This window comes from Alosa pseudoharengus, unplaced genomic scaffold (assembly GCF_046254945.1).
Source record: "Alosa pseudoharengus isolate Yale_2024_CS ecotype anadromous, Long Island Sound unplaced genomic scaffold, YU_APseudo_1.1 YU_APseudo_1.1_scf_15, whole genome shotgun sequence".
NCBI lineage: Eukaryota > Metazoa > Chordata > Actinopteri > Clupeiformes > Clupeidae > Alosa > Alosa pseudoharengus.
In genome coordinates this window covers 40,303,613-40,375,701 of record NW_027468620.1, presented here as the reverse complement: position 1 = coordinate 40,375,701, position 72,089 = coordinate 40,303,613, and the positions used below count along the sequence as shown (strand labels likewise).

General features: G+C 40.7%; 3 long non-coding RNA genes across 7 annotated transcripts; 1 reads left to right on the top strand and 2 right to left on the bottom strand.

The window, feature by feature from the left end:
- The first annotated feature begins 15,947 nt into the window (after window positions 1-15,947).
- On the top strand, window positions 15,948-20,139 carry LOC143124710 (uncharacterized). 3 transcript variants are annotated; one of them, XR_012987075.1, is made up of 5 exons: window positions 15,948-15,999; window positions 16,094-16,352; window positions 16,433-16,699; window positions 16,805-19,037; window positions 19,551-20,139. It is a non-coding gene; the product is annotated as an uncharacterized LOC143124710 (long non-coding RNA). The 3 variants fall into 3 exon arrangements; XR_012987074.1 differs by having other exon boundaries at window positions 16,094-16,504; window positions 16,584-16,699; XR_012987073.1 differs by having other exon boundaries at window positions 16,094-16,699.
- Window positions 20,140-27,662: 7,523 nt separating this feature from the next.
- LOC143124708 (uncharacterized) lies at window positions 27,663-41,238 on the bottom strand. The gene is made up of 3 exons (XR_012987069.1): window positions 41,110-41,238; window positions 40,536-40,898; window positions 27,663-28,454 (listed from the first exon to the last, which is right to left on the bottom strand). It is a non-coding gene; the product is annotated as an uncharacterized LOC143124708 (long non-coding RNA).
- A 16,576-nt stretch (window positions 41,239-57,814) lies between these two features.
- LOC143124709 (uncharacterized) lies at window positions 57,815-63,927 on the bottom strand. 3 transcript variants are annotated; one of them, XR_012987072.1, is made up of 5 exons: window positions 63,598-63,927; window positions 62,819-62,915; window positions 61,896-61,996; window positions 61,551-61,651; window positions 57,815-59,606 (listed from the first exon to the last, which is right to left on the bottom strand). It is a non-coding gene; the product is annotated as an uncharacterized LOC143124709 (long non-coding RNA). The 3 variants fall into 3 exon arrangements; XR_012987071.1 differs by lacking the exon at window positions 63,598-63,927 and having other exon boundaries at window positions 62,819-63,088; XR_012987070.1 differs by lacking the exons at window positions 62,819-62,915; window positions 63,598-63,927 and having other exon boundaries at window positions 61,896-62,392.
- Between the last annotated feature and the right edge of the window lie 8,162 nt (window positions 63,928-72,089).

Sequence of the window (72,089 nt, the reverse complement as noted above, 5' to 3'; positions counted from 1 at the left end):
TTACAGGCTAAAATGTAATTTTGCTAATTATAGCGCCACCTATAGGTCAAAAGTCATCAAATGTATTGAGCCTTCTCCTTATTGGGTACTGAGACCCTGTACTGAGTTTGGTGTTGATACGCGAAAGCCTTGCTGAGATCACTTCACTTCCTGTTGGCGGCTTCTTGATTGGTCACGACGGGCGACGGGTTTTAAATATGGCTCCAAAAAGCAATGCATTTGTGAGTCATGGTCTGATGATCATCTGCGTCAAGTTTCGTGAAAATCGGACAAACTTTGCCAACTTTGATGCCTTTTAGGTGTTTTTGATTAAATCCAATATGGCAGCCTGATCAATTACGTTTACCCCATAAATTGACATCTGCGTTGAGTTCCGTCTCATCCAAGGATTCCAAATATACCTTAATGTTCAAAATGTGGTGTACCATTCAAACGTTATGTGCATAGATGTAATAAAAAATTTGAAATGTTGGTGGCGCTAGAGCACTCAAAGTGCAGACTTGAAACTTTGATAAATTAAAGATATGACTGAACCGAATCAATGTGCCGAATATCCCAACTTTTTACTGTATGGTTTAATGGCAAATTAGCGCTTCGTTATAATAATAATAAGAAGAAGAATACGTAGAATCACTATGGGTTGCCTCGCAGCTTCGCTGCTTGGCCCCCAATAAGAAAACTAACAAACACAATGGGTGCCTTCGCAGCTTCGCTGCTTGGCCCCCAAATAGAAACACAATGGGTGCCTTCGCAGCTTCGCTGCTTGGCCCCCAATAATAATAAGAACAAATAGAAACACAATGGGTGCCTTCGCAGCTTCGCTGCTTGGCCCCCAATAATAAGAACAAATAGAAACACAATGGGTGCCTTCGCAGCTTCGCTGCTTGGCCCCCAAATATAGCTGCAAGCAGCAATGAGGGGGCCAAGCAGTATAGGCCGGAGTAGCCACGGTGACAAGATAGAACTCAGCAGACACCCGGGATCAACAGGGCTGAGTATTGCCACCGCCTCCGCCAGCCAACCCCCCCCCCCCCCCCCCCCCCCACCTAATCACCCCAGCCCGTCCCACCCCGTCCTACCCTGCCCTGCCCTTGCACGCACGCATTGGAATTAACTGGATGGAACATGTTATCATCCGTTTCACATCAAAAAATAAAAGATTGATATAACACATCAGCAACTACACATCAAAATGCAATATTGCTAATTCCAGCACCCCTTACAGGCCAAAGGTCACCAAATTATTTTGAGCGTCCTCCTAATGGGGTCATGAATATATGTAATAAGTTTGGTTATAATACATGGCAGGGTTGCTGAGATATAAACTCACTTCCTGTTTGGCGGCTTCGCCACCAATTTCTATTGGCTGTTACAGGCGAATGCTTTTGTCAATTGTTCCAGAGAGCAATATATTGATAGGTTATGGTCTGAAGATGGTCTGTGCCAATGTTGGTGAAGATCAGATGAAATTTGCGACCCGCGAAAACGTTTTGATGTTTTTGATTAAATCCAACATGACGGCTGAATCAATTATGATGACATCACAAGTTGTGCTGGGTCAGCCTAAGGACCTCCAACAGTATTACCTGAAACCACTAGTGCATTTTAATTCTAAGGACAACAGCAGCTACAGGCCAAAAGGCATGTTTCTTAATTATAGCGCCCCCTAGAGGTCAAAGGTCACCAGATTCCTTGAGCGTGCCCCTGATTGGGTCCTGAGTCCATGCACCAAGTTTGGCTTTGATACATGTAAGGGTTGCTGAGATATGAGCTCACTTCCTGTTTGGCGGCTTCGCCGCAAGTTTCGATTGGCTGTTACAGCCGCATGCTACTGTCAATTGTTCCAGAAATCAATGCACTCATCAGGGATGGTCTGAAGATGGTCTCTGCCAATTTTGGTGAGGATCCGCTGAAATTTGTGACCTGCGAAAACTTGTACGTGTTTTTGATTAAATCCAATATGGCGGCCGAATCAATTACGATGACATCACAAGTTGGCTTGGGTCGACCTAAGGACCTCGAACAGTATTATCAGACACCACTAGTGCGTTCTAATTCTATGCACAACCGCAGCTACAGGCCAAAAGGCATGTTTCTTAATTACAGCGCCCCCTAGAGGTCAAAGGTCACCAAATTTCTTGAGCTTCCCCCTGATGGGGTCATGAGTCCATATACTAAGTATGATTATGATAGATGAATGGGTTGCTGAGATATGAGCTCACTTCCTGTTTGGCGGCTTCGCCGCAAATTTTGATTGGATATTACGGGTGAACGGTTTATGTTCCGAAGACAAAACACCACAACTTTTGTGAGGCTTGGTCTGAAGATCATGTATGTCAAGTTTGGTGACGATCGGACAAAATTTGTGACCTGTGAAAAATTAGTTTCACTTTCACTAAAATCCAATATGGCGGAAAATCCATCATGGCGGAAAATGACGTCATAGGGTGCGTTGAACTCGGCTTGGTCCAAGGATTCCAACGATACTTCATTTTTGATAATCGGCCATACGGGTCAAAAGTTACGTGCGTGAACGCACGTCCAACTTTGGCCTGTTGGTGGCGCTAGAGCCCTGGAGGTGCCGACATGAAACTTGGTGAAATTAATCATGGGACTGTCCCTAATCAGTGTGCCAAATTTCACAACTTTTCACCAGACGGTTCTATGGGCTGCCATTGACTTACATTGGCGGAAGCGTAATAATAATAAGAAAAGGTAGAAACACAATGGGTGCCTTCGCAGCTTCGCTGCTTGGCCCCCAATAATAATAAATATAGCCGCAAGCGGCAATGGCGGGCCCGAGCACCTGCGGGCCGCAACCCGTGACATGTCAGAATCCAACAAAGCAAGAGTTTCTGAAATGTACATATTTGATGCGTGTGCTATTTGTTTTTGTATTTTATTTTCTGCCATATTTACTCGCTTGGCCAGGTGGGGGCTTAATGCAAGGCAGGCCCATTGGGTGTCATCATAATCATAATGTATATTAACCTGAGAAATTTCAGACCATTCATTTTAAGCAAAGAACATTTCTGATAGACTTTTTAGTTGGCCAGATGGTGGCGCTATGTTAGGCATTGAAATTACACATGTGAATATCATCACAATAATGATATCCAAAATGTTTGTAAACTTTCAGATCAATCACTTAAGGTATTGTCCATTTCTGGCACATTTCCTGCTTGACCAGGTGGTGGCGCTATGCCAGGCAGGCCCATTGGGTGTCTGGATATCATCATAATCATAATATCTATTAACCTGAGAAGTTTCAGACCATTTATTCAAAGCATAGAGCATTTCTGGCACATTTCCTGCTTGGCCAGAAGGTGGCGCTATGCTAGGCCTGTGAATTACGAATGTGAATATCATCACAATAATGATATCTGATATTTGATAAAGTTTCAGATCAATCACTTAAGGCATTGTCCATTTCTGGCACATTTCCTGCTTGGCCAGGTGGTGGCGCTATGTCAGGCAGGCCCATTGGGTGTCTGGATATCATCATAATCATGATATTTTTTAACCTGAGAAGTTTCAGACCATTCATTCAATGCACTGTGATTTATGACACATTTCCTGTTTATGTGGTGAGATATTAAAATCATATCAAATATGTAAGTTATCAAAAATCCCTTCACAATTTAACATCAGTGACATCTTGGCATAATATTTGCCAAATTTCAAATGAATCTGACAAACCGTCTAGGAGGAGTATGTTCAAATTGATCATATGACATCAGTAAGGGTCAGAGGGGTCAGAGGTCAGGAAGTTTAAGTAAAACATAAGGAATGTCTGGTTAGTGGAGTCAGAGGTGAATGTAAGTAAATAGCCTAAATGGAAGAAGTAGGTAGTTCATTAGTACTACAGGTGACCTGGGCAGATGGTCTCAGGTCAATGATGACTTGAAGGCTGTCCTATAAAAGCTGAACAGCAACCTGTTATGTTAGCTTGTTTCATGACCCAGTGCTCAGGTGTGCATTAAAGCTACACTTCTTGGGGGGCTCTGTGGCGCAGCAGGCTACAGTGCCCGTACCATACGGGTCCGATGGGACCCAGTGCTCAGGTGTGCATTAAAGCTACACTTTAGTCGGGTCATAATGTGAGGTTCTGTGACCATCCTCTGGCAACAATGTTTTGATGATTGATTTGACCTCTATGGACTCTTTAGAAAAGATTTAGCCCCCATGTCCCTCACAAAAATCCCGGCATTTTTTGCTAGAGAGCCAAATTCAAAATGGCGCCCGGCGCCATCTCTAAAAAATAACTTTTGATCTGGATGACCTAGAATCATGTATGAAGGCACTTTTTCATACAAGTCAACCATGAGGATTCCAAATCTGACACCATTTTGATATTACAACTTTGTTTTGACCGCGAAATGCAAGATGGCTGCCATCTAGTAAAGTGGTTCTCAACCTTTTTAGGCCGTGACCCCCCAAAACAATCATATTTGGACTGGGGACCCCCCAATTATGTGTGACTCCGTTCCACATATACAGATATTGAGAAAATAGCTGATCTACAAGCCCACAATGCCTCGCATTGTGAGGAGTAGTGGGCTTGTAGATGGGCTATTTTCACAACGTTTGTCTTAACTGCCTGCATCTCCGATGCCTTCTCAGTCAGAGCCTGTGAAACAGTCTTTGCATCTTTGGTGCGCTCATGTGCATCCTGGATGTTCTGCTCCTTCTGTGCAAGAAGATCTAGGCGCTGCAGAAACATCCAGTTACAGCGGTGTCCAGTGCCCCCCCCCCGTCAAGGTGTAATTTTGAAAGTCATCGTTGTCAATGATACTGATACTTGGTTCTCCCTCAGCAATGTCATCAGGACACACAGAACACTGCTCAATATCATGCAAGGTCCAGATACGCAAGAGAAGCACGTCATGGTAGCTGATCCCCATGCCCAACTTGTAGTAGCAGTCAAAAAGCTCCTTGCTACGAGTCAAACCATGAAGGGTGATGGTGGCATTGATGGCCGTAGTAGTGGGTCGTTTTATTGCATACTGTGTGATGAGAGAGGTGAGGGAATGTGTGCATGGAGACAGATCTACCTCCTTCTTCCCCCGTAAAGCAGATAGCAGCTGCACAAGGAGAGGTGAGAGCTCTTCCTCCTCCTCCAGTTCTTCAACCCTTGGTGGCCATTGGATGAGTTTTATAGATTTAATATCATCCCTGATCCGCTCAGCCACATTGTGCACCAGTTGCTCATTACTGACGCCGATGGAGTTTAGTGCTGCTTCAACATATGACCCACCCCCAGACGTGTCATAGACTAGGTCACTCTGGTTCCTCTGTGAGCGTGAATGGAAACCAATCTTACTCCCAAATTCCCGGGTCAGGATGTCTTGATGTAAGATGATTTAACCCCAGATGTTGGGTCTTGGAGGAGGCTCTGCAGTGACCTTAGCTCATGTTCCTTAATAATAATTTTTCTTATGTGATTAAAGAACATAGTCTGTGCCTCACGTAGAGTGACATTGTGCATGTGTGGGAGTTTGTCATCGTCTGTCATTTTCTTGTATTTTACATATAACAAGCAGCAGCACTAAACAAGCATCATGTGCTAATCTTGTGGGCATGTCAAGGCATGCAAGGGAAACAGTTAAGTCCTGCAGACATGAATCAAGAAAACTGGGTATGATGTGCACAACATAAAATGAACAAATGTAGTTTGAGTGCATTATTCACTGGCCTTTTGTTATTATTATTTATTTATTTTTGCTTAACAAAAAAAAAAAAAGTTTTCTATGCACTAGATCAGTCCCAGATAGCAAACATACACTGGGACGGAACTGGGCCACACCTACCACAACGTCCGGCACGGATCTGCATAATGGACCTGATCCGGCGTCCAAACGCACATCGGTCCAAAATTGGTCTGGATCCGTTTGACGGATCTGGTACCAATAAGGGCTAAGACTGGCCCAGTTCCGTATGTAGTCTGTGTTACTGACGCGCTCCAGATCTGCTTATCATATGCAATACGGGTCCGCTTATTGTGTGTGGTATACGGACCCGTTTATCAGACATCAGCCGGCTTTATTTGACATGTGAAATGTGATTGGTAATTAGGCCTAATTATCCTGAACATTCTGTTTGCTACACATTTGCTAACAGGTTCGTTATAGGTTCACCCAGGCTAAAGTTCGTAACGTTTTCCCAACAGCTCAACTGATAAACATAAGCTAGGTTACAAACACAAGAGGGGGTAAAAAAAAACTTTACACATAAGTGTCTAATTATTTTTTTATTGAACAACCTGGCTGTAGAAGTGCAATCCCAGACAAAGTTTAAGTCGTGTTAATTCCACTGTTCCCATCGATATTCAGGCTGTCTTCCTCAGTCATCTCCATGGTCATTCTGAAACAACACAAAATAAACATAGCCATTTATTCCTTTTTGAAAATAGGTAGTCACAATTACACTCGTTTTTTATCATCAGTGATCCTGTTAGCGTTATCAATGTTTTTTCCAAAAGAGTTATTGTGATGGCTGTTTTGCTTAAGCTAAGGTAGTAGCCCATATTGCTGGAAAATAATAGTATAACCTTAAAGTTATCAATCGCTCGGTTGCTTGTTGTTGTCTCTGAATAAAACAGAGATAAAAAGCAGATAACCTACCTTGAAAAGTTGGGCTGTCCTAGTCCAACCCCAGGCTGGCAAATCATGTCAAAAGATTGATAGTGAGCAAACCAAAAATCCTTGATTAACGTTACTTCTTGGACTTCTGCATGCGTGGAAAGAATATGGGGTTGTCTCATAGCACTGTTAGATCTGACACAAACAACAATTGACTATTTTTACCACTGCTAGGTAATAATAAAAATAATGAAACGAACATATGATCAATATTGAGCCAACTATATCTTCTTTTCCAACCTTACTGTAGAAATGAAGTGGCCATGGGAACATAGTGCACCCCCATGGTTTCTACATTTGTGCCATTCCAAAATAACTTTTTTTTCTTTAGCAGCCAGTTGACAATGAAGTAGGGAAAGGACAGTCAATTTAGCAGAATCAGCACCTTAATTAATATCATTACCACCTGGGTCTGCTGTGAAAAAATGGTCCTTCGGCTCATATCCGTATCACAGGTTTGGGCCAAATCAGTGTTTTGTATTTTAAAAGCATCTCCTGACTTCCAGTTGAGTTGCAGAAATCGGACCTGGGACAAATCTGTAAACCGGTGATAAAACAGCATTGCTAGCAGAGCTGAAACCTGTATCAGGAGCAGACCTGGCCCACAGTCAGATACCGTATGTCCGCTACAGGCGGATCTAAAGGCTTTTATGCGGATCCGGCCCAAAGGAAATTGCTATCTGGGGTGGTTCTCAACCTGTGGGTCGAGACCCCTTTGTTTTGTTTTTTTGGAAGGGGGGTGATAATGTAAGGACTCTCAAAGTAAAAGACCATCACTGCATCCAAAGTAATCATCAAACAATGCTAAAACATTGGCCAAATTGTCAAATAATATAAGAAAAGGCAAACATTGTGAAAATAGCCCATCTACAAGCCCACTACGCCTCACAATGCGAGGCATTGTGGGCTTGTAGATCAGCTATTTTCTCAATATCTGTATATGTGGAACGGAGTCACACAAAGGGAGCGTACCTATGTTCCCCGGGTCCTATGTTCCCCGCTATTTGTATGGGACCGGGGAACATAGGACCCTTTTTGTAGAAAAGGGTCCTATGTTCCCCGCCTTGTATCTGACCACGGAAATTGCATGGGATATGCTTGCGAGTGCACATTTCGTGCACAGACGGTAGCAAAGTGTATTTTTCTGTTAATGTTGCTTGCCGTAGCACACCAGGTAGACCTACACATACGCACACGGTGCAATATTGACACAAGCCAGAAGGGCGATTTTCCTAACTTCCACGTTGAGTATAGCGGAGTAAAAGAATAGATGAAGGACATTTTTTATAACATAGGCCTACAATGGTTTTACTTGTGTAGTGCTTCTTTACTGAATATAACAAGTTCAAAGTTAACATTCTAGGTAACTTCGCATTGTCCGCTTCAGCACTACAGTGGGTCCCAGTTAAAAATTGACACTTCATTCACGATCATGGTGAATGGTGAAATGTAAGTACAACTGCAGCCGCTTGGGGGCAGCATAGTCCGCTGTGGAGTTCCACGGTCGAACCAGACGGCGCATTCGACAGCAAGGGCTGTGATTGGCCGAGTTTTCAGTGCGTTTCTCTGTGTTTTTAGCAGCCCCTGCAACATGCTAGTCCACTGTAGCCTAAGCCTTGTACATAATGTTAAACATAGTTTTGGATTCAGTGGCAAGATTTCTTGATTGTACAGTGTCTGTCTCTCAGTAATGTTTTAAAATGAGAGCTTCGTCAGCTGGCAGTAGGCTACTTTGTTGGTAGTCATGAGAAGTTCGCTTGCTAACAGAACATAAATATGCTGCCCAGAAACCTTGTGAATAGTTCTGATTTTTTTTACTACACTAACGAGGTTGAAATATAGACTTTGCCTACAGCATCTCGTTAACAGTAATGTTAACAAAATGACAGCATTCATATGACAAAGAAAAACGAATTCGGTCACTCAAGACTGTGCCACAGCAACCAGTGTAGGCTACAGTCCTACCCAATAGGCCTACTCGAAGCAGATAGCGTTGTCTGACGGTCGAGTGGGTTAATGCATGTATTTCCAGAACAGGTCTGCAACTTTCAGGCAGTTCTGAGTTCGAATCTAGGCAGGAGCAGAGCCATATAAAGGCCTAGGCCTATTGTTATCATTTTTTGCAAGGTGTTGCTCCTGGCAATACTTGTTTATAAGACGTTTGGTGATTAATTGATAGCTGTTTTTGGGACACGTTAAACGTTCTTTATAATGAGCGCATCCGGGGAGTAAAACGACTGTTACGCGCTGTTACAACTGTAGGCTACAATGATTGCAATACAAAAATATGCGCGTGTTAGTTTAGTTAGTTTTGTGATGTTTTGCACTTTTGCCTCATGTGTTTTCAGGTTTGAGGGCTTTTTTGGCAAGATTGACCTTGGTTAGACTCTGCATATGTTATTTCTCCGTATGGAAAATAAAGTCAATTTTCGACACACGTCTGTTATTAGTTCAATAACAAGTGTTGCTTGTTAAAACATGTGACTAGTGAAACTCAAATGATTTTAGAAATATTTAGCCAAAGCCAAAAAGTGTTGTCTTCTTAATTTTCTTTATTCTTTAGTAAAAGGTGCAGAACATTATTAAACTTTGACTAACGTTTCGATGTTCGTTAGTCAAAAACATCGACACATCGACACAAAGTTTAATAATGTTCTGCACCTTTTACTAAAGAATAAAGAAAATTAAGAAGACATCTGAGCTGCACCGGCGTCTCTCCTTCTCTCTAAAATATCTGTCCTGGCCTGGTTGCAACGGATTGTGGCCAAACGACAGAAGCGCGGAGAACCCTCCTTTGTCTACCAAAAAGTGTTACTTTGTGCCCCGCGCTGCTTGTGAAAGAAGGGGATGGGGGAGGGGGGCTTAACGTGAAAAAGCTTAATGTCACAAAACGGCAACGAGTCGTTTTAGGCTACAGGCCTTCATAATGGTAGGCTACAGGAAGTGGGGGGAGGGTATGGGATGACCAGAGCCGTCATCTATCGTCTTTCCAGGCACACAGCTCGTTATATAGCCTATCGACTGCCTTAACAGATAGGCTTTGCTTAATACTCTTTTGCAGATAGGCTTTACTTAATGCTCTTGTTGCTTGCAGTTTGTTAAATAAAGCGATGCAGATTACATTATTTATTTCTGATTAATTGCGTCTTTTGATGTAGGGGAGACCGGGGCTGGTTGGAACACTTTTCACTCTCGGCTATATTTCTCCGTCTTACAATGCGTTGAAATTGTCAAATTGTGATTAACTGAAAGCTTGGGATCTCAGCTACAAAATGTATACATTCAATGTCAACAAATTATCCCTTGTTTTGAGTTATATATGATTAAAGTGGTGTTGTGCACGTGTGCCAACCTGCCCCATGCACGGGGTTGGTTGGCACATGTAGTCGGGGTTGGTTGGAACACCTATGTTATAGTCCTTTGCAGTACCCCTTTTGGTTTTGTTTGAAGTGCTCATCTAGATCACTGCCTGTAGGGCTTTGCTAATGTCTTTCCTGTGTGTTTTTCTTCAGAAGGGCCCACCGTCAAGACCAATTTGGTCCCTACCGTTTTGTTTTTACTTCAAATGTTTAAAAATGTCTGAAATACTTCCAAATGTAAAACTATGTTCAGTAATTAAACTATGTTCAGTAATGCTAAAATAAAGATTGATGATGTTTTTATGTGTAAAATACAAAGTTTATAGATTTGTCACAAAATAGCCATAGGGAATGTATGTGCCAACCAACCCCAAAATCAGTGTGCCAACCTGCCCCGCCCACATTAGGTCAAACTTTTTTGCACAAATGCTGTTGGCCTGCTAATATCAGTCACCTCAGGTTTTCAAACTTCATTTTAAGATATAGATGAGTCCCCTAGCAATCAATTATAATGAATATTTTATATATATCCCTAACTATTACCCTTCTAGGATGTATTTAGTGGGAGGTGCATATTCTAAGTTTTGACACTACAAAATTAAAATGTTGTTCTCACCTAAAGGGTTAATGACCTGGATACCAGTTACATACGTGAGTTTACTCTACTCCAGTGGTCCCCAAACTACGGCCCGCCACCTCATTTTAGGTGGCCCCCCAAAACATGTCCGTGGTATATAGGATCCGGCCCGCACGGGAGTACGACATCGTCAAACTATAACCTCCGTAATTTCCCCCATTCATTCTCTATGGCGAGTCTTAACAGTACACATGTAATACTCTTTTTGTCCACTGGTGGTTGTTTTGGCGCTGTTTCGCGTTTGCCATCGAAAACGGAATGAAATGTATAGTAGGCCTACCTGCAAACAATGTAAGAGGCCTCTGCTGACTGCATCAGTGCTCAAAGTATTCTAAACATTTATCAATTAATTGATAATAACTAACTAACTTCTATTCAAGTCATAATTCTGGAACTTTCTGGTATAATTATTTATATTTTTTATTCACTCGTTCAAATGTTCATACAGAGTTCACAAAGTTCTCATCAGGTGAGTGAAAGTTAGAATGGTGGTCATTTCAGATGTTTCTGCCACCACTTCATAAAAGTCATAGTTTGAGAACTTTAAATTATTTGTAGGATATTGCTTGGTCACAACTTGAGCTGTGTATGCAAAGTTCAGAGTTCAAAATATACTTTTGGGACTCCCTGCTTATAGTTTTGAGAATGCTATTATTAGTATTATTTCATTTGAGCTACATTTTACACTGATATGGCATGATGGCAATATAAACACAGATAACAATGGTATTAAATTGCAATAGCCTATAGATTAAATGTAATGGAATATTCAACTAAGGTAGACTGCTGTTGTTCACAGCACTAAGCTATTTATGGTTACTGATATACTCCGAGTCTCTGGCCCTCTCTTAGAGCCAGGCATAGTGAGCTGGCCCTCGGAAGAAAAAGTTTGGGGACCACTGCTCTACTCAATGTAGCCAGTGGTACTTTAGGACCCAGGAGCGAGTAGCAAGGGCTTAAAGGCTGAGGTGTCCATAGGGGCGGGTTCTTGGTAATCATGAGTATGGCCAGTGCGGGGATGGGGTGATGAGGAAGTGTTGTAATTGTGGTGGGGACCATACAGCCGCGTATGGTGGTTGTCCAGTGAGAAAAAAGGCTGTGGCTGTACAGCAGGTTAAAGCAAATAATAGCCTCTCTTATGCTGAAGCTGTTAAAGAAGTGGATAAGGAGAAAAGGCAAAGTGAAACCATGATTAATTCAGAGAGTTTAGTGCTTTTTATAGCATATGTAATAAATTGTACTGAGCAGGCTAAAAACAGAACTGAGAAAATTAGAATTATAGTGAAAGCTGCAGCAAAATTCTTAAACCTCACTAACTTATCTTGGGAAAAGATCTATGCTGATCTGAATAGGTTGGGCGAACCCCCAGAGATAGTAGTTGCATCACCATTGATAAGTCAACCTTAGTGATCCTACAATGGAATGCTAGAAGTCTTATAGCTAATGGTCAGGAATTTAAAGGTTTCCTTCAAGATTTAAATGATAAACCAGATGTGATTTGTGTTCAGGAATCCTGGCTAAAGAGTTCACTAGATTTTGTTATTAAGGGTTACATTAGTATCAGGAGAGATAGGGTGGGGGGTAATGGTGGAGGGTGTGTTACTTTTGTTAAGAGGGGACTACAATATAGAGAGATAAAGAGAGGAGTTGATCTGGAATATATAGGTATTGAGGTATGGACTAAAGAAGGGAATGTGAGTGTTGTAAATTTTTATAATCCATGTAACCAAATTGAGTTAGAGCATTTAGAAGAGATTTGGGAGGGTTTGGGTGAAAAGGTCATTTGCTGTGGGGATTTTAATGCCCACAGTTCACTTTGGGGAGATAGAAATGACATAAATGGCAGTGTAGTAGAAGAGTTTATAGATGAAAAAGAACTTGTGTGTTTGAATGGTGGTTAATGTTCGAGAGTGGATGTAGCAAGAGGAAATGAGTCTGCTATAGACCTCACAATAGTGTCTCAAACTATAGCAGGCAGATGTAGTTGGGAGGTGTTAAATGAGAGTACTTTGGGTAGTGACCATTATCCTGTAGTTGTTCAGTTTGAGATTGAGCTATTAAGAGAGCAGGTGATAAGAAGTGGGAGATGGATTTTAAGAGAAGCAGATTGGGAAACCTTTTCAGGCAACAGTGAGAGTAGTTTAGTGGATATTGGAGATAATGTCAGTGTTGAATCTATGTGTTATTTAGTTACAAACAGCATAATTAGGGCTGCTGAGATATCCATTCCCAAGTCAAAATCAGGTAGTTAAGGAAAGATTGTACCCTGGTGGTCTGAGGAATGTAGTAAGGCTGTCAGGGACCGTAATAAAGCTTTTAGAACTTTAAAACAAACTCTAAATTTTGGAAATTTGATTAAGTACAAACAGAGTCAAGCTGTAGTGAGGCGCACAGTTAAAAGTGCAAAAAGGGAGTGTTGGAAAAAGTTCTGCGATTCAATTGAAAGAACAACTCCAATTCAAAGTGTATGGAACATGATCAAGAGGATGAGAGGGAATGGGAGGGAATTTGAGTATCCTATAATGACAAATGATCAAAGAGTTATCACAAACAGTAAAGATAAAGCAGAGGCCATAGCGAAGACATTGGTAAAGGTGCATAGCTCAGAGAACCTTAATTATGAGGAGAAAAAGGGAAGGGATATGACAGTTAAAAAATACAGATGTGTCTTATTTGAGGAGATAGGAGATGAGGAAAGTTTAAATGTTCCTTTTAACCAACAAGAACTTAATAGGGCATTAAAGAAAGTTGGAAGGTCTACCCCAGGGAGGGATATGATCTGTTATGTCATGTTAGAGAATTTGACTGATAAGGGGAAGGAGGTGGTGTTGAGTTTATTTAATAGGGTGTGGTCAGAGGGAGTCATCCCAGCAGAATGGAAGCAGTCTGTTATCATTCCTATTCGGAAGCCTGGAAAAGATGCAAAGTGCCCAAGTAATTACAGACCTATAGCATTAACTTCGCAAATGGGTAAAATAATGGAAAGGATGGTGAATGACAGACTGGTTTATTGGTTAGAAACAAGAAACCTTTTACATAGCTATCAGAGTGGTTTTAGGAAAGGAAGGGGGACTATGGATCCAATAGTTGCTTTGGAAGATTCAATAAGGAAAGCCCAGGTTAATAAGGAGACAGTTTTGGCAATATTTTTTGATGTTGAAAAGGCCTATGACATGGTATGGAGGGAAGGTCTTCTTATTAAGCTGAGGCAAATGGGAATCAGGGGAAGAATGTTCCAGTGGATTAGTAACTTTTTATCTGGTAGGCGAATTATAGTTAAAATTAATGAAGAATATAGTAACGAATATGTAGTTGAGAATGGTGTACCTCAAGGTAGTATTATCAGTCCAGTATTGTTTTTGATTATGATTAATGGTGTTTTTAAAAGTATAGAGAGATCAGTTAATGTTGCATTGTTTGCAGATGATGGGGCTATGTGGAAGAGAGGTAGAAATGTTAACTTTATTGTGAATAAGATGCAACAGTCAGTGGACGCTGTCCAAAGATGGGCACTTGAATGGGGTTTTAGAATTTCCATAGATAAAACTAAGACAGTATTTTTTACTAGGAGATGTATTCCCCAAGATTTAAAACTGAAGATATCTGGTACAGATCTAGAAAGAGTTGAGTGTTTCAAATATTTAGGCCTATGGTTTGACAAGAGGCTAACCTGGTCTGTGCATATACAGAAGATGATAGAGAAATGTAATAAAGTGTTAAATGTGATGCGATGCTTGCGTGGAGTGGATTGGGGTGCAAATAGGCCAGCCTTGAGAACTATTTACATCAGCCTCATTAGGTCTGTATTCGACTATGGGTGTGTAGCTTACAGATCTGCAGCAAAGTCCCACTTAATGAAGTTAGATGTAATCCAACATAAAGCTTTGAGGTTATGCTGTGGTGCTATAAAGACTACCCCAGTTAATGCAATTCAGGTTGAGATGGGTGAAATGCCTCTGCATATTAGGAGGGATCAGTTAACACTGGTTTATTGGGCTAATCTTAGAGGGCAAAAGGAGGATCATATAAGTCAAGCCTCTTTAATCCACTGTCAAGAGAGAGATAAGTCTCAAAATCAAAGTTTTGGGTGGATTATATCTCAGAAGACAAGTGAATTGGGTCTTCATCTGCTTAATGTGTGTCCATCAGTGTCTTATCCAACAGTTCCATTGTGGATACTGAGAAACCCTGTAATTGACTTAGACCTTTTGGAATTAAAACTGAGTGAAGAAATTAACAGCGGTATAGTAGAATACCACATTAGAGATGTATATAGAGACAAAGTAGTGGTATTTACAGATGCATCAAAGTCAATAGAAGGTAAAGTTGGTGTTGCATTTGTAATTCCTAGTCTCAATATCTGTAAAAAAGAAAGACTGAGTAATGATCTTGCAGTTTATACAGCTGAGCTAGTAGCCATTCTTATCGCTTTGTCCTGGGTTGAGAGTAATAGACCTAGAAATGGGGTGTTAGTTGCTTCAGATTCTGTATCTGCATTGATGAGCATCCAAAGCGCTATGTCTCAGTCCAGGCAGGATATTGTTTTAGAAATTGTACAGATGATAAGTAGACTGTTAAATTCTGATATAAATGTAGGTTTTTTATGGGTACCAGCGCATTTAGGAGTGCAGGGAAATGAATTAGCTGATAAGAATGCTAAGGAGGCATGCAAAACTCTTGAGGTCACCATGGATATAAATCATAGTAAATCTGAAATTAAAACCATAGTCAAATCAAAGTCTAAGGGAAAATGGCAAAGTGATTGGGATAATGCTAGCACTGGTAGGAAATACTACAGTATCCAGAGGTTTGTGGGCAGTGCAAGACCAACCACTAAATCTACTCATGAAGAAAACATTATCTCAAGAATGAGGTTTGGGCATACTGGTTTAGCTAGTACTTTATTTCTTTTAAAAAAGCATGCTGATGGAAAGTGTAGCGTATGTGATGCCGCTGAGACTGTAGAGCATGTTGTAGAAAAATGTAATAAGTTTAACCAGGAGAGACAGCAACTCATTCAAGAGTTGGAGAAAGAGAGTGAGCCTTTAAGAGTAGAAACAATTCTGCAGAAAAACTCAGGTGAAGTTTGTTTTAGAGCTTTGTTTCACTTCTTGGAAGAAACTGGTCTGATTGGAAGAATATAGAGTAACCTAATTCCTTTTTTTTTTTTAAATGAGCTATTATTAAGATTTAAATATATCCAGACTCACACTCCATTTTGGTAGGTGGCGGTAATGCTTCCAAAAGATGTTTGCCAACCGCCATTTAAAAGGAAAGAAGAAGAAGAAGAAAGAAGAAGGGGCGGGTTCTTGTGTTTTCAGTCAGCTGCTTAGCCAGGGAAACGGAACGGAGTGGAACCGCGGTAAGTTTGAATTGTTTGCCACGCTGTTGTACTAGGCCAGCATTAGCTGCCTCCTCGTGGGTTATGGCACTTATAAGTCTGTTCGTTCTTGTAGATTACAGATGAGTGTTGGTGGCCAGTGTGCTGGCGTTCCGTATGTTGAAGGGTTTGTGTGCAGTCACCAGTAATTGAATCACGGAAGTGTCTCTGGGTTTAACGCCGGTAGGTATGCTTCCCTTAAAGAGTGTGGTTTTGATGTGAGCCTTGAGATATGCAGTGTTGTGATTTTTATTATGAGCTATGTTGTAGAATGGGCGTGTAACTAGAACGAATCTCGATATCCGTGGGGAACTCTCTCTCACTCTCGCGGCCAGGTGCGTATAACCAACAAAGCATTGAGACGGTCCCCCTGCTCTGCTCGCTGAGCATATTAATATCAAATGTTTTCCAACAGACTGTGCTGGTGTTACAGGGTGTTTGTATACTGTAATTGCTGCCGTGTGCTTGGGCGGATGGCCTAGCCAAAGTAGGTATTTGTTAGCCTGATTATCTAATTAACTGTTAGACTTTGGCCTTGCAAAGACTCATCCTTATTCTATGTGTAGCCCGTTATACCAGGTCCCGTGCGCCCCGTCGTGCACTGGCTTCTGTGCGCTCCGGCGTCTGTGTGTCTGTTCACACGAGGTTATTAGAAGCCTTTTGTGAATGAACCCCGTCTCTCGTGAGTGCTTGAAAGTTTAAGTTCTTTCAATGTATATCATCAGTAAGGTGAATGAGTGTGTGTGTTATGTGGATAAATTAATAAGTGTATGTTTTGTCTTTTTAGGTCTTGTTTACTTTGTTTGGACATCCAGCCACTGTTTTCTCATGTATGAAACTTATGTATGTTTTTATCATTCATTGATACCATGCCTATGAACTTATAGGGTTAATGTCAAGCTCTTCCGGTCATTAATCTTTTACCATTGAGATAAATTGTTGTGTTTGGGCAGTGTGCAATATTACGGGGGGGGGACAGGGGAAAGTGCCAGTGGGCATGTGCAATTTGGATAGCTTTAGCTGATCATCATAGTAGCACTCACGCACTTTACTTGTTCTCAAATTTAAGTGGCCATTGCTTGGGTTCTCGTAGCTAGTGGGCGGAGCTCAATCCTCAATGTATTAAGGTGACCACTGTGTGGTGTGATTAGAATTTGTGTGTACTAACAAAGCACTTTATGGTTAATGCAGTGTAGCCTTGATTGCTGTCTTTGGTGTGCTGAATCCTTTTGGAGCCTTGTGCTCATGATGAACTAAATGTGGATTTCCTGTCAACGTTGAGTACTGTGGTCCGGCCCAATATTTAGTGTAAATATCTCCTATGAAGGCTTGTCTATGAGAACTCATGTATGTGTCCATGATGTGTTACTACCATTAATGTTGTTCCTGTACGAAGCACCTATTTTAATAACTCTGCAGACCATAAATAAATTAGGTCTACATTGCTTTTGCTACATCAGCCTCCAATTGTTTCATTCACTTGAATAGTACTAGCGTGGGGTATATCTTTAGTCTACTGTACTAGTTGGGTCGCTCATCCCAGTCCAATCAATGGGAGTGGCGTAGTCAGACCATCTTGTGGTATAGTACAACTGGGTTCTAACTCCCAACGGCCACATCAATAAGGCCGTCAGTTTAGTGTTTGAATTTTGTTGCAGCTCCCTCTAGTAGCCTGGAAATTAACAGTGTTTCAACCTGCCCCTGTTCCAACCAGCCCCGGTCTCCCCTATTTTGCAACATTTGCTTGTTAGGCTGGGCTACTGTCAATGTCCTGTACAGGTCAATGTTCAACAATTGCTGGTGTAGGCCTAGGCTATTAATCAATTAGGGACTGTTCGTTATTTATTTAATTAAGGGGCTACCGGAGGAGTTTTGGGAGCGTTAGTCAAAAAAGACGTGACCCTCCCTCGCCAGCAAGAATTTTTTCTATGACCCTCCAAAGTGATTGAGAAAAAAACGCATGACCCTCCCCAGTCCCAACAATTTATTGATGCCTTAGGCTACTGGGTCAATTTGGGAGCTTGCATGCTACGACTCCTTCCTTGAAATACCTTGAAAAGGCTGTCGTTTGCACAATTTCACAAATAATCACTGGGACCGAAACAAACCTGTCAACTTTTCCCGGGTTTATCGCGTATTTTAACTTTTTTTTTTTTTTAACTTGTCTTAGGAGGAGCTGCAGGGCCGTCGCAAGGGGATGCGAGGCCTGTGCGAACTTGACAGATGCAAGGCCCTTTTCACTTACGTGCATGAAATCATGCGATAGCTTACTTTACACATAGCCAAGGCTACCGTCGGTGTATTTTAATAGTAGCCTAGTCTAATAAGCTACACCAGCTTGCCTTTAAGAGGGGAAATTCAATTGTATAGCCTATAACATTAGCTGAGTCACATATTTGGCCATATGGTGTTTATCATTAGCCTGACGTAGTCATACTCAATTCTAGTCAGAATTTGAGTCTGATACTGCTCCATAGAGCTGTGATTATGGGGCGTGTTTCAAACGAACCAGGAAAAAAAATGCCTCTGCACTCAATTGGATAGACCTACAACCAATCAGAGCAACGGAGTGTGTGACGTATGTTAAGCGACGCATAGTTGATGTCAACAGAACTCAACTGCACGCTAGAAGAAGAAAATGTGAGCGATTTTCGCAGGTGTTGTAAAAATAATGTAAGGATACACGGAGTTCAACACACGAACCTCATTTTTGAGAGAAACAGTAAAGGTGAATGCATATACGATCAAGTTATCCGTTTAGGATTACAACTCCACAACACTGCAAACAAATCGCATCGCATTTGTCGGTCCTGTCAGAACTTTATAACACGGTTGGAACGCGACATGCCCGTGTTTAAAAAATGGACAGAAGACGAAGGAGACCAGCCTGAAGAACCGTGTTCATCTGAGGCATCAGAGACGCCCCGGACTCTGAAGAAGTTCTGCCCCGGACTCTGAAGAAGTTCTGCCCCAATCCGTCAACTCCAACCGGTACAAAAACGCGAAGAAGCATTACAGAGGTAAGCTTGTTAATACATTTCTACTTCTTATGATATGACTATGAGAATAACCTCGATTGCCACGTTTCACATGAGTTAATAGTGAGTCGTGATTATTGTCCAATGTGATAAACACTGTGCATTCCCACACTCCTCATTTCCGTGAAATCTATCTATGATTAAATCATCTAGTCATATTTTGACATGCCTAGTATTCTGGAAGCCAGCCCGAATTTCAGTGTAGTGTGAGCAAATGTTACCAGGATAAACTTGTACCTGATGTGTAAGTTGGCCTCTGTCACTTTGTCAATATGTAGAAACTTCATTTTGTAATGGACTAGCATGTTATCCAACCCCCACTTCTGTGCTCTGCACCTCTGTGGGGGGTGGGCAGTGTTTCTCTGACCTGCTCAGCAATTGCATCTGGTGTCACCATATTTAACAGTCTGTATTTTCCAATGTATTGTCAATGCACGTTATACTTATTAGGCTATACTGTAATTCTTCACACTGATGTGTTCACTTATATTTCAGGTTGTCACCCATTTTCCATCCACTTGACCTCCACCTGGAACACCTAAACAATTTTCTCAAATCATTTATGAGAGGATTGGGACCAAACATGTCAGAAATGTCAGCAGCCAGAATCAGTAGGTCCATTGGCATCGTCAAAGAGCTAATGGACAAAACGGACACAGAGCTGGAGCTGACAAGGCCGGCTGGCATTCATCATGTGGCCCGAGAACAGGACGTTTTAACACTGGTAAACGTTTTTAGGGAGACACAACTTTCCCAACAAAAATCACCCAGGCAGGCAGTCTCATGCATTCCCGAATTTCAAGAGAAACTTATTGGCAAAGCTGAATTACCAGGAGAAAATAATGGACTGGCAAAATGTGCCTATTTAAATAATTAAGTAAATGTGAAATGTAAATGGTGATGGTAATTTGTAAATATTGTTTTCGTAAATGACAATGTAAATAATTGTTTTCATATAATAGTTTAGTAGTATCCACATTCTTGAAAACATTTTTGTGTTTTCTTATTGGTTGTATGTTCAAAGTTCAGCGTATATCTTCAAACATTACCTATTATGTGTAGATATTAAAAATCTTTATTGAAATGTCTTATTGTTTGTCTTTAAATGCAGAAACATCACCAACCAGTAGAGAAGTATAAACCATTTTAATTTTATTCAAAAATATTAATGTAACAGAGGTAAAAAAAAAGGCATTTGCACAACAACAGGACCCTGAAGCTACAAATTTGAGCCTGAATTTGAAGCTAGCCTGAGATCTTCAACATTGACAAGCCTGATTCCAAGTTACTTGGGGATGATTGTATCTTATCATCCTCATCCTCGTCATCAAAGTAACCAGTGTAATCCATGTCAACCTGAACACGGTCATCCTGAACAACACAGTCATCAAACAAATTAGTTTGACTCTGTTCGATGTCATCAAAAACCTCATGCATAATTCATAGTATCTCTTTTGCATGTTCCAGCTTGTATGTAGGGAGATTATGGATAATGAAGTCCAGGTCAAATATCTGTGTGCACTGTTCTAAAACTGATCAATGAGTTCATCTCCAAAACCAGTGCAGGCTGTGTCGACTGTGTAAAGTGGTATGTTTTTATGGTCCTGAAGTAAACTACTCCTGTAAGTTTGTAACAGTTCCCTGATCAAAAGTGTGCCCTTAGGTGTGACTATTCTGTGTTTGTGGTGTGATGAAACCTCCCCTTGAAAGTGTTCATATTTGGGGATTAGCTCCCCACAACCTTCAGGTTCACAAGAACAAACAGAATGGCAGTGAGTGCAGCACAGATGTCCTAGATCAACAGATGTGGTGTGTTCCTCAAAATGGCAGTACAAAGTAGAGCCCTGCACTCCCGCGGGAGTCCCGCGGGACTCGCGGGACCCAACGCAAAGCAGTGCGACGCGGGACAAATATTGAAAGCTCCTTGCGGGAGCGGGCGGGAGGGAGAGCGCACAGCGCGGGTGCGGGCGGGAGCAGTGATAAGCGGCAGTCCCGCGAATTAAAAAAGTGTTTTAAAATGTAAAATAAAATCATAAATTACCTATTGGTCAATGTATATCATATATATAACACAATGTGCTGGATATTATATTTGGTAGCCTATCTATTAATAAACATTTTTGAATGTAGATTTGCAGATGTGTAATCTCGCACACATTTCCGATTCCGTTCTGCTCTTCCGTATTCTGGCTCTTCCGTTCTGCTCTCCGATCATGGCAGAAGAGCAGAGCTCCTCTAGCGAAACAACACACAATGCTTCAGAAATAAGTGCTGGTCTAAAGAGAGGTACATTCACCGTGAAAAAATCGAAAGTTTTGAAATCAGATATTTGGAAGTCATTCTCACTCGTGTATGACGCAGAAGGAAATCAGTGTTTAATTCCTCAAACCAATGTCAATAACTGTCTTGAGCAGTAGGTGAACGTCGGAATCATGCGGGAATTGCGGGCGGGAGCGGGACAATGTATTACAGTTGCGGGCGGGAGCGGGACTGAAAATCATAATTCTTTGCGGGAGCGGGCGGGAGCGGGACTGAACACTGCGGGAGCGGGCGGGCGCGGGACTGGAAAATCTGTCCCGCGCAGGCCTCTAGTACAAAGCTTTCCGCAGACAACTAGTGACTCCATTAAAGTACCGTCTTAACTGCTGGGTCAAGCTTTGTACTAACATCCCTCACAATCCAGTGTAGGCACTCCAGTGTATGGCCAGGTACTTTAATCAGACCCACTCTGATGTTTGTTCTGTTTGGGCTCAGGGCCAAATTTATTGGATTGTCCATCTGAAGCTGTTTCATAACCCTGGCTCTGGATTCCCGATCAGCAGAAGCGGTCAATGTCAGCACAGGTGTACCTGGAATATATAGCAGTACAAAAAGCAACCAATAAGTAACAGTAAAAATAAGAAATTATGAGTAGTATCATTTAGTACTTTTTAATGACTGTACTGACATCTAAAAAGAATACATCACTTATAAGGGGTACAGTGACTAGCCTACCAATATGGGTATGGTGCTTGAGTACATAAAGCAACACCCAAATGCCCTTCTGCCCTTTTGCAGCCTGACCACTGATAGAAATAAAACAGTAACCTACATTAGAATGTTTTAACAGCTAGTTCGCTACAATCACACTAACGTTATGATTGTACCAAGTCTGAGTTAGCGAACGTACAACGATACCTAGGCTACTATGTTTACAACATGGGATTCATATCACGACATTGGGAGTTATTTACTAAGTCAGACAGTTAGACTCTCTTACCATTTGTAAGTTAGATGAACTTCGTCCATCACGATACCAATTAGGTTGGCATGAAAAACATCGGAGCCTAGCATGTCCCTCCACTTGTTGTTCAGCAGCCAGGATTCCGGGCTTCAAAAAAGGATCTGGCAACGACCGCTGGCTATATCCACCTCGTCGTGCACGCCGAGTTGCATCGCCGTGATGCCCATTTCAGTTGCTTCGGCAAAAAAACATCTTTCTTATCAACAAATGCCTTGATCCCGTTACTCTGTTCCTCTTTTAAAATTAATTCGCTGTCGATATCTTCTAGAACAGACCTGATAGCAGAATCTACACATCTCAATTCTCCAGCGGCAGCCATCGTTGTTGTAAACGAATTCAACCCAAGCGCTCTTTGGTGACGTGGTGGATTACGTTACTGTTGAGCATCTGTCCATCATCGTATAAAGCCCGCCCTGACCATTTGATTGGCCCGCCAGTATTTGGGCGAGCATACTCGCGCCACTATTGATCAATGCCAGACCGAACTTCCCGACCTCAAACGTTGTGGGCGGGACTAAGTTCGGAATGGCACCCAGGCTAGTTTATCATAGGCTACATCACGAAACCAAATAGTGTAACAAAGGCGAACACTTTAACAGGGGGAATTAATTGGGCATGAATCATTGTGCTGAACGCTATTTGTCAATGAGCAGAAACACACACGACATTCAAACTATTGATACTACTATTGATAAGATGTACTGGTCTGTATCTATAGGTTAACATTGGACAAATAAATGACACTGACTCGCCCTATCCTGACTCAGGAAAAAAAACATTTTCTTGCTTTGCCGCAAACTCAGCAATGAAATCATAGGCCAGTTTGCAGGAAGCCTAACGTCTTTTTCATAGAAGGGAGAGCCCAGTCTCTCCTGTGACATGGAGGTGCGCAAATAGTTTTTAATAGCCTGTTCAACTTCGAAAAGCTTCGTTCACCCGATGCCAGTCACTGATCGCAATTTCAAAGTTCGGAAAGCTTCATCTTTTTAAGTTTTAAGTGCAGTGGCCCCTATCTGCCACCTTTGGAATTATATCTCGAGCCTATTATAAGGTCCAGTGCGTTATGTCCTGGGATTCGGATGTGCTCAAAAAGAAAAGAAAAAACACTTTTTTATAGATGGTTATGAGGAGCAATGTGAGAGAAATTTGATGATCATTGATCGTTGTTTTGGGACGTTAAGCCTTTTCCATAGGCGTCAGTGAAGGAGATTGAAGAATGACCATTTTTTTATACGAAATTATTTCTTAACTACAAAAACTCAGTGTCTAAAAACTCAGTGTCATTCAGACTCAACCCTCTTGTTGTTTTATTATCTTTTTCGTTGTCGTTTGAACGTTGGCAAGCAGGCATGTTGCGGTTGCAATTTAAGTGAAATTTCTACTGTAGGCCTACAACATGCTGTTAGGCTGGGCTACTGTCAATGTACTTGTACAGGTAAATGTTCAACAATTGCTGGTGTACAGGTTATATAATCAATTAGCTAAATCATTTGTCCAACTGTTTAAACATTTTTTCGTGCTACATTCAAACGCAAAAGGTGCCCATACAAAAATGTGATATATGGCAATATATGAACATATATGTCAAATAACAGGGACTTATAATTTTACTTATATGGACATATATGTGATTCAAATATTTATGTCAAACATATATTCAAAGCTATATGTCCATACATGCATACAAAATATTTTAATTTCCCATATAAGATGCTAAATATCTTCATATACTAGATCCAATTATTTGTTTTCCAAATATATGGAGAAGTTTATGTGTGAATATGTGACAGACTTATATGTAGTCTCCATATATGGTGGCATACATATCCATACACTAGATTCCACTACTTATTTTCTAATTATATGGAGAACTTTATGTGTGAATATGTGGCAGACATATTTGTAGTCTCCATATATGGTGGCATACATATCCATGAGATTACATTACTTATTTTCCAAATGGAGAACAGTGTGAATATATTTGTTTATGTCTTGGCGTCACAGATATGGTGTCGACTATGCTGCCTTATGTGTCAATGTTTTGTGTGGAGTGCTTTGGGTTGCACTATGTGCATGAAAAATGTGAGGCCAAAGCTACTTTAAATATAACGGATGCTTATCGCATCTTGATATGCGCATGCGCACACAGCAATACCCATCCCCCACCCTGGACTGACGTTTGAACTCCAACCATGGTGACTTTCAACAGTCACTTTTTGTCATGCATCCGACTGTGTAAGCCGTACAAACTCTGCTGTCATCATATCCAAGGTAAGAAAGCCTTTAGTAAACGGGAATTAGTAAGAAAATATTGTTTTTATAATGTAATGTTAACCAAATCTGTTTGTTAACAGTCTAACCATCATGTTAGAATTAGCTAACGTTAATGTTACCAATTAGCTATCGATAACGTTAGCGAGCTAATATTGCTAACGTTAGCGATGTTAGCTGTTAATGTTAACTTTTCCATTATGTGGAATATCTAGAATGGTAGTTAACATCATATCCAACAACAAGCCTGTCTGAGATGTCGTTATGAATATAAGTTTTAGTTTGAATGAAATATCAGGTGGGAGTAAGTTAGCTAACCTAGCTATAGCAGCTAACTTATATTTAAAGTGGCTGCTAATAACCATGCAGGCTAACGTGAATGTTAGTAGACCTAAATGGATCTTTAGTTTGTGAAGGGTAGTGTTAAGCCATCCTTACAACAGAAGACTTTGAAGATTTGGGAAAGATTCTTGAAAGATAGTCTTTTGAGTAAAGCTTGAATGGGGGACATTAGTTAAAAGACTCCAATCTTTCAAGAATCTTTCCCAAATCTTGTCAAAGTATTCTGATGTATGGATCATTAGGCTACATGTTCTTCATCTCATAGCCCTTATTTAAGCTTACTTGTGCCAAGGTGTGTGTTTATTATTAAAGATGCGTGTGAAGGTCGTAGTGCTTCAGTGATGGTCTTTTCATGTTCTGTGTGTTTTACAGCATATTAATCTTCTCTGTTCCCTGTTTGCAGGTGGTGATTTGTGAGGACTGCTGCCCTGAGAACACTGAGTGCATCATATGCCAAATCAATGTGTTCCACTTCCATAAAGGGGAAGCAAGTTTCTACCTGGAGAGTGTACTCACTGTTTGTGTGGAAAAACTAAACTTTAATAAAAGGTTAAACAAATATTTTGTGTGTTTTCTTTGGAACATCAACTATGTTATATTTCTGATACATATATTGTGACATTTCTATAAATGTGACATAGCAGAACATTACATATATGTTTGCAATATATTTACCTTATATGAGTGCAAATATATTGGTATCCCTAGTATGCATACAAATACATAACTTATCATATATTAACATATATGCAACTGACATATATTTGTAATATATTTGTATATCTGGGAAAATATGTGACATATAAAAACGGCCAATTTTGCTATATTTTGAAATATATTTGACATGTATGTGTATATATGTGACCTATATGTGTGAGGCATACATTGACATATAAATCATATATGTGATTGACATATATTGCCATATACCACATTTGTGTATGCTTTGATATATTTTTCGTTTGAACGTCGGCAAGCAGGCATGCTTTGGTTGCAATGAATGAGGATAATTGCTTTTTTTTTGCATTATTTTGAATGACTCGCTCCAGTCTCAACAGCATGTACTTTTTCCACACGCTCTAACACACATAGGCCTATCCCCTCTCGCTTTCTCTCTCTCCATCCCTGCACACGGTGCTTTCTTAAAGGAGCTGCACCGTTTTACAACAATTGCATCTACATTTTCATATTAGAATGTTTTGTCAAGTGTAAGCTTAAACTACCGTGATCAATTTAAGTTCCCGTGCCCCCGCTGCGTCATGGAAGCAGTAAGTCAGTCGCATCAAAAATAGTAGTGGCACCCAAGTGACACCTTGTGGTTGTTTGTGTCAACTGCAGTTTGTGCCATTTCTGCTGAGAAAATGGGGTGCGTGATTCATGAAGGAACCCATCCAAACTTAACGGGGACCCACTGTAAATTGAGGACCGCAACACACACGAGCTGCACCTCTCACAGAAGAAACACGCTACAACTACATGCCTTTTTAAGTTGATATTTAATTGGTTTGTTTTGTTCATTTTTCCGTTCGCTGGCACGCTGCAGGGGGGGACTGCGCATTGCTCCGAAGCCCCTTTGGTCTGACTCGTCAATAATCCAAAAATGTCCCTTTGGGTCTACAGCCCAGTATAGTTTGATATCTCTTTGTTCCATTAAAATTAATTCCATTCTTCCGACAGCTCAACCAAAGGCTATTTTAGATCACCTCCTTCACTGTTACATACAAGACTTAAGTCTCTCAATTAAATCAATTAAACATGACTATATCGCACTGGGCTCCGCACTGCGCCTCTGTGCAAAGAACTTCAGTTCGCGGCGCCCCCTCTCCTTCCCTCATCACAAACAAAGTGTGGGCACGGAGCAACAACAACCCGCGCCTTGCCGTGCGGCTGCAGTCTACTTGGAAGCAGCGGGGAACATAGGACCCTTTTTTCAAAAAACAGGGTCCTATGTCACCCGGGGAACATAGGGATGACCCCCAGACAAATTGGGGGGTCCCCAGTCCAAATATGATTGTTTTGGGGGGTCACGGCCTAAAAAGGTTGAGAACCACTTTACTAGATGGCAGCCATCTTGCATTTCGCGGTCAAAACAAAGTTGTAATATCAAAATGGTGTCAGATTTGGAATCCTCATGGTTGACTTGTATGAAAAAGTGCCTTCATACATGATTCTAGGTCATCCAGATCAAAAGTTATTTTTTAGAGATGGCGCCGGGCGCCATTTTGAATTTGGCTCTCTAGCAAAAAATGCCGGGATTTTTGTGAGGGACATGGGGGCTAAATCTTTTCTAAAGGGTCCATAGAGGTCAAATCAATCATCAAAACATTGTTGCCAGAGGATGGTCCTCACATTATGACCCGACTACTACTTCAGTATTCTTTCACTTTGTCAGAATCATTCAACTGAGTTTGGCTCAGTTGATCAGAATTCGACACAACAAACTGTTTAATGAAACTCTATAATGTTGGTTATTCATTGAATCACTCATTTGCCAAAGTTTATTTGAATTGAAATATTTTTAAAATACGTTCACAGTAAAATTTTATGCACACGATTTATTTAGAGTAATTCATCACAGAGTATGTAATTAATTACATAAATTACATAGTAAATTATATATATATATATATATATATATATATATATATATATATATATATATATATATATATATATATATATATATATATATATATTAAAAAGTTTGTGTCCTCCGGGAAAAGACATATTTTTACATATAAATGCATTGAAGTGGTATAAGAGAACCGTTGAGGAGTTGTCCATGTGCTCCAGACCTTTTCTCTCCCATGACTCTTCGGAACCACCTCTGGGTTAAAGTGTAACTCCGGAGTAAAAACAACCTAGGGTCTATTTACGGTAGTTAACAAGTTGAAATCAGTGGGCGTGTTCGACTGCTTCCAGTGTTGTGTAGACCTGGCTCAGCGCTGCAAGATCGAACGCGCCTGCTGATTTGACACAACTGGAACACAAAGCCAGGCCATTTCTTTCCTTCAGAAACAGGTCTTGTTATAACCTCTCTGTATACTTTTCAAGTTTACAATACTTCAGTTATGTCTGTAGGGACCCTCACCACACTACCACAGAAGTGTAATTATATTTTTTGTCAGTGATATAAAATAGCATTTATTTTTGGATGTGGCCCCCTTAGCTTTCACTATAAGCCCATTCAGTCTTGCTCAAAACTCAACTAATTAACGTAATTTTGCTCTCAATCAAATGTTTAAACTTGTTAACTACCGTAAATAGACCCTAGGTTGTTTTTACTCCGGAGTTACACTTTAAGAATAAGTATAATTTACAAGAATTGAAAAAGAAAAGCAAACAAGACATGGACTATTTCACAGCTAATCTACACCGTCTGTTGTGCACCAGAGAAATGCAGATGATGGTGCCTACAACAAAGATCAAAATATTTACAGACAAAAGCAAATAATTAATCCAGGAAAGAGAGGACGATGTTGTCAGATTTGATGTGGGAGGTCCTGCCAACAGAAAAAAAGGAAAGTCAAGAAAACATTACTCAGGTCCACTGAGTGAGTTGAGACTGCACATTTTTGTTAGCAAAAAAATATTATGCCAGATGCTGTATCCTAACGATTTAAGGCGAGACACTACAGGTGAATAGGGTAACATTTTTAACTAGCAGATATCACTATGAACCAGGGCTTTGAACCGGTTCAAGGAACGAAAACGAAAACCGGGAACTTTTTGTATTTTACAGGGAACAGAAACGAAACCGGAAACGTTATTATTTTTTATGTTCTGGAACAGGAACACTTATTTAAAATAATGGTAACCGGTTAATACGGGTTTTATTTCGTTCCTCAAAGTTTTCGTTGCCTAATTAACTAAAAAAAAAAAAAGTCATTATTTTCCTGCGCACGTTACCATGAAGGCTGAGGTTCACTTCCTGTGTGACATCACATCAGACATTCGCTGACTGAATGGAGAGAGAGCGATGGATTACAAAGTCTCCACTCCACATCTTAAATAAGAGGTGAATTACGATCCATCGTTAATTAAAACGCTCATTCCAAACACAATATCAATAGCTATATTTGTCGACTCCACGTTAATAATGGACTAGCGAACATTAGGCCCAGGCGCGCCTGCAGGTGTACGTCCGTACGCACTGTGCGTACCATCAAGCTACTCAACAACAGAACATTTCCCTTGTGTGTGTGTATTCACACCAAATTGGCCTACCATACCTTCCCAAGTATGCACAGTATCCCTTTAGCTGCATGCCATTGGGCTATTTACCATCTATTACGTAAAGTTAGTGAACACGTTATCAAAATTAACGTGCACACATTTTGTTTGAGCAGGAGAGAGAATACGCACGCAGACACGCAATAGGCTACTTGTTTTCTTTTACTCGGCTATCTATATATGGTTATCAGCACACAATGTTGAGCTAATTCACCAACTCAATACTCATCATGGATATCACAAGTTTAAACAACGAAAACAGAAAGGATGGAGGCAGCAAAGCTAGGAGTTATTCCAGATGGGCAAGGTAGGCAATTGGTGTGCTTGTCAGAACGTTAGACTGCGCTAAAGCCAGACGTCACGTTACGCTAGAACAAAACTAAAGGTAACTTTAGCCTGTATAGGGCTGTATCAAGTTGTCCAAATGAATAGGTCATTGTAGACATTGTCGTTGTATTATTGCATGTGGATGTTGTTATGCTATGTAGGGTACTTTTTTGCTGACCAATGCACGGACCTAAAACGGACAAATATTGTTCACGAGTGATTTTTTTTGAGGGGGGGGGTGATGGGTGTGTGTACCATAGCATTAATTCCTGCAGGCGCCCCTGATTAGGCCTGGCCTTTCCCCCGACGACAGTTGCAATTTGTTGTTGCCCGAGTGACATAACCATGTGTCTTAATGTCGTTACGTTTGTGTGGAAATTTTCTCTTTTAACAATAAACTACACATTTGAAATAATTGTAGGCCTATTTAATTATTATTATTATTATTAATAATATAATATTATGTAATAATGGTTGTAATATTATTACATTTGGTTTAAGCTGGATGAGAAAGATGTGACATAATTCTATAGCATTAAACAGCTGACAGGAACGAAATTAACCGTTCCGGGAACAGTATTTTTTTGTTCTAACCGGTTCGGGAACGTCAATTTATTGGTGGAACTCATAACCGGAAACGTTATAATTCCGTTTCTGTTAGGAAAGAACCGATTGGGGAAAAAAAATCGGTTCAAAGCCCTGCTATGAACGCATGGAGCATTTGTAGGGTGACCAGACGTCCTCTTTTGCCCGGACATGTCCTCTTTTTGAAACCTAAAAATGTGTCCGGGCGGAATTTCAAAGTCGTCCGGGATTTTGTTTATTCTAGCCTCAAACGTGTTTACAGCAAATTTGCATTGCTCTCTCTTTCATTCATGTTTCATTCATGGATAGCCTATATGTCTTTCATTCACATACTAGTCACGCCCTCCCCCTACAGTTCGCTTTGCATTGAGTGGAAAGTGTAGGGTGTTGAGCCTGACCTACCGTCATTGGTCGATAGTAATCTCAAACATTTGATTGGTCAGTCAGCACCTCAATAGCGCAAACTTCCTTGTTTAGTGTAAGTTCACTGACGAATTAAAAATTTCCATGTTTTTGTCTCGGTCGATATCAACATGAAGCTGAGTGCCTGACATGACAGAGTTTTTACATGACCTTAACATTACGTCTCCAAAAACATTTTGATGGCACATCAACTCATAACCATAGACTGTAAAAAATATAACATGACGAACACTTCTGCCATTGTCTGAGCGGCCTTCTCTGGACGATTGCCGACCTAGCAACTTTCTAGCTTTGGGTAGGAAACTGCACTTTGGTTATCCCTTTAAACTGCCTTTAAGGGATAGCCTGCACACTGACAACAGCAGATGTCAATAATCCTCTATCTAGGCTACTGTAGCCTATATGCAGGTGAATTAAATATGTTGGCATAACATAAGGGATAGATGTGGGCCTATTTCTTTACAAAAAAAATATCTAATAATAATGGATTGAAAAGAGGTAGGCCTAATAATAGACCAGACATGATTGAATAGATATAAGAAAATGGACAACATATCCACATCAGTCCCCATCAACACAACTGTTTTCACAGGTCAGGATTATTAAGCTCTAAAAACAGATTGTTCAAAATTATAGAGCTAGGCTACTGTAAAAGATTCAGTTTGTATTTTCAGAAACACCTTGGATCAAATTTAGAGATATGCAACATTAAAGATGGGTTGCCATCCAAATATATCTTGCGCGTATAGAGCTCGCTTTTATTGTAATTATTGTTTTTGCACATTGAAAACTTTCAAGTGTTCAAAATAGTCTTTTGAGGCAGTGTTTTTCTGTATAGCGTTGGGCCGGCCAATCAAGCTCATTATCATACATAGTCACCATGGTGACCCCCGCCCCCCCCCCCCCCCCCACTGAAGTGTCCTCTTTTTCACAAACCCAAATCTGGTCACCCTAGCATTTGGAACCAGCTCCGTGCACGAAAATCCGTGTTGGGCACAAGCTCTCATGCGCGTACATGTTGGTGGGCGGGTACCTATCCAGCGGCTACAGCCAAACGGGCGACCCCACTCGGACTCCACGCCACATTAGGGCTCGGATCCAGCGCCAGTCAGCTCTGACCATGCGCCAAGTTCCAAAGCTGGAAATGATGCATGGACCAACGTCGATTTTTATTGGATATTCTGTAAAAAGAGAGTTGTCCTCCCGTTCAGAGGGTGGCAATAATGCACATACCTTGTTTGCTACGTAACAGGAAGAAGAAAAAGTTGCTCGGTAACGCGACTGGAGTCGCCCTGAAGCGCAACTTAATTTCATTGGTTAACAGCGGCTCTAATGAATAGCGTTCTGCCTGCCATCCTGCTGTTGCAATACTTGTCTAGGGCTGTCACTTTTTATTCGATATTAGAATATGCAGTCGAACATGTTGTGAAATATCTGTAGTCGAACAAACTATTCGGTTTTTAGTGCCATGTGTAGCGCAGTTTTACAGTCTATGATTACTTTGTTTTTTATTCTATTGTTTGCCATCTCATCCAGTAGTAGGTGCTCTAAACGTATAGCGTTGGCCCATGACCAAATCAAGCCAATAATAGCCAGTAGCCACAATAATGACTGGAGCCAGAGCCCTCAATAGCCACCCTGTTTCGAAAATGGAAGATAACGCACAGAACAGCCAGTCTGAGCGGACAATTATGTCCACAACTCATGGTAATACTTTGTGTTCTACACCGTAGATGGTAAATTAACCGTTCCACGACATCCAATCTTCGCGCTCACCTGTCGAGTTACCATCCAAATGAGGCAGCGGTGTCAGAGGCACAGACAGCCAGAGCATCGCCAGGCGTCCAACATTGTATGATTGCACACTTTCTGTAAATCCTCAAATTATGTCCGGGGTCTGCTATTTACTTAGGCTGTGCAAAGCACAGGTATTTATTTGGGGCAGGCTTGTATGTGAGGCAGACCTTTATTTCTTACATTGTGCGTTTTATTGTGAGACATGCGTTTCGTTTGGAGCGGCATACCAGGCTATCAAAAGCAGATGATTTTCGGTTTGGTTTGGGATTTAATTGACTTTAGGACTGTTTTATTATATAGCTAAGTGTTGAGACTGATGGGCACTTAAATATAGGGGGTATTTGATGGCTCACTGTGAAGTTTCATGTAGTTGAAAAAGTGTCGGAATTTTCAGGTGTTTATTGCAAGACAAGGCAGCCGCTTTCACTCATTCATTGAACGTGCGTGTGCTCTAATGGAAACCTTATTGTGTAGCCAATCCAGATAACAATTTCCTTTGGGCCGGATCCGCATAAAAGCCTTTAGATCCGCATGTAGCGGACATACGGTATCTGAATGTGGGCCAGGTCTGCTCCTGATAGAGGTTTCAGCTCTGCTAGTAATGCTGTTTTATCACCGGTTTACAGATTTGTCCCAGGTCCGATTTCCGCAACTCAACTGGAAGTCAGGAGATGCGTTTAAAATACAAAACACTGATTTGGCCCAAACCTGTGATACGGATATGAGCCAAAGGACCATTTTTTCACAGCAGACCCAGGTGGTAATGATATTAATTAAGGTGCTGATTCTGCTAAATTGACTGTCCTTTCCCTACTTCAATGTCAACTGGCTGCTAAAGAAAAAAAGGTATTTTGGAATGGCCCAAATTTAGTGCATCCCCATGGTTTCTATGTTCCCATGGCCACTTCATTTCTACAGTAAGGATGGAAATGAAGATATAGTTTGCTCAGTATTGATTAAATGCTTGTTTCATTATTTGTATTATTACCTAGCATGGTAAAAGTAGTAAATTGTTGTTTGTGTCAGATCTAACAGTGCTGAGACAACCCCATATTCTTGCCACGCATGCAGAAGCATGAGCAGTGACGTTAATCAAGGATCTTTGCTTTGCTCACAGTCACTATCAATCTTTTGACATGATTAGCCAGTCTGCGGTTGGACTAGGATGCAGCCCAACTTTTCAAGGTAGGTTATCTGCTTTTTATCTCTTTGTTGGTTTATTCAGAGACAACAACAAGCAGCCGAGCGATTGATAACTTTACTGTAAGGTTAAACTATGCTATTATTTTCCAGCAATATAGTAGCTTATTAGCTTACAGTGGGCAAAACAGCCATCACAATAACTCATTCAGTCACTTCCCAGGGATATCGGTGAACATTTGAGAAAGACCTTAGTTTGTCATCTAACGTCCATGATCAGTCATACTGATAACGTTATTTTTCAAGCTGACGCAAGTTAATAACATTCACACCACATATTTAAATGTGTAGTTAACATTAGGTAGGCTGTGAAGTTTATTGCACACATATATTTAATTAATTGGTATTGTCTAGTGGTGTTGAGTGCCTGATTAGATGCTTTGTAATGTTGTACATTTGTCTGACTAACTTTATTGTAACTTTCCTTTTTGCAGGTAAGATATGGGTGATGGCTGAATGTACTGGAGGTGGCGGCAAGGTGGTCTCCATGGTCTACATTAGTCTGCAAGCAAGGGAATGCCTACGTGAAGTGGTTTGGCTGGAGTGGTCTGAGGTGGCATGTCCTCCCCCTTTCTCCAAGTCCCCTGACATCCATCTCCCTGACATCACCCACCGTCACTGGATCAACCTGAAGCCCCTTATACATGGGACATGGCACAGCACCACTACGTTCTGAAAACACATGACTTTCAATAACTTGCGTGGCACCAAGAAAGGTCTGCCGCTGCTCAGAACATCCCTTTGTTTCTATTTTCTTTATTGATGTCACCCAAACTTCAACTTTCTGTATGCCCCTGAACTCACACAAATTGTAAATTGCAATGCGCCATTTAACCAGTGGTGTAGTCTAGTTAGTTAGTTGTAGTGGTGGGTATACTGTGAGCAACCCCAAATGTTATTAAATACGTATCCTTGCCTATTTTAAATGGGTATACTGATGATGATGATGCTTTTTAAATGGGTTTACTGTGTAGTCCTGTGTATCACGTAGACTGTACCATACCACGGTCATTTAACTGCCTTGGTATTTAAGTCAGAGGCCATTGCTTAGTATTTAACTGTAGCCTACACAAAGATGTAGACATTACAAGAATATTAATATCAGAATAATTATTGGTTGATACTAAATCAATATTGAATGTTTTTTTTATTTCTTTTGTGTGATATATCATTCAGAATGCTGCAACATGACTGGTCTTCAATCAGCCAAAGAGGACACATCGTAACTTCTCTCCTAGTTACTCTCCATTGGCTCCCTACAGTAGCCAGAATTAAATTTAAATCTCTCACTTTGGCCTATAGGACACTGACTAGATCTGCTCCTTGTTATTTTAATTCAATGATCAAGATATACATCCCCAACCGCCCACTGCGGTCTTCTGATGAGCGTCTGTTGTGTCGACCAGTCTTAAACGCTAGGTCAAATTCAAGACTCTTCCTCAGTGGTTCCATGTTAGTGGAATGAGTTGCCCAGTGCTCTTTGTTCTTGTGATAGTTTTTGGTCTTTTAAGCACTTCTTATACATTATGTTTTGTATGCAGTAGTACTGTTTTATTTTCATTATAGGCTGTTGATTAACATTGTTTATTATTGATATTCTCCTTAATGTAGTCTTACCATGTTTTTGTTATTATATTATTGATTGAATGGGCATTATCATTTATTATTGCTTTCCCCCCTCATTTTCATTGTTTATTTCATTAGGCTATTGATTGATCCCTGTTTTAAGTATTATATTGTTTTCTATTTGTTAAGGGTAAACATAACCATCATCATCATAATGTGGTATTTTCTTATGCACTTGAAACAAAGAATAAAAATGTTTCTTTAAACGTAGTACCACTTTAAACACATCACACACTGAACAGCAAAGTAGTTTCCTGATTATGTGTAAAATGTTTACAGAGTATCCTGATGTAGTAGGTCCATGTTCTCATATTTTTACAGCTGACTTGAAGGCTGTATTACATTTTTGATTTATAATGGAGCACCCTCTCTGGTGAAAGACTAGCAAGCATGTGGTAGAGGCATACGATTACAGACATATTGAGAGAGCCTATCAATGAGTTGTTACAGTTTTCAATTTAGACGTATTATTTTGAAATGATGTACGTCTACGGGAGGATTTACACATCACTGGCAAGACCTGATCAAATCATACCAATGCAAAATGCTTCTCCAGCAGTGCAATCGCAGGTAACAACGATACCTTAAGGCATTTTCAGATACCGCTGTTCTGAGCATACTAAGCAAATTGGCCATTTGTAACTTTGAATCCCTCCTCACGTTAAGCTATGGTCCAATAATGTGTTCACTAAAACACAAGTAACGTTATTTGTCGGGCTGATTCATAAATGGGCATACCGAGGTTGTCGACCTAGCAGGCTAGGTGGCGTTTATTGCCATTCGCAAAACTAAGCAAGAGTTAACGTTAATGAAACTTAACATCGCCTTCTCCAGTGACAAAGTGTATTCAAATGAAGTTGCAACGATGATGGCGGCAAACGCTGGTTACGTTATACCATTTGAAACAAGTAGGATTGTAAATGATGGTGACTATGGCTAACGTCACTTCGGATCAATATAGCAGAGCCCTTTTACTTTACCTATCAACTGGCTAATGCTAGCATGATGTAGCATGCTATGAGCTAATATACTTAGCATCTACGAAAGAACAGCACATATCTTTTTTCACAAAGAATCGGTCACAACTAACAACGATGTCTCTTACAAACAACTACACAATGTATGACTTATCAATATGTATTTAGTCAGACTGTGATAAGATATAGCCTAATGATAACAGCAACACTTATTTAGGTTAGATTATGTGTCGAAATCAGGTGTCGTTAAAATAAGTGAGCGATGACGTGGTAGTGTCTGCAGCCTAGACGGTAAAACATCATGGACAAAGCGTCGTGTCTGCAGCCAGCCAGCTGTCAATCATAGGTGTAAACACGCCCTTTTTAGATTTGTTAATATAACATTAAAAAAAATAATTTCAGCGAGAAAAGAAAAATTGTGTGTATTGAAGCATCTTGAAAACTATTTTTTCGAATAAAAAGTTGTTGATACAAAAATAGTTTTAGGTGAGAAAAGTGACACGGAAAGTTGGCTACTTGGCCATTGAAATACATGGGGATGGGCGGAGTTACACATTGTACTGCAGCCAGCCACCAGGGGGCTCTGGACTAACGCTCGCATCACTCTTAACAGACGGCACACTGTCCAGTTCTATATATACAGTCTATGGTGAAAACAGACCAAAATCGTACAATGTAAGGCCGCCATTAGTGGTAGGGAATACGTTCGTATTTCAAGTGACAAAATGAAGGTATGACTAAAGTTTAGCTGACGATAGAACATCCTACTCGACTGTGATTTCGTTCGTGACACTCCTGTTAATAGGCTAAACTAGAAAGAGCTAAAATAACACACCAACCTTATTTGTGCCTTTTATTCACATTTGCTTAAAGATTTCATAAGTATATAAGCCCTTTCGCTCCCTACGTTGATGTATTCCAAGCGGTCTGCTTCGGGGGCGGGGACGTAGTAATTGAAACACCATGCCTGTGTAACATAATCGCTCTCAGGAACGCCCTGTTCGGCTGGTTGGTTCGGCGGCGAACTGCCGAAGTAAACGAGGGCGAATCAACCTATAGGTGGGTCGGTCGCGAACGAACTAGTTCCTTTGAACGGGTCTTTAAAATGAACGACCTGAACTGGTTCGCCTTTCCAGTTCTTGTTCGTTCTTTCGTTCGTCGCTGAATCACACTGACCTAGTGCTGCTGTGAATGCCTATGGCCCAGCTTCCTAAGGCGAGACCCAAACTAATCGTATGCTGTTATCTGTATTGTTTCTAAAACGTTCTCATCGAATTAGCCAATGAGAGGCATGAAAGCATAGCAACCGTTTCCATGAAAAAAAACAAATGGGCTAGTGAGACTAGTGGGAGAGCATACGTTAAAAAATAACGATAATGGTTTACATTAACAACTCCATTTTGCATTTTAATATTGGCATTTACATTTAAATATCTGTCTAATGGTAAATGCATGCTGTCTTTGTATTTTCTGTGTCATGGCAGGTTAAAGGTGCGATTTGTAGGATTGTAACCGAACGTTCTGTAGGCCAAAATCAAAACACTGGTGAACGTTCTCAAGACCACCAGACGCGAGCCTCTTCTGGGTTGCCAGATGTAATGAAGACTTAGCTAACGTTAGTTGACCTGCAGCTGCTTTAACGTTTCTCCAACCATGACCCAGCTACACATTACGGAAACAGTGAAAACAAAAAATACCTCTCTAACCAACGAAACATATATAGCTGAAGTTAGCGATGCAGATGAAGTTTAGCCTAGGCTACCTGTTGTGGAGAAATATGGCCAGCTGCGTCAGACTTGATATTCTTCGTTTGACGAAAACGTCACCATATCAGGAAGCTCCTCCGATGTCCACTTAATTTGTTTCTTGTTTTAATTTTTGGAAATGTGCATGCCTCTCGTAGGCGTTCATGACTACAACTGACAGCTGTTGACAGTTGGCCTTTGCTAATTTGGCAACCCAAATAGGAGGACGCGCTAGCCCATTATTAATAGGGGAGAACTGGTACAATTGTACGCTATTCTAGAATTAATCGTTCAAAACATAAACGAAAATTCCAAGAGATTCCGCCCCGTAACTCTTTTTTTCATGGGTTTTACGGGGTTTTACGGGTTAGAGCAGGGGTCTCAAACTCAAATGAGCTGGGGGCCAATTCTGCTAACGTCATCTGATTGGAGGGCCGGCTATTTCTGAAAATGCAATGTTCTTTTTTTCAAATACCACACAAAACTGCAAACATAAAGTGCAAGTGTTTTTATCTAGTTTTAGACACCTGTGCTAGCAACCTTAGCTTATAAATAAAATAATGATAAAATAAATATTAATACAAATTATAAAACAAATGAAAAACATAAAAACAGGTATGTGTGTGAAATATTTTCCTCTCATAACTTTTTTAAACCTGGCAAACTATAGGCGTCAGGGTTAAGAAAGCAACACCATTGGATTTTTATATCAAAATTTCAAAAGGCCATGGCTTGAAAGTGGTCAGAGATAAAGTCCTACTGTAAATGTAAAAATCTTTGACTAAAACAAAAGTTTATGAAGGGGGTAAATTTACCCATCTAATTTGCCACTGGATGGCAAGCACCTCAAATTATGCACTTTTCAGTAAATACTGGATGAACATATTTGAGCAGGTTTACTTTCCTTTTTTCATATTACCCACATAACAAATTAACAGGAAAACACCTACGATGTATACCAACACCTAAGATGTATATGGTTTCTAAACCACAAGGCCTACAATAAAGTATTCTGGTCAAATCAGTTCCTATCGCGGGTAATCTGACTACCCAGAAGTTCGCATCATATTGCGGGTGACTTTGTAGTTTAGAGCCCTATTTCTACTAGCCCTGCTGTCTGTACCACGTCCATTACGGACACTATCATCACGATTACCACTGCAACCTCCAAGCTATGTTGGGCAGAGGGTCGCAATAAGCATGGTATGCTTAGTGGACACCGTCGTATACACGCAGACGCACCTCCATTCAATAGACGATCGATCATAATCTCCAAAAGGATATTCTCCTTCAGATTTAAAATAGATGAATAACATAGCCTACCTAAGACTTCATCACACGTAAACGTTTTTCAACATTTGGTGTAGGCCTATTTCTGCTTAATTTCTGCTTCAATTTATGCAACACTATGGCCTGCATCGCTTCCGCGTCATTACAAATGCACGTCTTTGTGTTTCTCGCTAATACAAGTATTTCCTGAAAACTTTGCGCACCGATTTTGGGTTTCAATGAAGCTCTGGATGTCTAGCACATAGTGGAGCAGAGTAGCCTACAAATGAGATTTGTCACCGTACTTGGAACTATCGTCTATTTTAATCAGTATCGTTGTTTGTCGCAATTAAAAAGTCTCAAGGGCCGGATTACATTATTATTTTGACATACGTCGCGGGCCGGACGCGGGCCGGGTGTTTGAGACCCCTGGGTTAGAGTAATGCTGTCCAATAAGCCATTACTTCAATTCATCGTGTTTCCTTACTCTCTGACAACATATGGTGATCATTTTTGGAATGGTTACAGTTTATTTTCCATTATTTCCTACATACTGGACCTTTAATAAATGTCTCTTCAATCTGTCTCGTTCATTCGTTCGTTCGTTCTCACGCCAAGACTCCCCACCTGTTTCACTTCGGTCTGTCGTTCTCGTTAAGTCAGTCACTCGTTCTTGGCAGAAGAAGCAGAGTGATTATGGCTCTGTAGCCTTGGCAAAATGGGGACTTGAAACCTTTTCATCAATATAATCTTTCTGCCAAGCCTTTAAACATGTTTGTCGGCATAGCCTACTGGGTTTGTTCCTTTATGAATGAACACATTTTTAAAAAAGAAATTAGCTGATCTAGCCGTAGTCTACTCTATTTACCTTCAATATGTAATGTCAAGGTGAATGAACACATTAGCTACTGCTGTTTTGTCTAAAAGTACACATAATCATGAAGTTGCAGCTATATTTGCCGCTACAATTACAGTGTTGTGTTGACCGTTTTCACAAACGAGGAGCTGAGAACCTGCATTCCATGACTTTCATTTCACTGCTGAACTACGTTGTAGGCTACCGGAAATGCGAAAGAACGAACGATTCAGAACGAATCATCTTGGCGAACTGAACGACGCAAACTGTGTCATGAGAACGAATGACAAAATCCACCTCTAACCTATTCCAGACGGACTACTGTAGGGAAAAGAAATCGAGCGGAAGTACGTAGGCAGGTGGAGGCCAGGCTAGCAAACTAGCCCATAATCTCGAAATTGGCCAGTGCATGAAAAAACAATGTTTTAACCTGCCGTGTCTCGCCTTAAATATTTGAACATTAACAGATGACACAGGCAGATATTTAAAAAGTATCATTATTTCTTAATTGTACAATAGTCCTTTTATTAGCATTTATTTACATACCTTCTGTTTGAGTTGCATTGGAAATCTGAAGTATAGTTCCATTCCCCAAACGCTGTGTCAGCTGTCCATTAACCCGAAATGTTGCATCACACACAAGCTCATCCGTGTGGTTCATTGTAAGATTTGTCAGTGTGAGTTTAGAAAAGATATCTCTCTTCTCTATGCTGACATGATGTTCATAAGCTGCCACATCTATCAAATCTACTATTTCCCCCATATTTCTTTGGTCAAAAATGACCCAGTTCATATCATAACCCTCCACATCACTCTGGTCCGAGAGAATACTGCAGTGAATAACGGCCGTCTCTCCAACCATGTAGTGTGTCTTATCTGTCCACTGCTGCACCCACACTCTGGCCGACCCTGTGAGAATGAACCATCAGGACAGTTTCAGACATAATCGACTTAAAAAACATACAGCTCCTGAAGTCAAATACAGTCTGGAATACGATACAATTTTACAAACAGCATGCCTGGCTGCTTTGTTCAGTCTGCTTATCCAGTAATAAACCATAATAAACTGACAATGAATAATTGTAATACATCATTATTAATATTTCTGAAGTGTTCTTACCTGACAGACATAAACAGAAAAATAAACACATACTAATTTTGTTGCTCATTATGGTGTATAACAGCTGAAAGTGTGTACCAGTGATCTTTGTGAGCTAACAACCAGTCTTTAATGCACTCACTGTGCACAGAGAAATAGTTGCTGGGTATAACTCTGTTTCCTTTTACCTAGCAGACAGCTGCAGAAGAAAACCACTAGACCACATCCTGTACATCTTTGTCATTTTTGCAACATATTTTCATAGCACTATGTTGCAGTGTTTATGCAGTGTTTGTCCATTCATTTTGAATGGTCATATTTAAAAGCAGCAGAAGCAGTGAGAGGTCTAATGGCAAATTAAAACTGATGCCGGCAATTTGGACTCTGGTGCCTGCCCCGACTTATGTGGCCTCTGACCATATACAAAGTCCCAGTCTCAAAGGGCATCAGATTAGAGAGAGATTGGTAAACTCAGTAGCCAAGAAGTGGTTAGGTTTACCCAGATGCCTTACCAGCATAGGGTTTTATTGGAAAGGCATCATAGATCTTTCTCTGTCCAGCCTTTTGGAAGAATAGCTATAAAGTTGGATATGATGCATGATTATTAATTAATACACTTATTATATTATTAATATTAATACAATATTATCTCTAGACTATATTACATTTCAAGTACTGTATATAGTTACACCTAACTTAGTTAATATTGACCACTTTATGTACTTCATCTCACTTATGTCTAAAACAATCAGTTTTCCACCACTGGGTACCGGTCAGAAAGTGGTCTACCAGGTACAGTAGGAATAAATGTATTTCTTTATTTTTCTTAAACCCTACAAGAGGGCTACAAGAAAATTGTCTAAACGGTTCAAGTGTAATTGAGTATGGAAAAAGTGGTAAGCAAAATAATAAGAACTAGAAATTGTGATTCCATGGAATTACCAGTGCATGAAAATGTGATGTAAAATATCATACAGAGTAAAAACAGAATGCAGAGATAGTTACAATGGTGTTGCTAGGGTACATATGATGGTTGTTATGCTGGTTGCTAGGGTAATCATGGTGGTTGCTAGGTTGGCACTGTAGTGGTTGCTAGGCTAGGTTGTTCCTAGGGTAAATCTTATGGTTATGGGGACTATGGGTTAAGGAGAATAGCAATAATAAACAACAATGTCAATTCAACAAATAGCCTAATAAAATAAGCAATGAAAATGAGGGGAAAAGCAATAATAAACGATAGTGTCCATTCAATCAATAATATAAAAAACAATGACATGGTAAGACTATATTAATGAGAATATCAATAATAAACAATAATGTCAAATTAATCAACAGCCTAATGGAAATAAAACAATATTATACAAACCATAAGCGCTTAAAGAACTAAGTGCATGTTGAACAGGAATGTCTTTAGACCCCTCTTAAATGACCCAAAACTACCACAGAACGGAGAGCACTGGGCAACTCAGGTACTTCAAGGAAAAGAGTCTTGAATTAGATCTAGTGTTTATGACTGGTCGACATTAGCCTATAAATCTAGACGCACCCTAGCGGCGGCAAATTAATTTGCTCAGCCTGTACGTCTAGTAGCAAACCATAGGAATTTCTATTGGCTAAAAATAGTAGAATTAATACTTATGACTGAGCAGAGGACTTAGCTACTCTCAATGCTTCAGTCACAGACAGAAGAGCAGTTTCAGTAGAATGACCACTCTTGAAACCAGACTGCATAGGGTCTAGTAGATTATTCTGATGAAGAAAGTCACAAACTTGCTTAAAGACCACTTTCTCCAAAACCTTTGATAAGAAAGGAAGAAGGGAGACAGGTCTGTAGTTCTTCACCTCAGTTGGATTAAGTGTACTTTTCTTTAGCAGAGGTGTAACCCTAGCCTGTTTAAAAGAATAAGGAACTATTCCAGAACTGAGTGAAGCATTAAATACATGTGTGATTGCTGGTAGAACAGCGGGTGAGAGACTGTAGAAGAGTGGACGGGACAGGATCTAATGGGCATGATGTTGGACGACTTCGCTGAAGCAATTGAGAGACTGCTTCCTCATCAAGAGGAGAGAAAGAGTCCAATGATGCGGTCATACTAACACAAGGCAAAGCCCTCCTTATAGGAGCATCAAACTGAGCACTTATTTTAGCAACTTTTTCAGTGAAAAATGTTGCAAAGTCATCTGCTGACAGTGAACTAGTTGATGGTGGAGGATTGAGAAGAGATTTGAAAGTGGAAAAACGTTTTCTACTGTCAGTTGCACTCTCAATCTTGCTTTGATATAATGGCTTTTTTGCAAGTGTAACAGTGGATGAAAAGGATAATAGCAAAGACTGGTAGTTACTAAGATCATTTCCATCTCTGGATTTACGCCATTTCCTCTCAGCAGCTCTAAGTTCCTTTCGTACTGAGACTATACTGTTCGTCAGCCATGGATGGCGAGGTTTAGAACGAGTAGGTCTTGAGGAAAGAGGACATGCTGCATTCAGACAAGATGCCAGTGTAGAGCAGAGAGTCTCTGTAGCGTCATTAACCTCAAGTGCCAAGAATGAGCTAGGAGTAGGTAAAGCAGATGTTACTAATGTTGCAAAATGGTCCCTTGAGAGGCTTCTGAGATTACGCCGGAATTAAATTGTCGGAGGAGGAGCTGCTGGGTTATCCAGGAGACGCACAGAGAATCTGATAAAGTGATGATCCGATACATGTAATGGATTAACCAAAACATTGTCTGTATTACAGTTACGTATCAGAATTAAATCAAGATCTTTACCAGCCTTGTGAGTAGGAGGACTGTGGACACGTGTGATATTAAATGAGGAGAGTAAGGACAGGAAGTCAATTGAAGACGAGTTATCCAAATGAATATTAAAATCGCCAAGGATTAATAATGGGCATGCATCCATTGGAATAGCAGCTCATTCACAAAGTTCCCAAGTTGTCCTGGAGGGCGATAAATAACCACCAAGTATCATTTGTATGGCTCAGTTATCATGATGGCATGATATTCAAACGAGTTGTGGACTTGAGCAGTCAGCAACTGTGTAAACCTCCAATCATCAGAGACAAGAAAGCCTGTCCCGCCTCCTCTACCAGACTGGTATGCGAAAAAGCATAATTGGTCAACAACGCTGCAGGTGTGACAGTATTCTCTGGCCTAATCCACGTCTCTGTAAGCACAAGCAATTGAAGAGATAACTGTGAGGCCAGAGCAGGAATGAAGTCCGCTTTATTCACTGCAGATTGGCAATTCCACAACCCCACAGAAAAAGTAGGACAAGCCTGCTGAACTGATTGTTGCCTTTCAACACCAGTGCGCTTATTAACCTGACCGGATACAGGGATATGTTGAAGGCACATTATTAGAAGGATTGTCAGCTAACAAGAGTAAAGCTAACGTTAAGACAAGGTGAGACAAGAGTGAAACTTATCTGAGAGGTGCCTTGCTTGTGTCCTTGCTCGGTGGACTCGTCGCAGGTAGACACGATTCGTCTTGACACGAGTAAGTCTTCACACGAGTAAGTCTTGACACGAGGACGGCTGCACACGAGCGCTGACGCCTCCGCTGATGCTCCAGCACAATAAACACTTTAAATGCTAAAAGTCCTAATTGATCACGCGGTAAACCACCCCCTCTAAAAACTCACCACACCAAGGCCAGTGTAAGCGCAATTAAACAGACGGTCCGTAATGAAAACAATATCAACTACCATGACAACTACATAAACAAATGCCTTAACAAAACGAAACTCCCATACAATTACTATAAAACTTACAGCAAGTACGGACGCAGCTCCAGAAAAAACACGAGTTGAGTTCAGTAAAGCTAACGTTAAGAGTCTACTTAGTCCAGCTACACTTAACTACCACTACCACTATCAACTACCAATAACTAACATATGGTTGATACGGTGTTGCTAGCGTACTTATGGTGGTTGCTATGCAAAATAAAGTATAAGTGCCTTGCTCAAGGGCACTTCAGCCGTGCCTACTGGTCGGGGTTCGAACCGGCAACCCTCCGGTAACAAGTCCGAAGCGCTAACCAGTAGGCCACGGCTGCCCCAAGCAGTTGCTATGGTGGTTGCTAAGGTAATCATATTGGTTGCTATGGTGGTTGCTAGGTTGACATTATAGTGGTAGTTGCTAGGTTGTTGCTAGGATAATTCAGATGGTTGCTAGGTTGTCGCTATGCAAAATAAAGCGGCTACTATGATATTTGCTAGCGCAATCATGTTGGTTGCTACGGTGGTTGCTAGGGTATTTGACATGGTTGTTAGGCTGTTGCTAGGGTAGTTATGGCTATGCTGGTTGCTAGGTTTTAACTGTGAAAGTGGTTGCTAGGCTGTTTCTAGGGTACTTGAGGTCGTTGCTAGGGTATCCATGGTGGCTACTATCAGAAATAAAGGAGTTACTATAGTGGTTTGCTAGTATAATCATGTTGGTTGCTATGGAAACTGACATACATGCTTTATTTCAATGGTTGCTATGTTGGTTGCTAGGTAGGTGGTGGTTTAAACAAGTTGTTGGGGGAGGGATTCTCAGAGGCTACTTAACATTACTTTCACCACCTTAACCTGAATATCAGAGCCTCAAGTCTCTTTTCTTGTTAGCATGACTTCACAGCACAGTGCTGAATTTATTTTATATTTATTGGTTTTATTGGTTCCTTTTAGAAACATACCAGCCTATATAAATTAGGGCTGTCAATCTTCTTCCATAACCCAATTTGAATTTCATTCAATATTATTTTTAATAACCAAATTATATTTGAATATTTAATGCTCAAATTTTGCCTATTATTAATATTTCCGATGCATCTCTATACACTGTATAAATGGGCTTATGTATTACGTGGTTGACTTGTTATATTGAACAAAAGCTCAGTCTACCAATGATATCTGTGCAACTTGAGTGGTTTCAATTTCCAGACGCGCATACACACTGAATGAACGCCCATACCACTACCACTTTATGCCTCTATGTTTGATGACGCCAAATTAGCAAGTATTTCCTGATATGGAAAAAGTTTGCTTTCTTTTTTTCTATCGGCCTGTGATTCCATGAACCAGAGATGTGACAAAAGCACCGGACATAGCCTATAGGCAAAAACCTAATTCTTGCCTGCTTTAGCTGGGCAGTTCCTCGTCCTTGGACTGTTTACCTACCTAACTTGTCAGGGTGTAGCGTTATCAGATGTGCACTCAGGCTACTCGCTGCTACATATTCTGCAGATTACGAAATAGGCTAATTGTTATTTTTCCGAAATCGCTGAAATGGTCAGGAGTGGTGATCTCCGTGGGTGCATCGCTTCTGCCATAACTGCCAAAACACCACATTCGAATAGTAATTTCCAACATAAAAAAACTCCCGAAAACACCACATTTGAATAGGACAGTATTGATTTTTTAAATATTAAATTTATATTCGACTTTAGAAATTCGTTCCAACAGCCCTAATATACATACAACTACCCCCCCCCCACACACACACACACACACTCACACACAAACATACATGCAAACACAAACACACAAACGCACACAGACACACACATACAGACAAACACATACTGTACAAGCACACAGACACACACACAAGCACACACAGACAGACACACACAAACACATGGCACTCACATACCTTGCATTTTAAAAAAAACTGCATGCAAACTTTTATCATCCAAGTCTGCATAGAAACACTCCCACACACATTCTATTATTTTGATATGGATATTTTATTGTTACCATGCCAACATTCTGGCCCTGCATGGTTGTGGTTTTGCATGGTGTCATCATGCATGAGGGAGAAAAACCTGCTGGACCTGTACAGAAATTACGGTAATGGTTGTTTACCAACATTCATACTCATATGGTGTACAGAAGGTAGAAAAGGTTGAGCCGTCAAGCAACACATTTGTGGATGGAGGGGTGAGGAGGAAATGCACTCAGAGTTAGTACGTTGGTGAAGACCATAAAGGCAGATGTAAACAGGCTTGTTGTAATGACATGGTTAACTATAGTCCCTTATTCAGCCCTCAGCTGGCTGAGGGGGTCCAATTGCACACTGCAGATTTCTCAATTTCCCTAGTCACCAGAATGTGTGTTTATTCAAAATTAGTATTCTGAATATACAGTTTATTCAGAATTAGCATTCAAACCAATAGCTGTAAAGTTTGGCTCCTCTAATAACAAACGAGTCCGAGTCATGAGCTAAATTTAGCGACTCGTGACTTCACTTGGGCTTGAGCACTGACTGAATGACTCAAACTTGGACTCAGACTCGTGCATTCAGACTTGCAAATTACCACCATTGAAACATTTTTAAATAAACAGAGTAGGCCTATTATGTATGAATGAATGAATGAAACGCAAGTGAAATGGTTTGTGCTGTTTTCATGTATGTGTGCACCCATCCATTTCTAAACACGCTAACAATACACACAGCGTCGGGAATGAATTATTTAGATATCTAATAATGGCAGGACAGGAGTTTCCATGTTATGTTACACTAGAGTTCAAACAGTAAAATGGATGCTATTAGGATGCACTGGTGAGGACGTGCCTATGAGCCATTACAGTTATGTTTTTTAAGTTTAACAACATGTATGCTGTTAAACTTAAATGACTGAAAAGAAATGTGCACTTGCCAGTGGCTCAAGTATCTACATCCCTCCACCTATTGCCCTCCACTTCCTGAGCTGCTGGCAAGTGCGCATTTCTTTGCAGTCATGTGCTGGTGCAGCAACCGCACTAAGAAACTGAACAGGCTAGTACGACTGCTGGAAGCCGTGGAGACTCTTTGCATAGATATCAAGAGTGGAATACCGCAGGCCTTCTGGATATCAAACAGAACAATACAGTGATTATTACTGCAAAGCTCCATTGCCACTTGAAGAATGGGAAGTGTGCCAAATAGATATCTGATCCTTCATACACAGACGTACCACTAAAATGAAAGCTAAAATGGACACTACAAGAGATGTTTCAAAGACAAAACCCCACCCCTCAGGCTGACCACTGCAGCTGTGGTTAAATGGCCCACATCTAACTGAAACAGTGCTGCATGATACCACTAGACCAGAGGAAACTGCTCCTCTTGCAGCAATAAAAAATAACAGCAATTATATGTGAGTGTTGATGTTGTGCTGTGTGTGATAGTGTGTGTGTGTTTGCATTAAAGTTGTGGCTAATGCAAATTATGCTAATGCTAAACAAACACTCAATTACACAATATGCATCGCTCCCAACAAATAGCCCCTTCGTTCTTATGTTTTCATGGCCTTTTTTTTAACATGTTTTGTTGCCTCTGGGCTGTCATGGTCATCCTTCCCTTCATGCAAAGCAAACCTTTGGATTCCTGTTGCCCAGTGGATGGCTCCGCCCCTGCCCTGCCCTCTCAGCCTCGATGCCCAAAGTCTACAGACTACATGTCCTGAATCTGCTCATCTGAACTAGTTGTCCCTTTTCCATACTCAAGTGAATAGTACCACATGGCACACCTGAACATTTGGTTGCTTACAAACAACTTACAAAACAAAGGAGAAATCCAAAAGTAGAAATAGGAACGGATGAAACAAAGCGTGTCAGATGAGCCACATTTGTACAGGTTTTTCTGGAATGCAGTTTTTGAAATGCAGCAATTGCTTTGAATCAGGGCTGGCGGAACACCAGGGGCGCCACACATACAACATTGAAAACAGATATTGTCAAATAATGCCAGAGGTGGTTTATGCAAGAGCAAGAAATCAAGTCGAGAACTACCGCCCTGTCTCACTCCTGCCTTTCCTATCCAAAGGCATTGAACGAGCAGTCTCCAAACAGGTCTCTGACTTCCTTTCACAGAACAACCTTCTGGATCCAAATCAGTCTGGGTTCAAAAGCGGCCACTCTACCGAAACGGCTCTGCTGTCTGTAACAGAAGCCTTAAAAGAAGCCAGGGCGACCGCTCGGTCATCAGTACTCATTCTGCTTGACTTATCGGCTGCCTTTGACACGGTTAATCACCGCATCCTTCTCTCTATACTCGCTAACATGGGAATCTCCGGTTCTGCTCTCTCCTGGTTTGAATCCTACCTCACAGGGCGCTCGTTTAACGTATCATGGCTTGGTCAGCTATCTGCACCTCACCATCTCACCACAGGGGTCCCCCAGGGCTCAGTACTGGGCCCCCTTCTCTTTGCTATCTACACCACCTCCTTGGGACAGATTATCTGTTATTATTTTGTTATTTTTGTGTATTGTTTTATTATTATTACTATTATTATCTGTTCGCATGGCTTCTCATACCACTGCTATGCAGACGACACACAGCTCTATCTGTCCTTTCCACCTGATGACCCCTTGGTTTCAGCACGGATCTCGGATTGCCTCTCAGACATAGCTACATGGATGAAGGCACACCACCTCCAGCTGAACCTCTCAAAGACTGAACTGCTGGTCCTCCCAGCTAAACCTACCATACACCACGACATCAACATCAAATTTGACTCCCTGTCTGTTTCACCTACCAGGACTGCAAGAAATCTAGGAGTTGTTCTCGACAACCAACTAAACTTCTCAGATCATGTTGCCTCAGTCGCCCGGTCATGCCGTTTCGCACTCTACAATATACGGAAAATCAGGACTTACTTAACTCAAGATGCCACCCAACTTCTGGTTCAGGCAATAGTCATCTCACGACTCGACTACTGCAACGCCCTCCTGACAGGTCTCCCAGCCTGCGCAGTGAAACCACTTCAGATGATCCAGAACGCAGCGGCGCGCCTGGTCTACAACCAACCCAAGAGGGCACATGTTACTCCACTACTCATCCAGCTACATTGGCTACCTATGGCGGCCCGCATCAAATTCAAGGCTCTAACGCTTGCCTACAAAGTAGTCTCCGGTTCTGCTCCCACCTACTTGAATGCCTTCATACAGACATACGCTACCTCCAGACCGCTGCGCTCCTCAGACGAACGACGTCTAGCTCTACCTCCGGTACGCTCAGGCCAATCCAAACTTTTCTCATCTGTTGTTCCTCGTTGGTGGAACACACTGCCAGTTCCTACAAGGGCAGGGACATCCCTCTCCATTTTCAAAAAACTCCTGAAGACCCAGCTCTTTAGAGAACATCTCCTCTCATAGCAACACTTACAACAAGTCTTGCTGATCGATCCTAGCACTCACCAGCCGTCTTAAACGGACACGTAACTGTTAAAAACAGCACTCACTGATGCACTTATTCTTACTGTACTTATTCTTATGTTTTTTAAATTGTCCAAATATTGTTGAGAATTGCTCTAAAACTTAAACTGTTTACCATGTTGTTAGTCGCTTTGGTTAAAAATGTGTCAGCCAAATGTAATGTAATGTAATGTAATGTAATGTAATGTAATGAAATGAATAATGTCATAAATGAGACCTAGTGGTGCAGAAAACGTTCAAAGTTGTTCCTGCGCTTGGCGAGGAGGGTGCTGATCTTCAGCCTCAATCACCAGGGTTGCTAGCAGTGGAAGGTAGCGTGACCATGGGACCTGAACTAGACCCCCTTATAGCCAGCCCAGGGAATGTTAAATATATAGAGTGTAGAATATATAGAATCAATAGAATGTGTGTGGGTGTGTTTCTGTGTAGACTTGATGTGCTATATGTATACATGTGATATATGTTGAATGTCTGACATCCCTGCTGAAAAAAACAGCTAGAAACCAGCTTGTGCTGGTAGCTGGTTTTAGCTGGTCTTTGCTGGTTTGCTAGAATGACCAACATACGCTGGCATGGCCAGTTAAACCAGCAGTGTAGACCAGCAACACCAGCTAAAATTACCAGCTTGAGGTGGTGCGAAAAGCAAAACCAGCTGAATTACCATCATAAGCTGGGTAAACCAGCTAAAGGTATGTTTTCGCAAGAGTTTTGCTGGTCTAGCAGGTCAACCATCATAGGGTGGTCAAACAAGCTGGTTAACAAGCTGGTCAACCAGCAAACCACCTTAAGCTGGTCAGGCTGTTTTTTCAGCAGGGATGTTGCTACAGTTATATACAGAAAGGAAAGATAATAAAATGTTGTGGGACAATCACTACCGGGCCACACCAAAAAGACAGTAGCTTACAGTTAAACAATTAGGCCTTCTATTAACAACATATAATGTAGTTTGTTACGTGTGCTAAAACGTGACATTAGGAACACCCTTGGGTGCCACTGTCTCCCGTCCCCTTTTTTACATGGTCCTCCCACTGCTAGCAAGATCAGCACCCTCCAGCAGTCATACTGGTCTATTAAGTCCCTTTAGCTATTGCTATGGTTCACAACAGCATTGCCACCTATCACACACTCTACACTGATCTCCTCAGTAAAAGGGACAGGGGAGTATAAATGAGAGATTGCATAATGATATTTGATTGCCATAGGCATTGCATTACATTTTCCATGTGACTAGTTCTGGTGTTTTCCAGATTAGACACACATATACCGTAAAACTTCAAATAATCGCCGAGTCCCTAAGAGACGCCTGTCTCTTTTAAACGCCTGGCGTGGCTACAGGTTTGGGTTAAAGGCCGGTCTCCAGTAGAGGCCTGGTCTGTTTTTTTAGTTTCGGGCTGTATTTAATCTTCTAAATATTCTTCCCGTCAGATCGTCTGTTTAAAGATTCGCAATGACACGAAACCGTTACAGAAAGGAGGTTACAGCAGTGTGAATTAGATGTTGCACGTCGTTACAAGCCGTCGCAAAGCATTCACATGTCTGGTCACAGTTGCAAGGTTTTAGAATGTTGCATGAAGTTGCTGCTCATCTCGTTGCGATGTGATTTGGGCTTAAGTATGGCGCAGACTGCGCACGTTATGATTAGATGGCATTAAAAGACTGCGGTGGGGAAACGCTAGAGTTCCAAATTGTATAACTTTTTTTCCAATATGAACTATGCCTATATGTCCGACTTCGTCATCGTTCAATTCATCCCTTGTGTTTAAAATTTGCGGATAGGCCGATGGTAAGCTTGTTTTTATGCTGGCAACAAAACCAGAACGGTTCGCGAACTTTATTCTTTATTCTAAATGTCATGGCGATAAAGAGAAAGAAGTCAGAAAAGGAATTTACCTTAGACTAGGTATCAGAGCCCGTCTACGGACATTCTCTGGCTATATATAACCTACTGAAATAGGTTAATGATGTAAAGTCAAGTGCGCTTCTATGGGACTGCTGTGTGCGCGCAGTTTTTATTGATGAGTCGGAGTGGCAAGTGCTGCGCATAGTTGCAGTGGAATGTGGCTGCCCAGGGCATTATAAAACTTCTCACTCTTAGACCTACTCATACACGGCGGTGAAATGGCGTATTTAGCTGTCTAAATTCGAATCATATGCTGGGGGAGAAATCGTCGGACATCCATGATTATTTTGTTATTCAGCACCCCTGGTCAAAAATATGTTCCTGCGAGCCTGGAAGTAGGCTATGATTTGAATGTAGACTGTTGTCAAATTTGGCAAATACAAAACGGGAGAAACAATATGGTTCATGCTCTCTCATGCTGTTTCATTTGTGCCGAAAAGGAGGGAGAATGGAACATTAAGCACGTTCCACTTTTGCATAAATAATTCCTGAACAGTTTTGGTCAGGGCTGATAATGCAACTGTATTTGACAAAGGACCGATATAGGCTATTTGCTAGTGACAAAATATGAGCTTTCAGTGTGATACGATCTCTTTGTAGATTACAATTAAAACGTGTTTCATCTGTTCTGGCTATCCAGCTATTTGGATCTTACTGTATCTCACAATGAACAAAATCTCAACACTAAATTAATGATGATCCGTAATTGTCATCAGATAGCCTAGTCATATAGGTAGACATAAGATGAAATAATTAATTCGATAATATTTTCCATCTTTGCAGAGGAAAAGTTTTGTGTAAAGGGAATTAAAGGCCTGTCTCATATAGACGCCTGTCTCTAATACTAGCCTGTGCATTTTGGCGATTTGGGAAAATAAAAGCCCGGGCTATTATTTGGAGTTTTACGGTACACTATTCACACACACACACACACACAAACAGGTTCAACAAGGTGACACAGGGAAGGAATGTCTCTTCAGAAGGTGTTTGTTTTTCACATTAACTGAACCTGAAAAAAAACAGTGCTCTGATACTGTATGTCAATGTGTCAGTGATTTATTGTTTGTGTTATTTGTACTTAAACAAGGTCATTGCCTAATGCAAATCAAACCAGCTAATAGGCTAATTGAAATAAAACCATGCCAATCTCTAGGTATGGTAAAGGGTATGTGATGATGTGGGGCTATTTTAATTCCAAGGGAATTAAAGGCCAAGGGAACTTTATCAGGATGCATAGTATCCTGGATCCATGAAAATAGCTGGCATTTAAAAATAAAAATTTGCCTGCCTGCCTCTATGGGAATTTATGTATGAGCGCATTTATTTATTTACGATACATTATTCATTCACAAAGAAAATTGGTGTCCTTAAAGGTTGAATATTTCCTCATATTTTTAATTAAGGCATTAAGATGCTGATAAAAGCTGATTTTTTATTTCTCTTTTTAGTTAACTTTAGCATGTGTATGCTAAGGGTATGTAAATGTCTGATTTCAACCGTATCTATCTCTATCTATCTATCTATCTATCTATCTATCTAAAGAGTTGACGTGACCCTATGCTTCAGATCATTGTCATGTTGAAAAGTCATATGTGGGGTGTATGCTCAAACATGAAGCTCTTGATCAGGGCCATTTGGGTGATTTCAGCTCTTTCAGAAGGGCACACAAATGAAGCGATAATAAATGGCTTTACCTGACCACTATCCCTAAATAACAGTATTTTCACTAATTCTAACGAATAAGCACAACTATGATCTTCATTGTAGTCACCTGCTGGTCTGTGTGTGAGCAATCTGCAACTCTTTTGCAGAAAACCATCATCCTGTGTGTCTATTGTCATTTGGTTGTTACCAGTCAGTATTTCTACTGGAGAGCAGCGTGTAGCCACCTGTGGTGTTGTGTTGTGTTTTTTTTCTGTGAAACTACAAAACAGCAGTTTGAAAATGACACATCAGCTACAATACGGGACTTTCCATAAACTTTCTATTCTTCAATCTCAGCCACAATGACACGCACACACACATGTCCTTGAGCAGTCACATGATCCAATACATTTGACCAGTGTTGCCACAGTTACCTTGAAAAAGTAATCTGATTACTGATTACTCCTTTAAAAAGTAACTTAGTTACTTTACTGATTACTTGATTTTAAAAGTAACTAAGTTAGATTACAAGTTTCTTTATTAGTTACTTTCAGCAGCTGCCGACAACACCCCCACCGCCTCAACATAAAAATGATAACCGGTTTTGCCAATACTCACTATACTGGAAGTGCATTTTAACAGTAATGTCAGCCATGTATAGCAGACATCCCAACCTAACCTACTTAGATACTGAAATTCAGATGTTTGTTCAATAATACCAACACCAAAATAAGGAAGCCTTTTTCATGTAGCCTTGGCAACTAGCCATCTTGTATAGGCCTGAGTAATATGCAAATGAAATTACACTTGTTAAACTCACCTCAACAAGTCTTTTGCAATCATTTAACCCGCTGTGAGCAATGCTAAAGTCGCTGTTAAGGAAGCTGGTCATGCTGGTTTGACCAGCCTGTCGTGTGGGATACAGCTGGTGCAAGATGGTCATGCTGGTGACCAGCCTGTCAAGCTTGACATTGTTGGTGCAAGATGGTCATGCTGGTTTGACCAACATAAGCTGGCACGGCCAGTTAAACCAGCAGTGTAGACCAGCAACACCAGCTAAAATGACCAGCTTGAGGTGGTACGACAAGCAAAACCAGCTGAATTACCATCGTTAGGTGGGTAAACCACCTGAAGGTATGTTTTCGCAAGAGATTTGCTGGTCTAGCTGGTCAACCATCATAGGGTGGTCAAACAAGCTGGTCAACAAGCTGGTCAACCAGCAAACCACCTTTAGCTGGTCAGGCTGGTTTTTTCAGCAGGGTGTTAGATACACTGACTGAACTGATTAATTAAGTTTGGGAGAAAAGAGATATAAGCACACTTACACTGAAAACTGATTGATTGATTTAGCAAAACAGACCAGGATGCTCTCTGTCTTGGATGCGCTTCAGGCACAAACGCACCACTCCTCTCTCTCTCCCTCGCCAGTACAGAATGTACAATGTACCTTAATGTTGTCATGTTTAGCTGACACAAACTCAAAGTAATGACTGATGTGCATCTCTCTCTCCCTCCATTGTTGTTTACGTTTGTGTCGCTGCGTGGTTTTACACGTGAATTGTCCTCATGCTGAAAACGTGAGCATAGCCTACATGACATTAATCCCCAAGACAAGAAGAAAGCAAAGAATATATCTTTTTACTAAGGAAAATGACAAAAATAGTAACGCACAGTAACTTAGATAAGTAACTTTAATCTGATTACTGGTTTGTAAATAGTAGCGCGTTACATAACTCGTTACCGAAAAAAGTGGTCAAAATAGACTAACACGTTACTAAGTAACGCGTTACTGGCATCACTGCATTTGACACACCTCTTCGTATCCATGTTAGCTCTCATTTCAGTGGTGCACATTACTATTTGAAGGCTCATGTCTGTTTATGAAGGATCAGATATCTATTTGGCACGCTTCCCATTCTTCATGTGCTGATAGAATGTAAAATCTATTGATTTTGTCTAAATTTTTGGGTACAATTTAGTACAAGCAAAACCAGTTGAATCACCATTCTGGGTACCAGCTGAAGGTATGTTTTCGCAAGAGATTTGCTGGTCTAGCTGGTCAACCATCATAGGGTGGTCAAACAAGCTGGTCATCAAGCTGGTCAACCAGCAAACCACCTTTAGCTGGTCAGGCTGTTTTTTTTCCAGCAGGGTAGTGCAGTGTGATCTACCATGTTATTTTCTCTTATTGTTCCTGTGAAGAAAACACATTTCACTAGCCTAGAAATCTAGACGCACCCTAGCGGCAGCAAATGTAATTTGCAGCCAGGGTAGTCTATAGCAACTCTCCATTGGCTTGCGAGCTGGAAAACTCAAACTTCGGTCAGGCCAATCACATCGTGTATAGCAGGGGAGTGCAGAGACCTTTGAAGGGGCAGGGGCTCAAATTTAAAAAAAGGGCACATGGAACAACATTTTCAGAAAACGTGTTAACTTTATTTAAAACTTAATTTTGATTACAACCCAATAGAGAATACATGCAAATTATATCAAAACAAAAACAGAGATCCACTGCCTTTTGCTGCCTCCCGCAGCTCCTTCTCCCTCTGCTTTCGCTTCCTGTCTTTAGTGGGCATCTTTGCACTGCAGAATATATCATGTTTTATAGAACATAATGCATACGAAAGCTAGAAAAGATACACACAATTTGAATGGTGTAAACTGGAACTTAAGTTTTACATTCCCTAGCCTATAAAGCTTTGATCATCTGAACCTGAGCTGGACATTTTTTTTTTTCATTTGCATTTAAATTCTAGCATTATGCTATTTCAATGATGATGGTGGGACAGGCTATTATATGGTTTAGCAATTTGCAAAGTAGTCTAATGTACTGATAAACATTTTATACATTTTTATATTCATTATGTATCAAGAAGAATGGGTGTAAATAGCAGACAGAGCTGTAACACATTTTTCTCATTTCTCTCCTTGGTTCTGAAAATTCAATAGGAGTGCATGTACTGTAGGCCTACTGTAGCCATGGCACAGACAGATAGGTCTTTTCAGTTTTCATTAGGCTATTGTCTACACAGAGATCATAGGCTATAAGGCTACATCTTTTTGATTAAATTGAAAGCTAATTTTAATAGCCTAGAAATCTAGACGCACCCTAGCGGCAGCAAATATGTTATTGCCTAGTCTGGCTTGTCAGGCTATAATTTTAATGTTTATCACAGTGAACTACCACCATTAGCAAGCTGGTGTCTTGCAGATTCAAGTGCTATGAGTGTGGCCATTGAGTGAAATGACGCGTAATGTAGCCTACTGTAAACAGAGAACGACGTGTGGAGTTGGGTTAGTTAAACAACTACAGTAGCCTATGTCGTCGGCTTATGACAATTTAGAAAAGGTTTGCCTACTCTGTTTTATGAACTAGGTCTACTAACCTAAGCTACTATAACATAGTAACCTAAACTAAACGAACGTTCAGCCTTAGATTTTCGAAGCTGCCAGGTTATTGAAATGGATGGACCATGACACCAGTGGGCATTTGATGTCAATTCAACATCAATATGACATCAAACATCGACGTCAAAATTACGTCTAGAAACAGGTCTAGAATGAAAGTTGTATCGACGTCAATGTACTGATGCCAATTTGACGTCAAGATTTTGACCTCAGCGATGTCGTTTTGATGTTATTTTGATGTCATACTTTGTTGGCATTTGAGGTCAATTCAACATTTATTTGACGTCAAGATGTTGATGTCGTTTTGATGCTATTCTGATATCATTCAATGTCAAGCTTTGATGTCAATTCTACATTTATTTGACATCAAGATGTCATGATGTTGATGTCGTTTTGATGCTGTTCTGATATCATTCAATGTCAAGCTTTGATGTCAATTCAACATTTATTCTACATCAAGATGTCATTTCCATGTCAAGCTTTGTTGGCATTTGATGTCAATTCTACATCTATTTGATGTCAAGATGTTGATGTTGTTTTGATATCATTCAATATCAAGCTTCATTGTCAAATAAACATAAATGCGACAAACATTGATGTCAAAATTACATCAGCATTTATTGACATATATTTTGATTATTTGTGCAGAATACAAGTACAAAGACAACAAAATGCAGTTTGTGTCTAACTAGAAGTGCAAAAAAGCAGAAAAGTGATATACAAAGTATACACCAATCCGCCGCGAACTTTATGGGCGCTGCCATCTTGCCTGCCGCCATTACTGCGTGCCTGCGGAGTGTGACGGTGTGACACTTGCTAATGGCTTTTCAATGAAAGCATCCTGTCAGAGAATATCAAATAGGAGATCCTGCTCATGAAAAAATGTCAGGTGAAAGGGAACATTGGGTAGATGATGTCAGGCAGTGGCCAAAACTTACCGATTAAGGTAATTTATTGACAACATAATGTATTAAGACGTGTATTAATTAATGACAACAATAAACCGAATGCTATCATTAGTAGCTGTGTTGCTAATATGTTCACAAGCTTCAGAAGTTGCAAATAACTATTAGCCACGACCACTTGTAGCAGTAAAATACATGTTCTTACAGGTATTCAGGATTATTTTATTAATCGTATGTATTTCATCCACTTTTAACGCACATCTTGGTCCTCCACTCGACAAGGAACTCTGTGTAATCCGTAAGCCTGTAAACATGGGCACTCAATGTGCAACAAAGGTTTGTGAATTTCACAAACGGTTTAATTCTAGGTCTGTATATTCCTACTGTTGTTAAAACAGCCGACCACACAACACGCTTTTCCCGGCATCACTGAACAGCATACGTACTAAATAAAAATTAAGAAAAAGAAGAAGATTTCGCATCTACAGCTAACGTCTGCTACAGGCGCCTACGGGACCAACACATTATTTTGCTACTTCCTTAGCAGCAAGGCAACGCAGTAATGGCGGCGCTGCTTTACTTCCGTGTTTCGCCGGATTTGTGTATAGACAGGTGGTGCATATACAGGACAAGACACAGTGCCGTGTAGACAGTAGTATACAGTTGGTTTATAGAAGGTGGTTTAGAGTAATATAAATTAAATATGTGCAGTGTATTAGTAGTTATCTTATAAGGGCAGAATAAATATGGCTAAATATGAACAATGTATGACAACATGTACAATGTAGTAACAAGTAATGGAATGTTGGAGAACATTGAGAACATTGAGAGATCCAGTTGAATGGAGAGAGACAGAGAAAAGGTTTCTTTTAACAGGGTTCCTACACATTTTCTATTTTAAAATCCCATACTTTTTCCATCCTTTAATTTAAAAACTTTTTGGTAGATTTTTCTGACCATTCTCGACAATGCTACTCCAAAACCAAACGTTTGTCTCAGCATCCAGGAATCGTTGAGCACCTACATTTGTGCTTTAACATTGATGGTGTGCCACTTTTTAAATCCTCCAACTTCCAAATGTGGCCCATACTCTGCAACTTTCACAACTTTGCTCCTTTCATTGTGGCCATCTACTGTGGAGTTGCTAAACCAAATTTAGAGGAAGAGTACTTAAGTGACTTTCTCCAGGAGTTGCAGCAGTTACAGCAAGATGGCATTGTTCATGGAGGCAAAGCACTTCAACTGTCTGTGAAAGTATTCATATGTGATGCTCCTGCCAGGGCATTCTTTAAGTGCATTCTTGTTACCATTCTTGTGAGTAATGCACTATCAGAGGCACCTATGACGGGAAGGTTTGTTCTTGGGGCCAAAGAGCCAGGTGCGGTTCCAAGGGCTGAAGACTGTTTTGTTTAGGCCAGCTATGCTGCCACTCTGCCTCCACCGTACTGCTGCCACTCTGCCTCCACCGCACTGCTGCCACCTGTGGACAAGGAGGAGTGCGAGTTATACAACAAAATTAGTTATTAGTTGTTAGTGGCAGCACTAGTATAAAACCTCTAGAATCTCTAAAAACAATCACAAATAGGGCAGTTCATCACAGTTCAACAATTGTGGTTTGGAACTAGGCCTGCTGCAACTGGATTGATAAAAAGTAATGTAGTTGCAAACATCTCACCTGGCTACTTGTATTTGGGAAGAGCAAAAGCTATCAGCCATCAGCATGATCATGTTATTAGGTTGTTGTTGTAGAACAAAGAAAGGAATATCCAGTGTTTCCTCTACATTTATTTAAGCATGGCGGTCCCCCACGGTTTAAATCCCTCTCAAGCCCTCTGAAGTCACATTAAATGGGATAGGATTCAGGAACTAATTAATTTAAACCTCACTGACCAGAAAATGTAATGTCTCTGTTTCATAGCAGAGTTATTGCTAATCAGACATGATGTTGAGCAACTAGAATTGTTTTTAAAATCCCGGGAGTGACACCCCCAAGTTTTTTTTTCTTTTTTCCGGTGGGCGGATGGGTAGGTGGGTGGGTGGACTAGGGGGTGGCTCAAGGACTAGAGTGCCTTAGCCTGGGTTTTCCCATGCTGCCTTACGCACGCGATTTTATTCACGCTGCTAGGCAGCCTGGATTCTATGGACTTCGTTTTCACCTCAACGAAGGAACCAATCACAGAAGGGAGGGAGGGCAGCAAGACGATGACGACACGCCGAAGCCGTTCTGAGCTATGTACAGACGCATTTGATAGACATTCGTAGCGCCCAATAAACGGCTCTGGGCATTCGTAAACCATGTTTCAAATAGGAGAAAATTAATGTCTAATTCCCAGACCCTATCTCAATGAGGTCTGACGTTAGCCAGGCTAAGAGCGCCTATTCATGGAAGAGGCATACGTGTTGGAAGTAGTTTTCAGCTAAAGAGACACTGAAAACATGTTTTAATCTGTATACCATTAACATTGCATAACAAAAGTAAAACATTAATTTGTAGAGTACCAAAACCAGACGTCTTTTGAGTGTAATAAGATTATGGCAATCATTTTTACAATTGTTTACGACTTAACTCTATGTCCTCACTTGAAACCATTTGCAAGGATGGACGACGCTGAGTATAGAACGTGCTGGCAGTGACAGATAACATGTAAACGCGCCATAGCAGTGACGAGACGCACACACCATACAATCGGCCTGACATTTTGAGTGAACTTAAATGAACTACCTAGCAACAATTCCAACACTCACAAGTTAAGGATGTCTTCAGAGAGTTACACTTGATAAGCATCGGTAAAGGCTACAATCTTTGATAGGTGTAATCTCAAAAGAAAGTTCACTTTCTCCATCATCGAACTCTTGAATACAGTGATGGTACAAACCAATATCTGTAATGCAGTGGGTAAATTAACGTTACGTTAGCAGTAGTTTTTACGTTTTATGCAAAAAATATATGGTTTATGTAACAAACCCTTCAAATTTGAGAGAGACTGAACAAAAATATGAGTTTATTGTAAAGTTTTTGATGGGGGACCCATGTAAAAAAAAAAAAAAAAAACGAAAAACTGATGCATTTAGTCCAAATTAACTGTGCTAAAAAAGTAAAGTGAATGGGTGTTCAACTCTTGAAATAGCATGCATCTCCTCCCATGAAATCCCCGCCCCACCCCCACCTCCACTTTTTTCCCACGCTTAACGGTAGTGTTATATGTAGATAAATTACAATACTTACAGTATTTGAAGTAGCTGCACAACCATGCTAAATAGTATAGTTTTGGCACACAGTACACAAAGACACTTCTGCCATCATACCGGAATGTAAACTATACTCGTAAACGTGCTAATTACCAAACATTTCGTTCGAAAATTCTAAAACAACAATGTTTTTTAATACTTCAAAATAACATTGTGTGTGTGTGTGTGTCTTTACCTGGTGAGTGAACTCTCTTGCGAGCTTGGACGTGGCACACATTTGGAATATTCCAGAATGCACTCAGTGTTCTTACTGCAGCAATCCTCACAACACACCACCTGCAAACAGAGGGAGTGTTATATGTAGATAAATTACAATACTTACAGTATTTGAAGTAGCTGCACAACCATGCTAAATAGTATAGTTTTGGCACACAGTACACAAAGACACTTCTGCCATCATACCGGAATGTAAACTATACTCGTAAACGTGCTAATTACCAACCATTTCGTTCGAAAATTCTAAAACAACAATGTTTTTTAATACTTCAAAATAACATTGTGTGTGTGTGTGTGTCTTTACCTGGTGAGTGAACTCTCTTGCGAGCTTGGACGTGGCACACATTTGGAATATTCCAGAATGCACTCAGTGTTCTTACTGCAGCAATCCTCACAACACACCACCTGCAAACAGAGGGAGACTAAGATTAATATGTTGCAAAACACACAGAACATGAAAAGACCATCACTGAAGCACTACTACACTCACATGCATCTTAACACATGCCTCAGAGCAAGTCAGGTACATCAAACAAGGGGCAAATAAGGGCTATGAAATGAATATGTAGCCTAACACTACCCTTCACAAACTAAAGATCCCTTTACTTGTAAGCATGATATTGAGGTGCCACCCACCCATCACATCCATTAAATGACAGGTCTGTTAATAAACATGGCTATATTAAACTGCAGTTCCTTAAATCAGTGGGTAGATAACTGATATATATATATATTACTTAATTCATACAGGACCTCTTTGCAGTTATAGCAACATTATATTATGTATCAACACTAGCACTACATGTATTAAGTTTAAATACAGTGACCTAACGTTACCTATGTCCCATGGAAGTTCAAGGTAGAGCTAACGTTAACCGTTATTAATTCTAACGTTAACAACTTTCATCTGTGTCTGCTAGCCTGCATGGTAACAACAGCCATTTTAAATGTAGCTAACGTTACTTTAAATGTATAGCTAACTTACTTGCGCCTGATATTTCATTCTAAAACTAACAAACAGACAAACAGGCAAACAAACAGATATTCCACATAATAGTGAAGTCTGCTACTGGAAAAGTTAACATTAACAGCTAACATCGCTAGCGTTAGCTCACTAGCTAATTCTAAACATGACTAACGGCTTTGATTAACATTCCATTATGAAAACAATATATTTCGAATAAATTCACGTTTTCAATTGGCATACAAAAGTACTGTAATTCTTACCTGGGATATGATGACGGCAGAGTTTGTACAGCTTAGCTACACATTCAGTCAGAGGCATGACAGAAAAGTGACGGTTGATTGTTGAAGTCACTGGTGACTGCAGTTGAAAAGGAGCAAACTCAGCGAAGATTCTAGAGTGCTGCGCGAATTTGAATTTGATCAGGGGTGGGGGATGGGAATTGCTGTGTGTGCGCATGCGCTTATCAAGCGGTGATAAGCATCCGTTAAAAACAATTGTGAAAATGATTACTGTTGGCATTTTAGTCTGTTATATTACCAGACTGATTGGTATAAGTGTCAAAACAATAGTAACATTAGCCTAGTGGGCTATTATTACTACTATTAAGATTATTAACATTATTGGTTCTCATATGGGTTCATATTGGTTCTCAATGACGTCAATTCCATATCATTTTGACGCCCTTTTTCCTATGCCTTTTTTCTTGATATCAAATCAACGTTGATTTAACATCAATCATATTGACCCAAGTTTATAGACCAGTGACTACATGTTAGATTGATCCCTTGTTGGACGTCTTTACAACCACAAGCAAGCCATAGCTTGTAATGCTAAAATAGTATGAAATTATAGATGCTCAACATGGTGGTCAAAACCTTGACTAATTCTTGACATCAAATTGACATCACGGTGCCCGCTGGTTAAAACGGGTTTGATAGCCTACTTCATTAAACATGAAACAACTTTAAACATTTTATTCTCTATCTCTAAGCTGAATACTATTGCATGTTCATATAGGCTAACTGCCAAGTGACCTTACCGTGCTCCCAAACGTCTCCTGCAGCACTGTGCCTGCGTGCACCTTCCGAGAGTTCACTGAATGTATGACGTCACGGATTGGTGGCCGCAAGGCATTTCAATTAACACAGAACATTTTTATTTTTGTAAATTTCTAATTTCACAAACTATTAATGAGACATTTTAGCGAATATTCACGTTGGAACTAGCGGAAGTATTACAAATTTTAAAAAGTAAAAAACGGGTCTTGTCAAAAGGGCACTTGGACATCAAAGGGGCAAAAGGGCAGGTGCTGGAGCCCCTGTAGCCCCCCTTCTCTGCACGTGCCTGGTGTATAGAGTTGGTGGACTTCTTTTTCTTCTTTTCATTACTGAACACTTTCACCAGTCAAACCTGAACCTGAATAACCAGGACATTATTGTTACCATGACTCCTACCCCTCCAGTAGCAGAAACCAATCAGTGGAGGATATGAAGACAGATGTTAACAGGCTATTGGTTTATGCTCCTGGATAACCCCACCTCCTTAGCAAACAAATCTTGGTGTGCTCTTTGACCCTGATATCTAGTTTTATCACCATTGAGAACCTTGTGATGCAGCTCTTGTATGAAAGGCGCTATATAAATAAAGACTGACTGATAAATTGATTGACACAGATGACTGAGCTGACTGAGGGGTCTGATTGGTCACTTGCAGGACTGAAGAGGCTTGAAGAGACAGAAACTGCACAGATGAAAGAAACACTCCAGAATAACGAATGTGCAGCTGTGAGGTGATAGTCCAGCCCCTGGAACTCCTACAGAGAAATGACACTATTGACTAAGCACCAGTGGAGGACATGTTGTGATATGATAACATTACTCATCAGTGGAGCAGTAGCCAACCATGACTCTTAAACCTCCAACACACACACACACTCACACAAGTATTTCCTGTTTATCTTGGCCCACACCTGTAACCTGCATGCAAACAAGTCTGCACAGAATCACTCCCACTCACATCCAATTATCTTGATATGGATCTGTTGAACATATTTTACTATCACCATGCCAACATTCTGGACCTGCAAGCCAGACAAGACAAGCAAGAGGAGAGGAGGGGAGGAAAGAAGAGGAGGGAGAACTCCAGCTGTCCACCACAGCACTGTGTGAAACCAGACAAACTGCAGGAAAATCAGCAGGATTCAGAATGCTTGTGTCAATCATCAGAATATTTGACATTACAGAACAGGCTTTATCCAGCTGTCTCTTATTGGTCAGATTATTTAGACCTGATTCTTAGGTACTAATAGGGTGAAAGAGAGGCCTTTGTCTGACGTGGATTGTAGCAAGGCGTAAGACCACCACTAGATGGCACTGTGACTGTGCTCTGCTCTCTGGCTGCAGAAGTACGATGACCTCAGTCCACAACATAGATATATACACTAGATGTCGCCTTGACTACTGCTGTTCATTGGAACGAATGCGTCAATCGAGACGCCATCTTGCTTCAGTGATCCACTCCTCTATAATGCATTAGCGTCAATCTGGGCAAAGATGTAGCGAAAATAAAATCACCATAAATCGTCAAAATCTCAAGCAATTATCTAGTTTTTTGGGTTGTTCCAACTGACAGGCATGTATTTATGGTTGAGTCTAGAGAAAACTAAGCTTAAGACGATAATAAAGATACATTTTACCCGTCTAGCCCCATAGACTCCCATTCATTCTGCACTAGCTAGCGGCGGCCCCTAGAGGAACAATGAGTAAACTGCAACCAGGTTCGATACAATGAAAGTAAACAGGCTCTTCATAGACAGGCTCTGGTTGAGGCCACATACCCCTCGTCTCGTTTACTCATGTAAGTTGTAATCTCACCAGAAGTTGCTGTAGATCTGTAGAACATTTACCTCTGCTACTACATAGGCTACGCCAGTCGTTACTTTTATAATCATGGGTCAGTGCCATGGGCAAACGAGATGTAGCTGAATTCATAAATGACAAAGCCATGAGAAAGGTGATTTTCTTACGTTTCAACAACAAAGAAGCCGATCTGCCATCATTGTGAGAAGTTCCCAAATTTGTCGCTAATCGCTGAAAAGGTTTTCTATGGCTGGGGATGGCCAAACGTCGCTAAATAGGTAACGCTGACAATACAGGAGAACTAGTTTAGCGCTTCAGATCCCTGTACCATGATGGCGGCGGTGTTGACGCATGCTGAGAAGCAGAAGGCGACATCTAGTGTATATATCTATGAGTCCACAATACAACAGATCCAGTTCTGCAGCTCATAGAGCTGAACAGTCACAGTGCCATCTAGTGGTCAGTCCAGAATACAACAGATCCAGTTCTGCAGCTCATAGAGCTGAACAGTCACAGTGCCATCTAGTGGTCAGTCCACAATACAACAGATCCAGTTCTGCAGCTCTCACAACAGTGTCACTGATGCAGCTGTGTGCTACTACACCTGAATACACTAGAAGCACAGACGTATGCACGCACACACACACACACACACACAAACTAGAAGCACAGACGTTTGAAGTAAGCGCACACACACACACACACACACACACAAACTAGAAGCACAGTCGTATGAAGTAAGCGCACACACACACACACACACACATGCAAACTAGAAGCACAGACGTATGAAGTAAGCGCACACACACACACACACACACATGCAAACTAGAAGCACAGACGTATGAAGTAAGCGCACACACAAACACAAACACAAACACATACACACACACAAACTAGAAGCACAGACGTATGATGTACACACACACACACACTAGAAGCACAGACATATGAAGTATGCACACACACACACACACACTAGAAGCACAGACATATGAAGTATGTACACACACACACACACACACAAACTAGAAGCACAGACGTATGAAGTATGCATTATGTCTCTGCCTGCCTCATGTTCTTGGCATCATAGAGCTGGGAGCATATTGCATGCACAGAAATGACAGGACTCAAAGTCTTATGGTGTTCAGATGTTGAAAAGGTGGAGCCGGCAAGTTACACAATTGTGGTTAGAGGGGTGAGGAGGAGTGTGAATGAGGAAGTGCACTCAGAGTAAGAGAGTTAGTAAGTAAGTTGAGATCATAAAACAGATATAAACAGGCTCATGGTCAGGAGAGATGTACTAATGAATGACATAGATAGAAAGATAGATAGATAGATAGATAGATAGATAGATAGATAGATAGATACTTCATTGATCCCCAAGGGGAAATTCAAGGTCTCAGTACTTACTTAAAGCTTTTATTGTCCCCTAAGGGCGATTTGGTTTGCAGCAAGACATCCATAGACAACATAGGACAAAAAGTACAACAAGAACACCCAATGGGTGAAGAAAAGCATATAGTACATGCAGATAGGCAGTGCAGTGTGTGTACAGGCAAAAAATAAATAAATAAATAAAATACTATAAGAACAGGAAACACTTTCTGCTCTCCATGGAGTACCTTCATACATCAGGAAATCATACCTCACACTATGCACCAAAAAACATCATGATGTCAGCCCAGAGCTCCAAGATCTGAATTCAATAGAGAAATGGCACTGGGAACAAATGAATGTCTATATCTATTGGTTTTAACTGCAGGGAATCTGAAGCGTGACTTAGAAGGTAGCAGCTGAAACTCAGGGTGAAGGGGATGACCATTTGCTGATAAAATAGATTCTGCCTTTTTTTGGACAAATCTACTGTACAGGTCTGATAGGCTGCTTTGCTTAGACATAGGTTCTAAGCAAAGCAGCCTATCAGACCTGTACAGTAGATTTTGCCACTGACCTTCACTATTTTGGCGAGTGAGGCTTTATCCTTTACATTCAGATTTCCATACCAGCATATTATAGAAAAGGATAAAACAGATTCAATGTATGATTTATAAAATATTCTCATAATGGTTTTATCCACACTGAATTTTGCCATTTTACGGAGGCAAAAGAGTCACTGTTGGCCTTTCTTGCAGATATTCTCTGTGTTAAGATTAAAATTTAGCCTGTCATCAATTATGCTTCCCAGGTATTTATATGAGCCCACTACCTCTACAGGTTGACCGTTTATAGCAGTGACCTGAGTAGGGGGAGGGTTGCGCCTAAAATCAATGACCATGTCCTTAGTTTTGGATACATTCAAGTGAAGGTGGGCACTATCACACCAGGCTATAAAATCGTTTAAGACAGGACCATGCTCAGATTCTTTTCCATTTAAAAGACTGACAATAACTGAGTCATCTGCAAATTTTAAAATATGTCTGTTTGTATGCTGGCTGCGACAGTCATCAGTGTATAAAATGAATAAAAGAGGGGACAGGACACAACCCTGTGGTGACCCTGTAGAGAACAGTATCTCTTCTGAAAGGACCCCATTCACCCTTACTCTCTGAGTTCTGTCCGTTAAAAAATCCAAAATCCAACCCACTAAACTGAAATCTAAATCAAAGTTATTTAACAGCTTATCTACTAAAATTTGTGGTTGAATAGTGTTAAAGGCTGATGAAAAATCGACAAATAACATTTTTGCATGAGTTTTGCTACCTTCAAGGTGCTTAAGTACCAGATTAAGCAGAGTGCCTGTAGCATCCTCGACCCCCCGCCTGGCCCTATAGGCAAATTGTAGTGGGTTCAATAAATTCTCTGTTTTGATAAGGAGCACCCTTTTCATTAGTTTTTCAAAACATTTCATCACCAATGAGGTCAAGGCAATTGGTCTAAAATCATTTAAAACCTTAGGGTGACTGATTTTGGCCACAGGAACAATAGTCGATTTTTTCCAAATTTTGGGCACTCTCTGTTGGCTCAGGGAGAGCTTAAATATGTAATAAAATATTGGACCAAGTTGTTCAGCACACGAGGTGAGTAGGCAACCCCCTATGTTATCAGGCCCGGGGCTCTTCTTAACCTTTGAGTGTCTGAAGGTATTCACTACGGCATGTAAATCAAAGGGTGCTGGGGCACTGTCCATTAGGTAGTTTTTTTTCTCTAAAGTGGCATCCTTAGATATGGGTGTGTCGAACCTCAGATAAAACTCATTCAACGTCTGTGCCAGCTTTCTATCACATGTGAACCCATCCAGCACCAATTTAGAGTTTCTTATTTCCTTTGTTCCGATTATGGTTTTCATGCTATCCCAGGCAGAGCCTAACTTATTGTTCCCCATTTGGTCCTCTAGCTTTTCTTTATAGCTCCGCTTTGCTCTTGCGATTTCATGTTTAACTTCCTTTTTTAGTTTTTCAAGCTCTGGAAGGTTCCCCGCTCTAAATGCCTGTCTCTTCCTGTATAGGAGTGCCCTGAGTGCTTTCGTCACCCATGGTTTACTATTTGGGTACACCTTTACAGTTTTTTCAGGAAAAACATTATCTTCACAAAAGGTAACATAGCAACTGACAACATCTGTGAGAACATCAATGTCCGGACAGGATTGCTTAAACATTTCCCAATCTGTACACTCATAGCAGCCCTGCAGACTCAGTATGGATTCATCAGTCCTGACTTTAACCCGCTTGGTGACCGTTTTTCCCCTCTGCAATGCAGTGCAGTATGATGGGATAAGCTGAATACAATTATGGTCGCCCCCCCCAAGTGGAGGAAGGGGAATAGCTTTATATGCTCCTTTAATGGAGCCATAACACAAGTCCAGCGTTTTGTTGAGTTTGGTAGGGCACTTAACATATTGGTCAAAGTCCCTAATGGTTTTCTGGAGAGAACAATGATTAAAATCCCCAAGGATCAGCACTGGAGCGTCGGGTGATATTGCCTGTAGTTTTTTGGGTAGATTGCAATATAGTCTCTGAGGCATTGTCAGCGTTTGCTCTTGGATTAATATACACAACCATGACAAAAATTTGGGGGAACTCTCGGGGAAGATAAGAGGGGCGCAGTGATACGCACAACAGTTCAATGTCTTTAGTGCACAGTCTTTCTCTTACGAGAACATTTTTGCAGTATCTTTGGTTCACGTATAGGCAGACCCCGCCCCCTCGTGACATACCGGTCACAGCAGCATCCCGATCAAGCCGCACGGGTGAGCCAAAGCTGTCAATGGCAAGTTCGGTGTCCGAATCCCTCTCCGACAACCATGTCTCTGTGATCGCCAACAAGCAAGCGTCTCTGAATTCGTGTTGGAATCTGACATTAGCTTGCAGCTCATCTACCTTTTTTCGAAGAGACCGCGCATTCGAGAGAATTATGGAAGGCAAAGGGATAATGGAGAGGGGTTGTTTCCTTAGTCTTTGACGCAGGCCAGCCCGCTTTCCTCGCTTCCTGATCTTGCGGGGAAACGCGCCGGTAGAATCCCTTTTTCCAATTGTTTGATCGGCAAGACAGTTTAGATCGGGGACCACTAGATCCACATCACGGAGATCCTGAAAGTAACTCCATTGGAGAAGAAAGTCTCTGCTGTATGTTATACGCTCCGGTTTAATGAATCATACAGTAGCATACAGACATCAGACATCACACGCAACATTCACTAACAGCAGAATAGTAATTAAAAGTATAATATGAAAAAACACAACTAAGCAATAAGGACAGTAGAAGATAAAGAATATACTAAAATACAAATTATACTAAATAACACTAAATCTAAATCAAGTCTAAAACAGTAACCACATAGTGGGTGATTAAGCACGAGACGCTTGCAATGACTGAGGCAGGGACTGAGCCTGTGATTCTCCGTGCATAGTAAGGTAAGGTGCTCTGTGTGGGTGAGTGAGTGAGTGTCATGGTGATGATGCAAATGAGTAAGCCCAACAGTGCAACAGTGCAAGAATAAAGTCTACAGACCAGCATAAAATAAATATGGACATATAGGAGAGTAGGCAAGGTAATATAAAAAAAATCTCTATAACTGTATTAAGTAAAGGTAAAAGTGTGGCCACAATCCGGCTGTGGGATGGAGGGAGAGGTTATGTATATGTGCTAATATAGCACGCAAACAGTGAGGAAGTAAGACAGTGGTAAAAAGTGGCTAGTGGACAGACAGACTATGCGGAGAAGTCTGTCTCTCCTCTTCCCTTAAGTGAAGCATTGAACAGTTCAATGGCTCTGGGGACAAATGACTTCCTCAGTCTGTCAGCTGATCAGGCTCTTCTGCTTTACAATAGTGCTGTGGAGTGGATGACATTCATTGTCCAAGATGCTGATCAGTTTGTTCAGGGTCCTTTTGTCAGATATTGAAGTGATGCACTCCAGTTCAGCTCCCACTACACTCTAAAAAATGTTGCACATGTAACTAACACAACGTTAGTTAAATTGGCACAATAGACTGGGTAAAGGTAACCAATGTGCTGGGTTATAATTATATAAATGTTGAGTAAAATTTACACAGTATATTGGGTATAGATTCAACCCAAACCAGTGGGTTATATCAACAGAACTGCTAGTTAAAATTCCCAGTTGTCAGGTTTTCTAAACCCAGTAACGTTATTTGGGTTTCATTGAGAGAAAATGGGCAACAAATAGCCATGCAATGAAATAAAACAGTTCGACATAATTGTTTATTTGACAGTTTACTTTATTTTTGAATGGATAGCCTACTCTAAAAGCAGCATCAGCATGTGATAAGTTACTTCCATGAAGACAGCTAGATTCCACGGTCCATTTGGGGGTCAGCCCTGTCAATCAAAGAAAGAAAAAGAGTGAATTAATCACTGCTATTGACAGAACTTTATATTAAGACTTTCACGAACCATTATCAGTGAATGATGTTGACAAACATTTAAAATCCGGAGAGAAAATATTAGCGCAACACACTCGGAAACCATGACCAGCTCATGGAGTTGTTTAACAGCAGACTCACAAACGTTAACGTTAGTGGCAGTGATAGTTCTACCGTTAGCAAGCTAGCTCATGTTAACGTTACAGACAACTTGGATTTAACTAACTGAATGTGTTGTCTGTAACGTTAATGTTACCACCAAAAACCACCCAGTAAGTTACATGGCTATAATATGAAGCTACCCTGAATGAATTAATATGTTGTTTGGCATGATGATTACCGTACGTGTGAAGAGACTACTTTGACTGTATACATTAGCTGACACACATGCTACTGTTACCACGAAGCATTTAATTAATGTTAGCATACGAACCGTCTGCTAACGTTAACCTAGCCAGCTGTTGGTATGCTAATTTTAGTTCGTTGTAAAAGTTTGTTTTGTTTCTGTTCAGCAGTTCATACCCAGTGAACAAAGAACTATGTTTTTAACTCATTGAATGCCAAGCTGTTTTCGGGAGCTTTGTCCTAGAGTGCCAGCAATCTAGACCAGGGATTCCCAAACTGTGGTACGCGTACCCCCGGTGGTACGCGAGCTGCTTCTAGGGGGTATGCGAGATGAAAAGGGCTATGGCGGACAGGTGTAAAATGAAAATTTTAAATCTTTTGTAATTAATTCATGAATAAATACATAATTTCGAATCAGGTCATAATGATATGGAAACATGAAATTAAAGGATATCATTTATAAACTCTGTATGTGTTCATCAAAAAAAGGGCAGCTTATTAAAC